Raw genomic sequence first — 53,567 nt, 5'->3', positions numbered from 1 at the left:
TACACACTTTCTTTAGCAATGAACATGTATTCAACTAAGACAATCCCTTATTTTGGCTAAGTTACAGCTCAGTCTGTGGCTGTGACAGTCAAGTATTATATTATACAGGTGCCCACTATAAGAGATGAGACATATAAAGTACTAAAATATTTAAAAACATTATTTCCCATAAATCATTTGATGTGATGTAAGTAACCTCTCAACTTTGTTCAGCTTGAATTTCCTGGACAATGTGAGCTGTTTGTTTATTGTGCAGCCTTAGTTTGTATGTTTTACCAATATGTATGTTGAGAAATGACAGATGTTTTTGATAACTGCTATTATATATATATATAATAAATTCTTGGAAAGGCAAGTTCTTGTTGGAATCTTTTCAACTTTTAATACAGTGGCTCTTGAGGTTTATCTAGCTTTGCATTTTTAATTTTAAGTGCTTAATCTGTGTACCCTGGATTACATTCTTCACATTTCTGGTAATAGTCAAACATATATATATACGAAGGCAGTGTAGTTTAAATGAAATCTTTCAATCTGACTAATGTATAGGAAAAACATTTTTTTTCCACTGAGCAATAATCCTTACAAGCGGTTTTATACTATATATTTGAGATTGATATTCATAGAACAGTTTTTTCTGCATTTTAATTGTAAAAAATACATTTTACAGAAAATTTAAATTGCAGTATTTAGATGTTGCTTTCACCGTAAAACTCGTCATTACTACGGCAAAATACACTAAATTATACACAACTTTTGATTACAATTTGCGGGAACATTCAGTTAAATTACAGCATTACACTGATGCTTTTACAGTTAAACAGTGTTATTTGTTTGGTATTTTTCTGTAAAATTGAATGGGATTCAATGTACAATAGACAACAACTGCATGTAAATCTTACTGAAATAATCAGTTTAATAGCAATGTGATCATGCTAATTCAGCAGAAAAGGGCTGTTGGAATTACAGATTTAAAATGTAAATTACAACAGTTTTAAACTGTAAAATATACACGTTGTTCTGTAAAGTTGTTTACAGTTTACCGTATTTTTTACATCATTATTCTGGCAACAAAGCTGCCAGGTCTTTACCGTAAAAACAACGTTTTTTTTTTTTTTACAGTGTAGGCTTCATTGAGGTCACCTTTTCTATAGTTCCTAGTTTAAAAAAAGTTGCATTCAAATAATTTTAGTATACAATTTGAGTGCATAAAGTAGATCATTTTCATCAGGAATATAGTGGTTTGCGTAAGAGAAGCCTAGCTTTGCATCATCTTGTTCCAAAGCCTGTTTTGGCTTTGGTTAATACCTGGCAGAATGCAAACTTCACCGTTGTCATCCACCTGTCTTACTCTCCCTTCCAATCTTTACTGGATTGGATCCAATGGCATTTGGTGAGCTGACCTGAAGATCAAAAGGTACAACTGATGAAACCATGAACAATTATTCTACCTCAAACGACATTTACATAATAACACACCGTGATATTACATTTTCGAAGAGGGGATTTATTTTGGACACTGCATTCCACAGTATACCGTCTGGACAGAGGTCACCTATGATCAAACATTCATAAATCAACAGGAACATAGGATTTGAATGCACGTTATGGAAATGTTAATCACACAAGGGCAGTAAACTCAACCGTTACGTCATCATGAAACTGTTGAACATTTAATTGGAACATAATAACTTGTTACACTTAGTGTACAACATTGACACACTGATAAAACCTCTACAACAGATGTGCTATTTAAACCTGCGCATGAAGCCTTTTGGGTTTAAGACAAAGTAACCATGACTTTCCTTCATTTACGAAAAAAAAATTAATGCACTAAGGCATTAATAATGGTGATAAGGCAGGTAAGCATTTATATATATATTCTTTTTTTTAATAGCATATATTTTCATTGTGCCTGGCAGCTGGATTAGAATTAGGACTTGCATCTTAATTTGAATAGCTTCATGCTTTTGAGATATTAAAAGAATTATCCAAATAAATTCAAAGCAGATAGACAACAACAATGTAGAGACGAAGACAGACACACATGTAAACACAGACACATACTGTTCATGCAGTCTCTGATTAAATGGGTTTTCATTTAGGATAATCTGTATCACAAATCCACTAACCTGTTTCCTCTATTGACTGAAAGTGTATTAGGTCTATTGTGGGTTAACAAATATTTTAACAGTGACTTGGAGGAGGGTTATATTCACAGACAAATAAATATAAGTTGAACACCAACTAGAAACAACCTGGATATTTTCTGAGATCTATGTTTTACATTTGAGTAAAACCCGAAAATGTAGGAGAACATGTTTTCTCTAACATTAATAAATGATACTTTTGCGAGAAAACATTTAAAATGTATTCCCGTAAATTTGTGAAATAAATTCTCATATTGCTTATAAATGTATTATGTTTTTGAGATATGAGAGAAATACAATTGAATAATTCTCTGAGATAATAAGGTTATAACAAGAATATAATCAGATAAAAGTAACTTTATGATCTCATATCCACGTTGCTCGCAGCCAATTTAAATTATAAAATTCTGATTTTCTTTCTCTGAAAATACCCTCCATCCAAGCTGCAAAATAATAATATTTTTTGTTTACCTACAAGGGCCTTAACACACTGAGGGGTTATTTAATTGATCTTTGCTATTTGTCATCAACCACCATCGTATAGATAATCTCTGTACATTTACCAAAAAATAAAACAAACAACATTGTACAGTACAAACACCTCACTGGCCTCAAAGCTAATTTGGGCCTGTTAAACATCTGACAGCAAAATACATCTAACCTTTATGTACAAATGTACACTGATGCAGTAGAATATGTCAAGGACATTCCAGGTATATAACCGTTAGGCACTAAAAGGTGTTTCAGTGTAACTTGGACCACCTTTTTCCTCCGGACTGATCCATAATAGACCCTGGCCTAAATCTGTGTTTTAAAATTAAAGCATAATCAAAACCACATTCCTAAATACTGTATGTGTGTGGAGTTTTATTCTTTAAACAGTTGAGGTTAATGGATATTAACGCTGTACACGTAAAAGTCTTGTTTTTTTGTGTGGGAGAAAGCTCCTAAATCTACAAGATGCAGAATACCTTGCGTTAATTCAATGAACTATACCAAAACATTACCATCATGGTTCAACAAATTGTGCAGCTCTCCATATACAGAAAAAGCAAGATATTCAAAACATGCATTTCCACCAAAATGAACCAGCAAAATATGAAAATATTTCATATTCAGTCCAAGATCTTAATGTGCTTCAAAATCCGTATCTAAAATAAAGTTAATATCGATAATCAGAATTTTTTTTTTTTAAAGTTTGGTTTACTCGAACTGTGAAAAATATAGATTGAAGCTAAACTAAACGATTTAAAATACATATAATTTTTTTAAAGTATCCACTTAACAACAGGTAAACAGCAGAATATGTTAAATGGCATTCAATAAGCTAATGTTGATTATGAGAGGGTTACAATTTAGAAGGAACATGCCGGTACTTTGACCCAGTGGCGTTACCTGCCTGCGATAAACCTTCCTCCTGTTATTCTCGTCACAGAGAGGATGAGCAGACCTCAGTAGTCTGCACATGCACTGTCCCTGGATCAGTGTTATCAGAAGTGTTAAAATACTGAAGCTCAGGATGGTTTATATGTCCATATCCACGGGTCGGACATCTCCGGTGTTGTTCTCCTTCACCCACAGCTCTCTGTCTCTGCCGGGGTCCACGTTCTGCAGCAGCTTGTCCACCGGCTCCACCGTCTGCAGAGACATGAGCCCATAAAACAGCAGCATTTAGTGTCATCACCTCATGTAAATACTTGAGTTTGTTCATCCAACACTTTGGATCAAAGCCAGAGCTTTCAACAACTACTTGGAATAAAATCAGGTATGTTTTTAAAGGAATATTTTAATTTCGGAAATACCGGTACACATAGCAAGTTAGATGAGAAAAACAATCATTTGATCTCATCAGACAGCTCTTTATCTAGACAATATATGTATAGAAACTTCATCAGGATAAACTCTTTTAATGTCATGTGGGGAAAAGCTTTGAGAGGTTTAAGGAAAAAAGCATTTTGATGCGATAACATTCTTCATCTTTTTGTAGCTTCCCATTAGTATTTATTGTGGGTAAAAATGTGAACCTTTAATGTGTTACAGTAATCACGTTTTAGCCTCAACATATACAAAGGGTCTCTGTGATGAGGTTAAATCACTGTTTTTGTTAATGGAGTCTGGTGGCTTTGAAGAGAGCATAGATAGCGGTTTCCTGTTAGGAAGGGCTGTCTGACAGCAAGGTAAGCATTTTGTTTAGGTGTCAAAAAATTATTTTGTGGATGCCTAAGGTCCACATCATTACATGTCTTGTGACATTCATTATTTGATCATTTGTTATTTTCCACCACTGGATACAATTCTGATATCTGCACATTAAATATAAGGCTAATGCAGCAGCGAGCTTAGCATAGCAAACGAAAGAAGAAAAGGTGGAAAGAAGAAGAAGAAGTAGACATACTTATTCATCTCTCCAGGGGGAATTCACAGAACAGTAGTAATGGAGGATGGGGACTTCGGTGACTGATATACTATATATATGATAATTCTGTATTCCTTTTCATTTTTTGCTGGGCAAATATTAGCTCACAGCCTCTCTGTGGCCATCAATGGTTGCATTCACCAGTGTACTATTTTATATTTCGAATATGTTTTGTCTTAATTATAGTTTGCCAGTCAAATTATTTTCTGTATTTGAGGATTTTTGCAGTTTTCTAGTACTCAATTGGACATCAAAGTTTACAGTCATTTTTTTCATCCATAATTGATCAAATTATCAGCTGAGAAAAATGATGAGCTGCACCAGTGATGTCAACTGGCTTTGACATGATTTCACGTGCCACTTGGTGTGAGAGTGGATGTTTGACAGAAGGCGCCCTGCAGCCAATGTCTCCCCTGTCAGCCTTTCATCCAACACTCTGAGCCTCAGAGAAACCCACAGAGACGCTGTGCTTATCTATTCAGGAGGTGAAGAGTAAACCCTGTAAATCTGGCGTGACGTATTCTGTCAGCACTGTGGGAATAGCACGGGTGATTCTCAGTGTGAAGCGGAAGAGACAAAACCCTCAGAGGTGATACAAACACTAGAGATAAACCTGAATGAACATTTCTTTCCATAAAACTCAATAAAACATACACCCTGATTTTTGTGCTAGTCAGGATGGAAAACAATCTCATATTATGCAAAGAGACTCACACTCTGGTTGAACATGTCCGTCTCGTGCCTCAGAGTGGTGTACTGGCGTAAATGCTGCTGGATCCACTCGATCCGCTCCACCTCCAGCTTCTCCAGCTCCTGAAGAGGAACAACGTTCACATTTAGTAACAGAGGACAACTGATTACCCTGGTGTTTATTTTAGATTGGATTTACTTCCTTATTGTTTGACCCAGCTGCTGTTAGTGTACAAATAATAATTACAAAAGCAAAAAATGTTCCCCCTTCAAATATTCCTTCTTAACGAAAAACCTTAATGCTATGCAATATAACGTCCATTGTAGATTAAAAACAACAATTAAAAGTATATTGGGGTCAAAATTACCAGGATTTTTTCTGTGTTATATGAAAAACAGGAGGTGTTCATATCATACAGTAGTTTTGCACTCATATCTATACTTTTTATTACAATTTTAACATTTACATTTTGGTTTTTTTATTTTTCAAAAAGTAATTCCTAAACGTTTGCCATGTTACCACATTACTGTAAATACAAAGAGCTGAGCAGGTAAACTAACTGTTTGTTTGAATGGAGTCTGGTGGCTTTGAAGAGAGCCACTTGATTTGTATAAAGGCATAAAAAGCATTGTTTTAAACCTCCATTGTAGGTTAAAAACAACAACAGAAAAGTTGATTAAAGTTTCAAATGAGCAGGATTAAGGTGGTTCATTAAGGGGACAAATATCTCTCATTCTAGGTTTTTAAGTGATTCTCGTAAAGGTACATTTTTTAAGATGCAGATTTCTATTCTCTCCAAGGGAAGATCTTACCATGCTGGTGGTGACCATTTCCTCAAACCACTTGCACTGGGTTTGGTTGTAGAGATCCACGCAGCGCATCAGGTCGTCTCCTGGAGAACACACACAGAGGTCAGAGGTCAACAGAGAGCTGAGAGTCCACAGATATACAACGATCCACATATCATGTTCAACATTTGTATTGTTTTAATTATAAGTGTTTTACATACATATGATGTTTCTGGATAAATATTACTGTTGCATTAATGTTAATGTTGCATTTTTCTGCTGTAGATCACAAACACATAACATGGAAATACAGAAGTTCAGTACAGGTACTCCAAATGTGTACTTATGTAAAGTATCTACTGTACATTTCAACAAACATTTTATCATCTTCTTTTTTGCTTTCATGTATGTTGTTGTTTTTATGCGTGTGATTATTATTTTAATAAATAGTAGTAGCATTAATAATCAGTGTTACAAATGCAAAACCTTTAAGGACCAGCAGAGGGCACTCAGATTTCACGCTTCATTGATTCAAAGATGAATCATTTTATGTGAACTGTTATCATGGCTGTCCTTAAACCAAGCTATAAAGACTAGTGGATTGCTTTTTTACATATCATGTCTCTTAGTTCTTAAAAAAAGGAAACGACATTCCATAACATTTAAGCTCTGTATATCCTGAAAGCTGAAGAAGAGATATAAGAACAGGAGCATGCCTGAGGCGTATTAGTATTCTCTCAGTGAAGGTAAACACATCCCTGTGTGGGTGCAGTGATCCGTGATGACATTTGTTACAACCTTGAGGCAGCGGCACTGATCACCAACACAGAGCCGATATGATTTAACTGTAACTGTGGACGCTATTGATTACTGCTGTGGTCTGTCACTAACCTACTGAGATGAGGAGAGAAGGAGGAAATTATACATTCTGATGAAGCCTGAGTAGAACAATTACAAAATGGACTTTTCTTATTAAAATGTCAAAGAGTATCTCTGGTAGGACGTGTCTTTGGATGTGCTTGTTGAATTTAAACCAGTAAAATTATACAAAACAAAATTGCCTTCACATATTGAAATCCATCACATGCAAAGAATGATTAGAGAAGCATCACATCTATTCTGTAAATCGCCAGACTTTTTTGTTGTTGAATATATAAATATTATCATGAATGTGGATAAATACTGTATTTCAACAATACGGTATTTTGTTTTTCACATTTGTTATTTTTTATTTGTTATTTTTTTAATCTGTTCGAAATAAAGATTGAAATGAAATGAAATGAATGAGTAATAAAAACATCAGTTGTAAGGGATAATTTGTGAGTGCACCACTTGTGATTTTGTTCATAAATGTCGCCACATCCAGTCCCGCCCCTTAGCCTCACGTACAGTACAATGTGTTGGAGCGCTAGCCAATAGAAATGCGAGTGTTACAGAGTGATATCACTGTGTTTCGGAAGTAAATAAAGGAGTCCAATGGAGGCATTTCAGGCAGGGGGGAAATACACAGTGATTTGCAGACCATGTACATGCATAACAACCTATATAACACACTACAGGAAAGGGAAAAGCATAATAAGGCCCCTTTAAAGACTTGTAAGGTCTGTAGGATCCCTAGACTAACCAGACACTTTACTAAACAATAATGCTTCAAGATCATTTCTTTGACTTCACTCTTAAAATCACAAAGAAACAGATGTTTCAGAGTGTTTGCCTTGTGCCTCAGTGCAGTTATTTGGTGTAAGTTTAAATCTCTAGTCATGGCTTCTGGGACTGGCTCTTATTCAAAGTTTGGACTGTGACTTCTGACCTGCTTGTGTAGATTTCCGCCGAGCCTTCTTGATGTCCTCCTCCCGTCTTGTTGCTGATTTTAATCTCCAACTGCTGGGTCTTCACCTCCAGATCTTTCCTGCCGGTCTGCCAGAGCTCTACGGGACTACACACACACCACACACACACACACACACACACACACACACACACACACCACACACACACCACACACACAACACACACACACACACACACACACACACACACACACACACACACACACACACACACACACACACACACACACACACAACACACACACACACACACACACACACACACCACACACACACACACACCACACACACACACACACACACACACCACACACACACACACACACACACACACACACACACACACACAAACACAAACACACATTTAGTGGGATGTGCGAACATACGGTAGAAACAATGAGTCATTCAGCATAATCCTCAGATGGACTGTACCTACATGTGCAGGAGTCATTAAGGCCTTTTCATGTTTGTCATCCCATCCTTTAATCTTCCCTTAATCCGTACCAATGAGCCTTTCCTCCTATTCATTCCTGAGGCGCCCACTGGTGTAACAGTGTTTGAAAAGTAAACATACAGTAACAGTGATGCCAAGAAAATCTGCGGCCGAGCTTCAACCCACTGATGCAGTGAAGCACAGAGTGAGCCAAACGTTTGTTTATGGCTGGACATGATTTGTAGAGCTGGAATAAAGTCCAGTGATAAACTGTAAACACTGAATGGAAATGTCCTGCTTCATGTTTGTGCAAATGAAGCTTTGCTTATTCTAATATATTGTTTTGTGGCGTTTTATTGGATTACAAATCTAAAGATTGTTGTAACGCTGCAGCACTTAATATTGATTTGCAATACCGAAAAACGAATAATTAAGTAGATTTAATCAAAACCATTATGCAAATACTCAAACAATAAACATATTATTAAAGTAAAGTGGCTGTTACATATTGAGCTTTCATTTCTATCATGTCTCTTTCCCAAATCCAAATGAAATGTGAAAAAGGGAGATTGCTGAATTGAGAAGCCTTGAGTAGTTTTGGGCTATACCCATGTCTAAAAAAATATAACTTAAATAAGTAAATGTGCCAGCAGTAGACTAACTGCATATACTGTATGTGAAGCTCAAATACAGAGTGACCTTGCTCCACAGTGTTCTGATCTATTATTTATACATATTTTAAATATCTGCATAAGAAACCATACTAAAAAGTGCTGCACATTTGTCAATATACATGATTCAAATCTTGGAGACGGAAAAGTGCGCGTTAGCACACACCATCCACATAATGACAATACATCACAACACTTATTTCAATGATTGTAGTTGTGGGAGGCAGCATGAAAACGCCATTATGTTCCAGGTGTAGGCGGTACTGAAGCTCTTTTATTATGTAAGCTTCTGATGTAGAAATCACTGATGTGCATGTTCTTGTGCAACTAAACATTCAATATTTGGAGATTCACTTTTGTAATGAATGCACCATTTGGACCAAAGAGGGCAAACAGTTTGTGCAAATACTATCATTTCCATCTGAAAAGCACAGTGCACTGTGTCATATATGTATTTAATAATATGTGATCACGTGAGACTCCATACCTTCTCCACACTTGCATAGCGACTCGCCAGCTGCTTCCGGAGGTCGGCGATGTGATGGTCGTACTTTTTCAGGTCCTTCTTGAAGTTGTCGCATCTGAACGTCAGCAAGGGCTTTTCTACCTCAGAGTGGAGCTGGGAAAAATAAAGAGTCTCTCAGCTGCTGGTTTAATCTTGTTGTGACATTCGAGGGAAGGCAAATAAATAAAAAAACATCCCTTTAATCACAGGAGGACATCGGGAAAAAAACTTTTTATAAAACTTGGTGAAAGAGTGTAATATTGGGCTGAGAAAGGACCCAATCGAATATATAGCGGATCCGAATATGGCAATATTTCACTAAAGGAAACAGCATGGGGGAGGTCTGCACTCTTAAAGTGCATTTATATTTTGGCCACAGTATATTATGACTGGCTTTGGCTCAGTCAGAGGGTCAGTGGTTCGATCCCCAGCACCTGCAGTCAATATTTCAAAGTCTCCTCTGGCAGGACACTTAACCAGACACGTGCACTTATAACAGCTTAACGACCATGTCATTAAATGCTGTGTTAAGCAAATGATGGTCTATGAGAACAAATACAACACACACCTGTTATTAAATAAAGTCACCTAAATATTATTATTGTTATTAGTTTGAAAACATAAATCCATATCCCAAGTACTATTCTAGATTAATTTACAGTAAGACCTGTTTTGCAGATACATCGCTTAGGTATAACTCAGCTCCTTGTCGGAACAATGATTTTCTTTTGATTGGTGACTACTATTTAAGTACTACTTTATTTTTACAACTAACTGAACCTTTGCATTGCTTTATTTTTTTCTGACAATGTACACATTTCTTGTTAATGCCTTTTAGTTAATAAAAACCTCTTTGAGACGTTGTCTTGTTCTATTTGCAGCACCTTTGCTGATCAGCAGGTGTTTGTTTCTGGATCTCATTTTCAAACAGTGACGCCTTTTCCTGGATTACCAAAAGAGACAGCCTATTTGTAACACTCTTGTGACTGAACAGACACTCATTAAAATGAATATCTACAACGTCATTACTCTAACAAAGCCTGTTCTACAAATGCACATCCATCACCATAAAGGATGTGATTACACGTTTCCATTTCTTCCACCAAGCCCTTATCTTAAAATATGAAAAAGCCAATTTTTGATGACACTTCAATAAACTACATATTGCTTGTCAGCAGTGTTGGCTCTCCTCACAGAATGCTAATCTGGTGTAAATGCCAGAGCTGGAAGATGAAAACGTAGCTTATTAGAGCGCGAGCTGGGGCCTCTGCAGGCTTGATAAGACTTCTCATTCCCTGCCTGACCACGCGTTACCTTCCCCTCACCCATCTCCTAATGAAGCAGTGTCAGAGCACTGGTGGAGCGTGGGGGGGGGGGCTTCACTGCCCTGGGTGGGGGCTCGTCACAACACGTAACTAATTAATCAGACAACAGAGGGCTACTGAAGAGCTGCGAGGCGGCCGCGGCGTTATTTAAGGCTCCATCTGATGCCACGGTGCGGTTTCTGCTTGGCTGCTAATCGGAGCGCTGACGAGGCAGAGGTAAATGAGCCCAGACACCTCGGGACATGGTCAGATCAAGTGTCCATTACTTCAGATGATTGAAAACATTTAACACCTGACCTGAAGGGGCAGAGAACTGCACACCAAGGGCATCCACACAGAGATGAAGGAGGACTAAATGTTTGTGATTTAGAGAGCTATCAAAGGTTCACTTAAATGTCTAATATGTAAGGTTTCTGCATTTAAATGCATTGTTGTGTATGTTAATGATTTGTGTACATCATCTCAAAACCCAAGTTATCTGAAACATTTCAACCTAGAGAAATCTGTAATTTGAATCAAGGTAAAGATGCGCTTCATCTCGTATAGAGTATGCATATTTCATAAGCTGTCATATTTCACATGTAATCATATTTTAAAGCCAAATTCTTATAATACATATTTCAGATCCTAGTCATTTTAAAATATATATTTTAACTAACAGTTATTTTTTATTAATTAATTCTAAAAACAATGATGAGTTTCAAAAAATAATGCAAATGTACACATAATATTATTTAATATTTAAAGTGGACCTATCATGCTATATTTAAATGATATATTGTAGGGCCATACCTATATAAGGTATATTTATACGTTTCTGTTTTCAAAATACCAAACAGATCATGCATTTTAGCCATGCCTCATTTCGCTCTATGTGCTGTTTGCTGTCTACGGGTCTGATTCTGCTGACCACGCCCCCCTGCAGGAAAGGGGAGACGTGCTCTGATCAGCTGCTGGGCTGTCAGAAGAGGGGGAGAAAAAGAGATCTCCGTCCTCCGTGTTTTATTATATAGAGTCGTTATTCATTTGTTTTAAAGCTCAATAAATAACAAAGAAGACCTTTGACCGGCACTTTTCTAATTTTGTCCGGAAGATTTAAACTTTAACGGACATCTTGACCGGCGAAAGAAACTGAAACTCTGCCGCACGGTCCCCCCGTTCCTTGGAAGAGACGGAGAGGTGGGTGTTTGTCATCTGCTGGTGGACTAACCGGAGAGAATTACAGTGCTTGCCTCGACGGGGAGGGATTGCATTGAATTAAAGCAGCAGGAGCAAACGCTTGCCTCGGGGAGGGAGAAAAAAAGCCACAGCGGAGAATAAACAGAAGGGTAACCATGGTAACTATGGGCGGGAAATCTTCTTCGCTGCTTTTGTGGCAGACTACAGCGCCACTTACAGGCCTGGCATATGTACTACAGCGTCTCCAGCGCTTTCGAGCGGCAATGGCCGGCCGTGGCCCAACCCCACATTCCCCTGATAGGTGAAGAGTTGGCCCAATAGCCGTAGCGCCACTTCTGTGACGACATAGAAGTGTTCAAATCTGGATCAGTCTGTATCAGATCCGTTGCAGCCCCTTTTTTAGAGATTTGGGTATGGAGAAAAATAGAGAGGGTTGTGTTTTCTGACACTTGGTGAGTTCCCTGGAACACCGGGGACACATATTCATGTATAAAAGACGTACAAAAGTGCATTTTGCATGATAGGTCCACTTTAAACTATTTGATGTACTCAGGTAACAGTTATTTATTGTGCGTTTAAGGTGTTATTTACTTACTATTTTTTAAACCTAAAATCGTTATAAACCGACATCTAGAAATGTCAAAAAGGATAAGTAGAAAAGACAATTATTATTTACCAGAGCTGAAGGTGTATTCTTCATATTTCTTGCTTTGTTTGACCATTAATCAGAAACCCCCAAAATTGCAGTCTACTTAAATATATGTCAGAGAAAATAAGCTCATAGGGTTTTTCATTTTCTTTTCATTGATACCAATTCTTTAAAGAATTGCTGCAGATTAGGAAAACTTTCAATCCATTGATGAATGGTTTTCACGTCTACATGAGATCGATATAAATGCATTGCCTCCTCCATTTTCCTGAGCAGATCTTACCTTGTTGGAGAACTTGAGGTGGACTTCAGCTTCATCATGAAGACTCTTCTTCAGCTGAGTCCACGCCTCTCCCAGAGTCCTGAGGAAACATCAAGTCAAATAAATCCAGTTTATCTACTGACTTTTGGAGTAAATGCTCGGTTTCAGTAAAGCAAATAAACACACAGTTTAGCTTTAAACAAAGAATATATTTAACTGTGTTTCCATCGTTTCTCAAGTACTGCACTTAAAGGTGGGGTAGGTAAGTTTGAGAAACCGGCTCGAGATACACTTTTTGTTATATTCCATGGAATGCTCTTAACATCCCGATAGCAATGAATATCTTAAGTGCTTTGACAAAAAATCCATAAAAAAATGTCATCTGTGGAAGCCGTAGTACTGTAAAAAGCACGACCAATCATTTTAGCCGGCCCGGCTAAAATAACTGGATGGCCTACCTGCCTGTCAGCCTTCCATCTGTGCACAAACTTATCTCATGCCCTCATTGGTCATGTGCGCGGTCGTGTGTGTTGGAGGAGGGGCTCTGTAAGGAAGTGGTAGATTTTTTCCGGTTGTGTGTTTTCAAATTCTAGCGCACTCGAGCTGGTTTCTCCAAAATTACCTACCCCACCTTTAAGTCAAATTGTAGATACTTATACTTCCATCAGTATTTTTATCATGACAGCTTTTACATTAACTACATTACATTTCATTAGGAAACATTGTAGTTTTATCAGTTACTTTTTAGTTTACATGTCCAAAAGTTTGTAGTTGGGCCGCCATCTCTAACTCATGAGCTATCCAGGTAACAAGGTTTTAACATTTCAGGCAATGTCATCCCTTCTATCATTTCACCACTGTTTCTTTAATAAAGGCACTTTCTGGGACAAAACAAAACAAAACTATGAAGTTTATGAAGCAAGATCCATTATTAAAGTATATGGACCATCCAACAAACTCAGAACCTTGACAGCATTACAATTATATTATAATATGTAAAAAAAAAGAAGGAATGAATCAGACTATTTTTGCTTATTGAGTAGCACAAAGGACATTTTAATTACATGTTGCTTCTACTAAGTAAAACAAAACGGACACCAATGATGTTGTATCCATTGTAAGCATATAGTAGTAGAAAATATCTGACACAATTTTAAAATCTGCCATCCAAAAATAAGTCTAAATTGTGATGAATGTTAAGAAATGCATCTTTTACAACCTCTCTGATTGTCTGACCGGAATACAATCGATATCTAACCTTGGATAAGTTCCTCCATTAGTTTCATTTTTGCGGCCAAAAGAAAACTGTTCTGTATTCGAGGAAACTCCAGAGCTGGAGAGCAACCAAATCACTGCTTCTCCAGCCAAGCCTCAGCTTTTTTGTCTATGAATTTTTAAAATCTGCTCAAAGATTTCAGTGTCGATTTGCTGACAGAAAAAAAAAGAAAAAACTTGACTCTTTGATAGCTGAATAAAAAAAGTAGTGTGTGACTAAGTCTATTTTAAAATCTCTATTTTTAGACACAGTTGTGTAATTGCTAAGCCTGCATGCTGCGTGCTGCGTGCTGCAGAGCGAGCGATGGAGAACACCCGGTGGTGTCACAGCTTCTGTTTACAGAACTCACCCTTCATCCTGCGCTGCCAGGGGGCTCAGAGACAGCTTGGAGAGATTCTTGGCGTACTCTTCTTCAATCTTTATCCTGAAACAGAAAGAGTGAGATGAGCTGTGTGGCTCAAGGGAGAACAGAAGCTGCTTCAGTGAGGTATAGTCAAATGCTTTTTACGCACTTCATTTCAAAGGTGCATTGCAGCAGAACAACAGAAATCAAGATATACTTTATTTTCTTTGTTTTGAACTCAAATACACATACTGTACACAAATAATTAAAGATAATAAGCAATTACTTTAAAAGTGATGAAAAAGGCGTAGGCTGATGCCAGAGCTACACGTACAGCTTTTACATTTATTAGCTTCTACAATTTATTTATATAATCCAATTTTTTTTTTTTTAATTAAACACAGTGTCACACATCAAAATACAAAACACAATAACATAGGGAAGTATTAAATGAATAAATACAAATAATAATAATAAATCTGGCTTTTCTCTTAGGTTACATCACATCACCGAAGTGTATACATATTTAGTTATTTATATTATAATTTCTTTGTAGAATCCTCATTACATGTATACAATCAAAAGGAATACAAACGTACTAAGAGTATTACATTTATTCCCAACAAGTCTCCAAGATAATCATATACACATGAATGGTCATAACAGTTTGGTATTTGTCAATGATCTTGTTTATTTATATTTGTTGGCTTATTAAGTGCATCACACATTTCACTAATAAATCCAATTTCCATGAATCTAATTACGTAACATTTGAGAGCCTACTTACTACGATTTGCTGCAAAGGCGGATATCTAGCCATGACCTGTGTTCATGTGAAAATCTGTAGTTTCAGAGATTGAAGTATGCTCATATCTTCCCTGAGGGACGTTCAACCAGAGAGTCCATGTTTTTACCCTTTGTGACATTCACTTCCTGCACGGATCTCACATTTACCGTCCACACCTAAAGAAGGTCACAAGGCCTTTCATTCTTTGACTCAATGTTCGGATACTGCGCAGCACCAAGAAACACAGCGAACCAACACAGAAAGGTCAGTGCCGGGCATACATCCTACTGAAGGATTTTGTTGGACTGCATAATCTTAGTGATCCTGCGACCTCATGCAGGGAAGAAGAACCCTCATTACCGTCCCACGACTCGGACTAGAGTGTGAATAGAGCTTTTCTACAAGTGGGTGGGGCTAATTATATAGATAGGCGTGAGATCGGATGTAAAAGTTTGAACTCCTAATTAGTCACGTTGTTTTTTTAACTGCTGTTTCAGATTCAGTGGCAGTTCAAGCATTTCATCTATTCATATTCTGCGTGCCCAGTTGAGTTCTATAGGCCCTTTAACAACAGGGTGCAAGCATTCATTGCTGCTGTAACAACAACGCTTGGATCCCTTTAAAATCCTTTATAAATTGATTATGTCCAGTGAGTAAAGCCACCTTTGAAAGGATGTCATACGCTCCATATACATCGTTTTGGTAAAGAAGCACCATTTGCAAATTTGGCCAACAACAATTGATATTCTTTTAAATTCCAGGTGATTTTTTATACAATGGTAACTCTCATACCATAGAAAATGTAAGTTCAATTGCAGTATGATAAAATTAAATAATGTATTCCTTCTGTATTCCCTTTTTATTTGATGAGTTATTGGATCATTCCTCACGATCAAACACATTTCAAAATAGAAGTGTTCCAGGTAAATGAACTAATAAAAACCAGCTGAATATAAATATTTTGATTCAGTGACTCATTCTGTAAATCTTAACTTTCAGTTTCCATAGTTTCACCTCAAGGACAAAAGCATGCAGAGTTACAAATACTGATGGTGATAACGCAGAGATACAATCCTGACAGCTCTATTGAACACCAAGAAGGTGCATTCATTGATTTTCTTTAACAAGAAGTACAGTGTGCAGGTTGAATATTTACAAGAATTAGACAAAAATAACTAAAATCCATTCAAATAAAGTCTAAGTTTTGACATTTTACATATTCTTTCTTAAGAAAAGCTCAGTATTTCCTAAAACAGCTGGTATGGTTAGTTTAGTTTTCAGCATAAGTGACACAATCTGAAGGGTATTGTATATTTCAATTCATCTTGTGTGTTGTCTTCCATTAAAAAAAACAGCATTTTGTCAACACATTTCCATTTAAAGAGTAAAAAATAGTCTCTAATTGTATACAAACTTGTTGTAAACTGACACGTTTTTTGATACTGTTCTTTGACTGTTTATAACAAGCACATTGAAATAATATTAAAGGGTGGTTTATAAATTGAATTCCTTATTAACATCACAATAATGTTAGTTTTAAGATATAACTGTCAGTTTTGTAGACATTTTTTGGAACATCCGAGCAGGTTTTCTTTTAAGTGAGGTACAAGAGTTGAGCCTCTCAGATGTGTGTGTGTAACAGTGTGAAATTGAGAATTGTTATTATTTATTTTTTGTATTACTATTTTTTTGTACTTTGTTATAATTATTATTATGAGTGAGAAAAAAAAAGAAAAAAAGTATATATTTATATTATTATTATTGTTGTATGTTTTGTTTCTGACATGTTCAATAAATTGACAAAAAAAAAAAAATGAAACGGTTACCTCTCGTGGATAAACTCGGACATCTCCTTCTGCATCTGTTTGCCCTTCAGCTGCTTCTGCAGAAGGACCTCGAAGCCCGCCACTGAGGTCGTGCCCTGTGGGTCTTTCTTGTCGGTCTGAGGATGAGGAGGAGGAGGAGAGCATCATTCAAAAGCATCAGCGCTACAGAATGACGCCTCTGTGTTGTTCACACTCGTGTATGTCAAGGAGGACATGCGTTGGTGTGTGTATGCGTCAACCCCCTGATGGATGGACGTGTATTATGTGTGTGTTTCTGAGGGGAGGTGCGGCACTGTGTCATGTCTGTCTGTGACAGGACTGATGAGGAACAGAGGAGCCAGATTTATTTCAAACAGCAAGTCTGAGCAGCAGGTCAGTGGACGCACAACACATGAGACGCAGCCATGACACAAACAGGGAGCCAAACAGCCATAAAGACGCAGGAAATAGGCATCGGATTTCACTCAATTCTGCACGCTGAAGGCTTTTTCGATATAAATCTAATTCAGGGTGGAGATGTATGGAAAGTGAAAATTACAGCCGCCACTAGGGAGACATTTAGAGCGCAATGATCACTGTGTTTGCAGAGAAGCAGGTCGATCCAACATGAAAGCCAATTGTATTTGTTTTCTATTCACATTGTTGTTTTTAGTCGCATCATTTAATGTACGCTTTTAGCAGCACTTTACATTTACCAGCAGAGATTTGTTGGAAAAGGTCAACATAATGTGTTGACAGGAGCCTTGTGGTGCTTTTCTGGTGGGCGGGCGGTATGGCTGCACAATATGAAGAAAATATGCAATAATGTTTTAGAAAGATAACACCTGCAATGAATAAACAGAAATTAGAGATGTCCCGATCCGATCACGTGATCGGGGATCGGAGCCGATCACGTGATTTTCAAAAGATCGGAATCGGGAGAAAAAAAATCGGGTTTTCATTTTTGTTTTTATAAAATATTTTTATTATTTTATTTAATGTTACAAAACAAAAATGACCATGTTCACGTCTTAAAGTCATCCTGAGGCCTTAGTTTTGGTTTAAAATTACACAACATCATGTATGTGTTGCTTCTTTTGGGCTTGTTTTCATAGACCTGGTTGCTTATTTCTCTCAAATCTGGCAACGGAGTGGGCGCAGTGTCTAATAGTAGCAGTAAGCTAACAAGAGGCTACGTTCAGCTGGTGCCTCGGGAGTCGGGACAGAGAAAATGTCAGGAGTTTGGAAGTATTATAAAATTGAAAGCGAAGGCAGTGTAACAGCCAGATGCAATGTTTGCAAGGCGGAGGTTCAGCGTGGTGGAAAGAACAGAGCTACATTCAACACGACCAATCTAATACGCCACCTGAGAAACAAACACCAACAACAACACGACGAGTACACAGCGGCCACTCAGGTAACGGCACTGAAACAACCAACACTTTCAGAGACTTTTAAAAGGAAAGAGAAACTACCCCAGAACAGTGAAAAGGCCAAACAAATAACAGCCAAGATAGCTGAATTCATCGCGTTGGATGACCAGCCGTTATCTGTGGTGGAGAACGTGGGGTTTAAGGGACAACTTGAATGCTTTTCTCCTTTTTTTTCTCTTAATGCATTGCATAAAGATCGGATCGGGAAAAATCGGTATCGGCAGATTGTCAAAATCAAATGATCGGAATCGGATCGGGAGCAAAAAAAGATGATCGGGACATCCCTAACAGAAATGATAGTGTACTAAGTTGCATTTCTGTAGCTTTCAGCGTTCTGTTAAAACACACATACTGCCTCTTAAATGTTTTCATTCATTCATTCTTTGGTTGAAGGAATTGAACAGAGCAGAGAAGGTAGCCAAGAAAGTGATGGTTATATTTTAAAGAGCAGTTTTAATCCACTTAAACAATCTCTGAGGTCCAATTTCATAGTTTTTTGACACTAAAACTATTTCATATTTAACTATATTCACTATAACTTGTTTACTATATTTTGTGCAGACGTTTTGGGAAGTTGGACCAAAGAGACACAAAGTGTTTGATAGTAGTGAACATGGGAACATCTGATCTGTTAGTTAGAATTGGTGCCTTGTGGTTTGGTAAATGGGCGGCGTCTACTTGACTTGGCTTGGGAACCAAGGGTTGCTGGTTCAAGTCTCAGTCGGTTGAAGTAGAGAGTGTTAGTAGCTGAAGGCAGTGTTCTATGTAACAGCACCCCTGTTCCTAAAGTACCTCCGACATATCTTCAGCTTTCTGTTGAGCTGCGTCTAGTTAATTATTGATTGCGTGCATGCGGATACTTGCAATAAGCTATATATATACTGTATATACTGACCCAGCCAATGTATCATTTAAGGTGTACTGTATGCACTGCATCTACTTCTTGCTTTTCATAGATTTCAGAAGACAGAGACTATATTTAGTTTTGCCTAACAGGTATACATAAAGTTGGCCCATATCTTCACCAAAGTCTCACAGTCCATCATGGTCATACGTTCAGCAGAACTCACCCAGAAGTAGTCGCAGTAGCTCCATTCGTTGGGCTTCAGGAGCTGCTGCTCCGGACTCCCTCCAGGCAGAGGGAACGTCACACAGTTGATCTGAAGCAAAGAGAGGAAATACAGAGATGACAGAGAGCAATGAGTGAGAAACGTACAGGAGATAAACAACAGATCTGTGAGGAGTCAGGAAAAGAAAGAAGGAAATGATGTTTCGAGGAGAGTAACATAACTGGGTTTCATTTAGACCAGGAGTGTCAAACTCAAGGCCCGGGGGCCAAATCCGGCCCGCGACTTCATTTGATGTGGCCCGCAAGAGCTTGCAAAGAATATAATACGTTTATTATACGGTTACATGCTACTTTACAGTATATCTATCTATGTTCATTTTAATTAATTTCTTATTTTATAGTTATTTATCTTTCTTTTTTTTTATCTTTGATTTATCCTTAATTGTATTTATCTGTGTGAATCTGTGCTGTCCTGTTTTTCAATCTCACCCTGTTGCTGTTAAACTACTGCATTTCCCCACGGGGATTAATAAAGGTCCATCTTATCTTATCTTATCTTACAGAAGCAGGTTGCCCATAAACTATATGTCCCACAATGCATCTCATTTTGTGACATGCGCACTGAAGAGACTTGCAATTATTTGCCCTAGACTTCTGCTTTCAGACGTAGTTAATTATGAAGTTATTACCCTATCTGATAATAATCCAATGCTTTAATTTAATATAATACATTATTTCATATATATTATATATTTATATATGTATTTTTATATAGTTACAACCAGCCCTTTGAGTGCAACCATAATGCTAATGTGGCCCACGATGAAATTGAGTTTGACACCCCTGATTTAGACAGTTACTGACTTTGGACAAATCACTTTTACTTAAATACAGTTATCAAAGGAACTTGAGTGTTTCCATTTTCTGCTACATCATAATTCTACTTCATTACACTTTGGGAATACGTTCTACTGCAGTACATTTATTTAGCAGACACAGTTACGCTGCTGTAATTTAAACTGATGTTTATGTGCATGCTGCAGTACGGGTAATGATTTAAATATGTTTTATTATTCAGTATGTTTTATGTTTTTATTGAATCATATTGTCCATTACTTTGACACTCTATCCCTGGATTTATGTCCATTGTTAAGCACCTTTTGAGGCATTTCTTCAATGAAAGGAACTGTTAAAATACAGCTTATTGTTATTTTAAGTAAATACAACTTAGTTTGGCTTCATTGCCATGGATCAGATGTTTATATGCTGTTTGAATCCTAAACGAATTAACTCTCAAATCTTTCAATAAAAACGATGGCGCGGGTATCGGTGCTGTTACTAGAATATGAGTACGGAGTCCACCAGTGCATTTGGATCATGCAGATGAGAGGAAAAAGGTCAGGCGTGGATGAACAAACATATGTTGGCCATCCAGAAGGTGAGTTTTACAGGCTTCAGGGAGAGAAACCTGTCATCTCCAAAGAACAAAATGTGTGGCGCTGCAGATAAACACTCACACTCAGCCTGAATACAGACTCCATGGGCCGCAGCGTCTTCAATTACTCCTGGGGCTGCAATTATGTAATGTTCACCATCTGTGAGCCCTCCCTCCTGGCACGGCAAGAAAACCCTCTGTGCCATGTGAGCTGCTGCAAACTACACGGGCATCCAGACAGGATGCTCCATCCGGCACAGAACAGAAACACACTGAGTCACAGTGCTCACCGCATGAGCTCACCGCTGTGCTTCTCACACACTGAAGAAAAACACTTGGCGTTCAGCAGCTGCCTCAAATGAACTGCTTCGTCCTGCTTCTCTTGCCAATGGAAAGGTGTGACAGAGATAGATTGAATTGTGGAAAACAACCCTGTCAGGAAGTTTAACAGATTATGCTTTGTGTGCTGCTTTACCAAAAATAATAAAGGGAAGCAGGAGACTGAAGAAGAGAGGCAGGTTTGTAGTAATGGTCATGTGACACGCTTTTGGCCCGGAGGAGCCCGGCACATAATAAGGCTTGGTGAGAAACCACGTTTTGAGACATACGATGTGGTTTTGTGGTGACATATTCAACTTATAAAGTTGAGATGTTGAACTTTTTAGCAAGTAGCTGCTGGTTTACACATCCAGCAGTGAAAGAGATTATGATAATTCTTTAGGAGTCATGTTTTCTATTCGCTGCTGAGCAAATAGTGTACAGTATGTTCTTAAGCTATTTGTTTCTACATTGCTATGAAAGCGCTTAGAGTGGGATACAAGACTAAAGTTGTGGCTCGGACAGATAATCAATGAACTGAAACCCACCATAAAGCTTTGTCACGACTAGGTGAGCTGCAGATTAAGCTAACAATTTTTGGTTCATGAATAACAACCTCTTTCACATTGTCATTTGACACATTTTTATAATAAACACAACAGTGACAAACTGACAGACTTTTATCACTTAATACAGCAAAGCAAACGGTTTGCCTATATCCAGCATACTGATTAACATAAGCATCTATTTTAAAGTAGGGAATGTAAATGTTTTTATTGTTAATGTAAACATATGGATTTGTGAAGAGAGAAACTAGAGTCAGTAACACACAGGCATGAACATATTGGCTTATTGAGCAGCATGTTACACACAGTGTAACATTATCTGGATTCCCGCTGTCATCCACACGTTTCTGACCTTATCTGAAAATCCAATATCTAACATTGACTCTCTTATAATAGTCACTCTTTTATCCTAGTGCTGCTTGTTGCTGGGCAGGTCACTGTACAAGCAAAGCTCTTTGGACTGGGATGTCTTCCTACAATGATACGTGTTTAAGTTGATAGAGAAAAAAACTCCTTACCCATTATTAAACTTAGCCAAGACCTAGCCCCCGTGCCTGAAACACCTCCATTGGACTATTTTGTTTACTTCTGTAACATAGTGACATCACTATGTAACACTCGTGCTTCTTTTGGCTAGCACTCCAACAGATTGTTCTTGATTTGCTAAGGGACGGGACATCTCTTAGCGGTTGTCCATTCACAACAGAGTCAGCGAGCTAACCAATCAGAGAAGACTGGGCTCTGGTTTCAGACAGAGGGTGAAAAGAGGTGCTGCAGCACAGGCAGTATGAGAAAAATAAAGAGCTTTTTGAACATTAAAAGCACGTAAACGTTTCACATTAGAGGCATACAATACAAATATGAAACTGATAATTAACAGAGTGTGTACTCTTTAGGCTCCGAGACTCCCTTTAGATTGCACAAACAGCATATTTATTGTTAAAACTGTAACTGTAATGTACACCATCTGTGTTAAGCTGGCTGTACTGAAGTTTTGCATAAAACTCACAAATATTGGGCTTAAAAACCTCCAATAAACACTCGACAGCGGCCTCTCCATTCTCTACCCTGCCACCGCAGCACTTCATCTGAACAACTTTCAATAAACAACTTCAAAAAGAGATGAGGAAAAGTCTTTCTTCGTTATATAATCACTGAATAAACCACAGGAAATACTGATATGGCTACTTGCCTAACAGGCACACTGATAAGCCTGTAAACAGCTAATAAACAAGAGACACATCAGGGCACAGTAACGGTACAATCTAAAGAAACAACAGGGAGATTTACTCCATGTGCCGAGCAGTCACTTTGTTCATTTTCTGCCTCAGAGATCATACTGATTGTCATGGACACCAGATTTTCCATTACACTGGCCGCACATCTATCATGACTGTTGTTTGTTTGCCTCTCACATCCAGCAGAAAATGAGACCATTTATCTAAAGGAACGCTGTGGGGCTAACTTACTGCTCCTTTATGGCTGCTTAGTGATGTGCTCCGGGGTCCGGGAATAAAATATTAATATAGATTACCTTCAGCATGTCATAAATCCTCCGGAGGGATCTGAGGTCAGGCTGTGGGACTTGGATGTTTAACTGCCATATTTCATCTTTGAATGTTACAGTTTAACATGAAACAGAGCTGGAAAACAAATATGAGTGGGCTTTGGAAGCTCATTTCCGCCATTGTAATGAAATAAAGATCTGCTGAGATATTATAATGAGAAACTTTCTTGACATAATGACTTAGTATCTGAAAATAATGACTTGGTATCTGAAAAAAATGACTTAGTATCACAAAACGATAGGTGAATAACTTAAAATAATGACTTTAAAGCTCAAGATAATAACAGTATATCAAAATAATGACATTTTATCTCATACAATGACTTAATGTTTCAATAAAATGACTTAATATCTCAAAATAATGAATAAACATCTCGAAATAATGACGTAGTATCTCAAATAATGACTTAATATCTCAATAAAATGACTAAATATCTCAAAAATAATGACAATATCTTGAAAAAGGACTTGTTATCTCTAAATAATGACAAACTCTTCTGGAAATAATGACTTGCTATTTCCAAATGATGATCTAATGTCTCAAATGTATGACTGAGTTAATTTAAAAAATGAGGAAGTGTTTGCAAAAGAATAAGAAACGTATTATAACTGACTAACAGGATGTTATTTTTGGACATGGGCTTCTACAGAGTGCAGTTCTGTCAGGTGAATTGGGACATTTTGTCCTAACAAAGCATTCATAAACATTCAAGTCTCATGAGGGTTTCGTATCCAGGCTACAGGCAATGGTTGTTTCATTACTCATCTTTATGTTTTTTTCCCTTATTTATTTATTTTTCCTTTGCTGAACACAGAAAAATAAATTCATGACACAGTTGAAAGACGAGGCCCACGAGACCCATGTGTTTGGCTGTCGAACAAACGGCAGAAACAAATCCATATCTGAGCCGAGCATTTCAGCAAATGTGACTGTAGGATGCTCTGCTGCTGTTGCTAAGAGACAAATGACTTTTGCTGTAAAAGACCACCCCCACCTACACACACACACACAAAGACACACACATGCACACACACACACACACAATAACAAGCCTCTATTCCCACTGCATTCCTCCCTTATCTTCTTCAATGACCAATCAAAAGGCCCGGTCCAAATCCCGCCAACGAGCCCAGATGACTGTCTTAACGAGCTGCTAATCCCCCCCCCCCCCCCCCCCACCCCCGAGTGCCGAAGCATACGCAACAAGTCAAACCGCACGTGAATAAATGTTTAATAGCTGAATACAAAAACTGCATTTGCTTTGATTGGTCACACCGTGTGAAGGTGACAACAAGGTTACAATGGATCCTATCTGAGGTGTGAAAAGCCTCGGCGTCCAGCGGGGGTCCATTTTGCCAACAACAGTCATGGACGTGAGCGTCTCCATGACAACTGTGGAGGGTTGTGTAATGCGAGGTGCACCGTGACGAACAAAAAGACACCTTTTGTGGACTGACGACATCCAAGCAGCTGGGTGTTTTGTTTATTTTACCTTCATTAACTGCAGCGGAAATATTAATATTCATGCCTCATCCCGGTTTAACCTGCTGCAATGTACACTCAATATTGGTATCCCATTTATTGGCTGCATTTTCCAAAAATCTAATTTCTCTGTAATTCAGTTTATAAGGAACCATTTAAAATATACAATTTTATTACAATATCCAAAAATTGCTTTAATGCCAAAGCTCTAACATTTATTTCTTTTTTATTTAAAAGCACTTGACTCCTGGAACAAAATACATACTTTAAAAATGTGTTCACTTGTATCTTTTAGATATTTTATAAATGTGTTCTTTTAATTGTAATTATTTTAAATGAAATGATCTATCCAACTCTGAGTGTTTGAACAAACTTTTACTGAATTCACTTGATCAAATGATCCACATTCAATGCAGATTTCTATGGTTTTTACTGAAACGGTACTTTCATTTTCACATCTTGTCCTTATTTATGAATCAAATGATTTGACCCAATTGGACATTTTCAATGGCTTTTAGTTTTTAATAATGGCCTCTCTATCTGTTACTATCCCTCTTTGTTGTTGTTTTCCTTTTCTTTAAAAAGCCCTACAAAGAGAAGAAGATACATTCTTCCAAACAGTATGTCTTCAGTTCACCCCCCCTCCAGTGTTTTCCATTTCAACACCCATTAATCAGTGCTATTGCTTTTGTCACCATGGAAACTGGACTTGCTGCATCTCACGCAGGTCTGCTGGGCTTTTCACAATAGGCAGACTGACGGCTCCCGTGGCTGCAGCAGGTCAGTGAGCCCAGCGAGCGCAGAATCAGACCCTGAGAGACACAAAACCACCTCTTGTCTGTCCCCCCCCCCCCCCACGCCACCACCAACACCAACACCACACGGCCCCCTTCCCACAGATTACATAACCACAGCTTCTATATGGGCACCGTAAGACACTGTGACATAAAGAGCCCATTCAATTCCTCCTCTATATTCTGTCATAAGCCTCAGGTACAGATGAGCCCAAATACTACTACAAGCTAAAGGGGGGGTTCCTCGTACTCTCGGGCACACAGTGCTCACTCCTCAAACGCTGCTGTGTGACCTGTGCTGCCCCGCACATTACATGCGGAGCCCTTTGAGGGGAGAACAAGGGGGGATATCACACGGAGAAACAGCTCGGTGACAAACAAGCTCAGAGACCGAGATCTTTATCTTATTCTAGATACCAACAGCTGTCTGCAGATCAGCTTCACTTAACATTTAGTGAAGATGGTAAACACATTACAGGGTCTTGAGAGCATTAATTAATCGCTGACAGGCAATAAATCAATATTATGGATCGAGGCCAGTCAGTCAGCGAGACAGACATGAGTACAAGACTCCTGGGCAGCTTCTTAATTCAGACTAATGTGGTAGCCAATATGCAGGGAGCCCCGTGTTACTCCACAAGAACCCACAATGCATTATGATGTGAGCATGAACAGGATGTCAACAGATGATAGTAAGAACTTATTTCTGAGAGATTGAGAGACAGCAGAGGAGGAAGAAGAAGAAGAAGAGTGAAGTTGGAGCTCCGGGGTACTCACCGTGATCTTGGTCTCCTTGACCTCCCTGATCTGCCTCCTGGCCGGTGAAACGGAGCCGGGGGGCTGCGGGGCGAGACAGGAGGGGTCGTCAAAACTCTCCTCAGTGTCAAAGCTGGCTTCCATCATCCTCCCTCTCACCTCCTGCTGCTTCTCTATGCTGGGAAAGCCTCACCGCTCTCTCCTCTCTCTTTCTCTTTCCCTCCACTCAGCGAGGCTGCCTTCAGTCTCACAAGCTATGGAGTGAGTGGAGAGGAGTCGTGTTGCAAGAGGTGGGGGGAGGGGAGAGGAGGTGTAGCGCTGGGAAGGTAGCGTAAGGGGGTGAGGAGGGGGATTCTGCGGCCGCTGTGGGAGCGTGACGAAGTCTAGCCACCGGATAAGCTGCTGTCACAAGAGTTCTAAGGGTCGAAGGCTGCAAAGGAGATAGATGCTGCCTGCGAGGGGGTCTCTGTGTACCCTCCACCCTGCTTCACCTACACCCCTCACCCAACCATGTCCATGCAGAGAAAGAGAGAAAAAAATCCAGCTCCTGGATGGAGATGCTGGAGCGTAAAAGGCGAGGATGTGGAAAAAAGAAGAAATAGTAAGAAGAGGAGGGGGTTTATTTACACAGTCACTGCTTCACCTCCGTCCCCCGGGAGGCGTGAGAGTGTGGGAGGAGGCAGCAGAAGTGGTGGAGGTGGAGGTGCGGTGGGGGTTGGTTTGATGGAAATGGTTGAATGATTATATTTAAATGACTAATTACGATTGGGAGGGAAACTGGTGGAGGAGGAGGAGAAAGAGAAAGAGAGCAGGAGGGGAACCAAGCAGCCAATCAGACGCAGCCTCTCTGATTGTGTGTTCATGTGTTGGGAGACATGTGTGTTTAGGATGGAAGGGGTTATGAAAGTGTGATGAGGAGGCACATTCAGGGACCGTAAGGCAACATAATGCACAACATTTGACATATTTGTGTATTGATGTATGTGTTCTGAATGCAGCACTCATGTTCACAGTATGTGTGTGTGTGTGCAAGGTGGCAGCATCTCTCTCACATGGCAGCGCTTCACCCGAGGCATCAAACACACGCAGCGTGCAGAGCGGAGCGGCTACGACCCGTGATCACTGCATCCCTCACACCTTCTCATCCACCTGCGCTGCTCTAACAACACCGTCACATGCACGAACGGGCACATGAACCACGTTCTCACCTTTGCTGAACAAAACATGGCGGCGGGCGTCAGCTCTGACAAAACACTATCCCAGTCCAGGTCTCCCCGATCCGCGGCCCAAGTGCTCCCAACCGTCTTGGCAAGCCTCCTTTCCAAAACTGACAAAGTCTTGACAAGTGGAGTCCAAATCTCAGCCGCCCATATGGCACCGACTGTCCGTCCATCTACACTCTCCTGTGTGAGCATGACACGGTATGCCCTCATATGACTCGTAATTAGTCACGTGTGTTGGCATGTAGTCGACGTTGGCCCAGGTCCACCGGAGCGGATCTGCTTTCAGAAGGCAGGGTGCGGCAGCAAGTGCTGATAACAGATTGTGAACTGAAAATGTTCTCACATGGGAGAGAGCAAGTGTGGGTTTTAGGTTTTTGCACTCAAGCCGCTCCAAAAGAGGACAATAGAGAAAAGCAGCAAGTCTTCAAATTTAAGGAGCTGGGATTTAGGGATTGGCAATTAGATGGATATATTGGCTATAGATGAATGGAATCCATTGCCGGTTGTGTTCTTTGAGCACTAAGGATTTTGGGCTGGTTTTTCCAGTGGCAGCGGCTGTTAGCGTAGCATTCTCAGCAAGATTCGCAAATACTTGTGCAAATTGCCAGTTTAAGAATATTTGACCTGCACTACATGTGTGCAACAACCACACATTGGTCTGTTCAGGTCCTTCAGCTTGAAACCTGAATTGAATGACTACTAGATTATCAAATTATAGCTAATTCACTTTCTTGTAATATCCAATGATATGCACCTAACATAACGGATGAGTTTGACAACACAATAACAAGACTGTCTTCTCGAGAGGAACAACACTATCAGTCAATTCAGCAAATCCAGATGAAGAGGAGGAGGTTGAGGAGGATGGATGGATAGATCAATGAAACAAAGATATTGTTTTTTTTTTCAGCTTGACCACATTTGCATTTGCAAACAAAGCAGATCATTCTTACTGCCTACCTGTTTGCTCATGGTGGGTCTCCTCAAAGCAACATCAGCGGCCTCTGTGAGACTGGTCCTCGAACTGCTGTGGCATCCGTTGGCTGAGGACAAAAACAATTACAATCACATATTATTGATTAAAGTGAGGGCTGGAGTCTTGCTTTTGTGAAATATCTTCTCATAACTGAGCAGATGGGAAGAGCTGGATCAACAGATTCAGAGCAGTGTTGTAGTCAAGTCACCAATTCACAAGTCCAAGTCACTCTCGAGTCACCACTCTTCGAGTCCGAGTCCAAGTCCGAGTCACCAAGGGAGAGTCGTAGTCGAGTCCGAGTCCAAGTCCGAGTCACCCAAGGAATGTCCGAGTCGAGTCCGAGTCCGAGTCATCATTACCTGTGTTCGAGTCCGAGTCCAAGTCCGAGTCACCTAAGAAGAGTCCAAGTCAAGTCCGAGTCACAAGTCTTCATGTATTAATCTTCGTGGATATATGTGTTGAAATGTAGCTGCTCCTCTACATTGCTTTCATCCTGTCATGTTATACTAATCTGTCTATTGAACTGCTGTGAAGCCAGTTTGGCAACAATTCTTGTAATAGGTGCTCTACAAATATTAAGCTTATTACTAATATTAATATTATTATTATTAAATATAAATAAACTATGTTTAAAATGAGTTACCTTTTAGAGAAGTGATTATATTTGTATGCCAATATTTTCCTATGGTAAAGTTTTCGTTTTGCACTTTTATTTTGATGGTAATAAGATCGGGACTCTTATTTTGAAGGAACTTTTACCGGTTAAATCGGTTTACTGATAAAGATTTAGCCCCAGAAAGCACATGGCTACTTAGCATGCAAAATGACGTCATTCTGCATGTTAAGTAGCCATATGCTTTCGTGTTATCGGCTGCATCTTTATGTATTGATTAGATCACGTTACTCTGATGATAGTGTTCAAGACAGCATATGTCTGAACTCGATGTTTAGAGTAATGTGTTACGGAGCCTTCTCTTCAATATTGTTTCCACATAGAGCATTTTGCGCTGCTCTTTTCCAATGTGGAAGCAGAATGTGTGAAAGCATACAGCACGATGCGGGGTGTGTCTCTAGACATCTTTAGACTGGAATAGCGGGGCCCAGTACGTGAACTCGCCTCGCAGGTGCACACGCCAGGATAGAGGACATCAGACTCCATAGAAAACTTGCTCGAGTCCGAGTCCGAGTCCAAGTCGGAGCGTCAATGTACAAGTCGAGTCCGAGTCATCATGGGGGGAAAAATTCACGAGTCCGAGTCCGAGTCGCGATAATTCACGAGTCCGAGTCCGAGTCCAAGTCATCGTGCGCGAGAATTCACGAGTCCAAGTCCGAGTCGCGTCAATCAGTGCGCGAGTCCGAGTCGAGTCACGAGTCCCGAAAATCGGCACTCGAGTCCGACTCGAGTCCGAGTCCAGGACTCGAGTACTCCATCTCTGATTCAGAGGCAAATAAATTGCAAAGGTCAGATCTTGAAATGTGACATCCTAATGCTGGTTTGTCCAAGGACAGATTTGTTTTTCCTCAAACCAAAATATTGACTTTTCAATGCAGTTTAGGTTATCTTTGTGGCAATTTAATGGTAAGATTTGTTGAATCTTCTTGTCACTACATTTGTCTTAATTCAGGTTTCCATTCCCTACAGTACATCCATTTATCCACATATTGAAGGCATGTCATTAAGGAACTACGCTCTGGGGTTTAACGTCTCTGTAGCAACATCCCTGGTTTCATGCTTTAGGCCCTTAATGGTTCTTCATCATCTGTGATTCATGAGCTGTCTGTTCGCTGCATATCAACTCGTCCCATCTCCAGCTGAAGGTAAACACGTGAGCCCAGCAGAGTGTGACCCCCTAGGCCACATATTAAAGCCGCGGACGCTGGTCGAAGTAGGAAAACCAGGCCAACTTAAAGTAACAATCACGAGCATCAAGACATGTACCACCTTTGTTGACCTCTGTTAATGACCAGCAAAAATCAATAGGTCCCTGGCATATGTAATTGCCAAGAACAACAGTAAGTCAAATTCACACCAAAGCGAGGAGAAACAGACATTATATTACCCCGCGAGGGCTCAATAAGGCTAGATGATGAAAATGGAGCAAACAGTCAGCCCTTTCAGACTTGCTTTTAGCCTAATCATAAAGAAAACAGATAATTCAACATCTGTGTAAATATGCAAATTCAGTTTTCCCCCCAGAGACATAGATGAGAAGATTGATGTTTCTCTCGTGCATCTTTTAAAGGGGCCCTATTATGCTAATGTTCTGGTTCATATTTGTATTTTGTCTACAAGCTTTAATGTTCAGGAAGCTCTTTATTTTTTATTTGGCCGGCTCTGTTGTGATTGGTCAACTGCTTAGTGTTGTCCGGCCCCTTAGCCTATCTCGTACAATGTGCTAGCCAATAGAGTGTTATATAGTAGTAGTGTCACTATTTTCATAAATTCATGGAATTCTTCCATTGGATTTTGGTATATGGCAGAAAATAGCCTTTGTGGCAAACACATACACCTACTTTGTTTGTTCAGCAGGATAGTCTCCACACATTAACGCCACTTTATGACTTTGGAAGATTAATTGCAATCTCCAAATGTAGAAAGCTCATGTTAAGGCTATAAACAAACTACATCACTGTCGCATGGCTGCACATCAACAGCGCTAAGCTAAAGGCAGACTTGTGTCGGTGTGATGACGTTTTGTACTTTATTCAGTGACTTGTTAGCAAACGCCATTTTTATGACACATATAAGCTTTGGAAATGTGTTGGTACGTATTTTAAGAACAAAAGGTGAACATCTCTTAAGCTTCTGAAAATCTCTTAAGCTTTTGTTAACCAAATGCATCTCAGTGTTAAAATGCTAACTCATTTCCAGGGTTTAAGGACTCATTACTGCACCACTTTATTCCACAATCCCTTTTTTTTTAAAGGCGATCACTTCTTAAAATGTAAAGACAGATATTTGAGTCTTAATCATTAAAGTGGACCTATTATGCTATATTGATTAAACCACATCAAAGATTATTTCTGAAACAGTATGGAGCTCAAATGCTTTTTCTCTTGCAGGTTTATCACAAGGTGAGTTCCTTTTTTTATTTCCTGCTTTTTAAACACATGTGCTCTTCAATACAGGTTAGCTCTGAGTGTTAGCGAGGCTTGCTAATGTGAACAAAGACGAGATTACGTCCAAAACACGTCAGGCATTGTTTCTGATAGCAATTTTCTGTGGGTCCGCTGCCGATTTGACGTCAGATCGGCAGCAAATCTGTATCCGCTCGTTGTACCCCCGTTTTTAAAAGATTTGGGTATGGAGGAAAAGAGAGAGAGTTTTATTTTCTGACGCTGCGTGAGTTCCCCTACGCACCGGGGACACATATTTATGTATAAAAGACATCACAAAGTGCATTTTACATGATAGGTCCCCTTTAAGCTTCAAATGTTAAATAAAAGAATCAAAAAGACTCTTTTGGATTTATGCATTATTGTACATATGTTGCTGCACGCAAATATACCTGTGATGCCTTGGCTAGTGTTCAGAGATTCAGACGCTGCCAGACTATTTTGCTCTTTCCAACAGTTTCCTTCTCCAGAGGTGAGAGGAGACGTCCAGGCGGATCAAATATTAACCTGGCCTTAATTAGATGTCTCTCCCTCTCTTAGGAGGGTCACACTTGTCTGGTTGAATGCTGACAACCTCCCCTGCAGCACACTTGCTTTCCTTCTAAGTGTGTTTGGGCCACATGCCAGCAGAAAGAAGAAAACCATCTGCTATCTGCTAAGATGTTGTTAGTGAGGATGCTGGCAGCGCTGAAACATAATAAGCCAGTCATTAGGAACATTTCCTCCAGTGAGGTTCTTGATCATGTGGGACGCAGCAGAGAAATGTATTACAAGGGATTTGTAAAAAAGCTTTTGGGAAAATGTGTCTTAGTCTCTTGGAAAAAGAGTGATTAATTATAATGTGTCAGTTTTAACTGCTCAGCTGAAGGAATCTGGTTTTAAGGATAATACGCAGATTACTACTGCTGATGACTGGATGCCAAGGGCTTAATGTGTCTAAGGAGATGTGTTGAAAAATGATAACCTGTGGCAAACATCTTAATGAAAAGAGCAATTTGGCAATGAATACAGATATCACTAGCTCTTTATATTTGTCATTCCTTACCTCCTAAACCTTTAATTTTCTAAAGTAAACTTCAACTTCGCTGCTTCTTGTGCTCATGTGTTGTATCATGTGTTAGTTCCCTTTAGAAACTGTGTTGAAAAGAGGCTGGCTGAGGGAATGAAGGCCCAGATTTACCATATGGTGAGGAGCTCTGTCGTGCCAGCGGTCTCTGTGGGACCTCAGCTGACAGGGAGGGACGTCGCCATGTTGTTTCTGGAACGATAAAAACAACAGGGAGATGACAGCTGAAAGAAAAAAGGTAGCACAGAACATCAGCCCCTTCACAGCGAAATCTGCACATTAATATTGCTCTCCAGATGGCGGCAATTATGCCATCAGCTTTCATTGCAAAAGGCTTTTGGGCGTGCATCGTGGTTTTGCCACACTTGGAGCACTTTGGTGAGATGAGGTTGATCCAAGTATGCAAAGTGAAGGGATGTGGGTCCTTCCAATTTATTTTGCTTTAATCTCAGAGATTTTCAGTTTTTTTATTCTTGCAAATGTACAACTTTAAAGTCTCAGAAATGTTTTGTTTTTTTGCTTGAATACTTGTGGGTTTTTTTTTTTTTTTTTTTCGTGAATTTACGATTTTATCTGTGACTTTGTTCTCAGAATTGCCCCCTCCTCCTGCAGCTGTGTATTTATTATTTTACTTACAATGGCTCTTATAGACCATCATCAAATTGACACTTAATTAAAATGTATATATGCGATAATTTGGGGAAAGATGCTGATTTTGGACTTTTCTCTCTCACACTGATGTGAGTGTATTCTTTGCAATACTTTTTAAAAATCTAACTGGCAGTTCATAATGAAATGTTCTGCTGTTCATGCTCCACAAGGAATACAATGTTCTGATTTCAATGACAGTTCCAAACAAACCTTCTATTTTGTGCATGTACTGTAGGTGTAACACCCACAAACCACTTCTGTGAGGAACAGGCTTTTTAAATATCATTCAGTAAAAGCGAGCAACAACAAGTGTTTACCTGTTAAAGGTTCAAATCAAAATACACTTTATTTCCTAGAAAACTATAACAGATTCATGTATAACCTCCTGGATGATTTCCTGATTTATTTCTGAATCTCAGCCCTCTACCACACAGAGTAATCAGGAATCATTCCACTTAGTGGTGCGTGAAGTCCTTTACGCTGCAACAGCTGTGGCTGAATCGCTGTTACTCTGTGGTCCTTAAGTGCAATCAAGTAAACTCACCAAATGTCCAAATACAGTTTGTGTGCGTATGCGTGTGTGTGTGTGTGTGTGTGTGTGTGTGGTGTGTGTGTGTGTGTGTGTGTGTGTGTGTGTGTGTGTGTGTGTGTGTGTGTGTGTGTGTGTGTGTGTGTGTGTATGTATGTGTGTGTGCGTGTGTGTGTGTATGTGTGTGTGAGAGCTTTTACTATAATGTTGCTTTTAAATACAGCTTTGAGGAGAAATACACTCTGAAAAACGGATTTAAATATCACATTCTCTTCATTTAAACAAGCTTATTTCTTCAATTATACCAATTTATTATACTTGATATTACATGTTATACTGCTGTTTTATACTATAAATTGTTATATTAAAGTATAAGCTTCCACCTTGTATAAATCCTATACCCTATATTATCTTATGTTAATGTCAAAATGTTGTTTTGCTCTAAATATAAGAAAACAGACAAACACTAAGGATGGTTACATAATCATATATTATTTATAAAATTGTGTATATAGAGATACTAGTGCTATCAATTAATTAAAAAATTGAACCGTGTTCATCACTATAATAATGTTTAAAAGTAGTTTAAAATACTGGGAATTACCTTTATTTTGAGGTGAGATAAAAACAAATACACATGTTTTTGTTTTTTAAGGATACTCTTTACTTTATCATAAGATGATTTCTAAATCCAACAATTTTCCGAACCTACAGTAGGAACCCTGTCCTATTATCTTCCACTCCTGTGCAAAAATATAAGAAACTGGCGCATTGTTCAGCAAAATGCTTTTCCTCTGTTTACACCTCACTAAAGCAAACGAGTGCAGTTACCATTTGTCATGGATCAGGTGAGCCGTTGCCTTACTTCTTCAGCCAGTGCGATACACGTAGTGTGTGCCGCTTCCTTTGCCTTTTCACTGCAATGCAATTTGTGATAAACATCTGTGCTGTAATTACAAGAGGAAGTTTGAATCAAACTTAAGAATGTGATTCATTTGAGTTTCTTTTTTTTAAAGTTAAAGTGAAAGTTTCTAGATTAATTGCGAGCCTTCAAGCATTTACGTTGACAACATAAATTAGTTTCAATTCAAGTGCTTACTCTTCTGCAATTAATCAAATCTCCACAATGTCACTTTTGCATTGTCATTTTGATTTGAATTGCTCTTGTATATTTTGTATCTTTAGTTGCATTGTGATTTTTTTGTCTTATTATAATTTTTCACTTTCCCTATTTATCTGATTCTAATCTGCGGTTCAGGCTCATCTTATCTTGTGGCTAATTGTAAATAGTTTCTATCAAATGAAATGCTACAAAATGAAAGCAAATGTCCTCATACACAATCAAATGTTTTGGCCTCAGTTCCTCCTTTGCAATTTCCTCTCTAAATCCCACTCTCATGTTTACAACACCAAAGGGATTACATGTAAGATTTCCACTGATCCTCATTTGTACACCCACTCCAATAAAAGACTAAAACACAACAAGCAGCTTTCTAATACACACTGTTGGCATCTCTTTGACACACACAGTCTCAGCGGTAGCTTTGTGAAGCTCCGCCTTTACATCAAACAACAAACTGTAACAAAATAGTAGCTCCTGCAGCATATGGCTGCTGAATGTAAAAATAGCTTTAGTTTTTCCCTGCTGCTCAGTGTGTGTGTAATGTGATCCAAAGTGCATCACTGCCAGAGTTGTTGTTGATGCAGCCTTTCGTCAGTCCTGTGGGAGTCTGCCCTATCCCCCTGGTGTTATTCCCAAATGAGGTGTAAAACACACACACTCCAGAGCAGATGTTTGTGAAAGGTCGCCGGCCTCCCAGCCTCTGTACTGTATTAATATAACTCTGTACTCTCTTGTTAGGTAGCAGCGGGTTAGAGCAGAAGACAACCTTCCCTCTAAACCCTCAGATCTGAGATTCTGGCTGTGCAACACGTTCAAGATAATCACATTAAAGCGGAGCGAATCTGCAGGTCCACATCAATGGACTGCTGAGACTCGATAATGGGGGGGAATGATAATGAGTCTTCTTAGATTGCAGTGCGAACAGCTAAATAACAAGATAAGCAAATCACATTTAAAAAAAGGAATTGTGACTTTCCATTTCCTTCGTTTTGCTTTGCAGGGAAAACCTTCTTTGCAATATCTTATTATGCGATAGCCAACATTATCTTAATGTAACTGTTTAATTTGATGATGATGGCATAAGTTGAGTGCTATTGGTTGCAACTCCTGTATCTCATCTGCATTTTTCATGCAAACATTTCAAAATATGCAGATTTTAAGCCATTCAGATATGGAGATTTCCTGCTTTTAATGATTAATGATTTATATATGTAAATAAATCAACTTGGAATTTGAAGACCTGGAATAGACTGTTTTCACTATTTTCTTTGTTCGATCATTTTAATGGTTGAGATCTGTCCGGACTAAAGTGGTTTACCAAAATTAAGAAAAAACCTGATTATAAAACTTCTTTTCTCATATTTTTCTTTTCACTTGAATTCAGTCTGCAATAGAAAAAACTATGTATTTTGTACAGTTGTATACATTAAATTCTGATTGAAAATCTATTTACATCAAACATTTTTTAAATGTATTTGCCAAAAAGAAAGCACATGTCCTAAGTCTAGCTTATTAGAGAGCTCAACCAATGATAACATCTGTTTTATGATGATTATGGAGTCAGAAGATTACTGTAGTTTGACTGGATAACACTAACCATTATTACATCATCATCCCCATGCTTCAAAACAAACCTTCCTCACAACAATCCCGGCAGAGGTTGCTTCATGTTTTGCGGCCGGTCTCTCACCTTTACTGTAGCTGTTGACGTAGTAGCGGAGTCCCTCTGGTGACGTGTAGCTCCTCCACCCGGGGGGCAGAGGTCTGAGGTCAGTCTCCTCTCTTGGTGCAGCCAAGCTCACAACCGCTGGCTTCTGTTGAAAGCAAACACTCATTTCAACCACTTTAGATTCTATGACTTCAACGTTTATAATATACTAATGGGAGCTTTATTTAGATATTCTCCTGCACTGGGTCCTCATACTGTTTACAACATACTGTATAGCCATCACAGTATATTCTGTTATTTCAGTCAGACAACTCACGTGTTTCTTAATATGTTTATTATAAGCAGTGTTGGGCAAGTTACTTTTAAAAAGTAACTAGTAATAGTTATAGTTACTGCTCTCAAAAAAGTAACTAGTTACTTTATTAGTTACTAAATTATAAAAGTAACTAGTAACAAGTTACTTTACTTTAAAAATAATAACAATAAAAATACAAGTTTTTGTGTTGTTCTGTGGCACAGTAAGAGAAAAGACAACTCCCCATCATTGTAGCAATTATCATTATGTTTTATAGCCCCATGTACATTAGTTAGGTGCTTCAGGAGATTGGCATTGCTGTTATTCGATGTGGACAATGCTTTCTGTCCTGCACACAGTTTACATTTGACCGTAATATTTTTTGCGTCCTTTATCCCCACAAATTGAAAATAGTGGTTATATCTCCAAGTTGTAAATGCGCTGCTGCTCTCGCTGATACTTGCATCTGCCATTGTGTGTGTGTGTGCTGGTGGTGGGCGTTGCCGTGTATGTGTGTGTGTTAGCAAGTGTTTGTGTGTCTGTGTATTTTCCCCGTAAAGCAAGACCCGCCCAACTCTGTCTCTGATTGGCTTACCCTGAAATGTTACCCGCGTTAACCAATCATCACTCCTCTCTGGTCACTTTCACTTTTCCATGGTACTGTGAGAGGACATCACTGTATTTGCCTGTATGCGGCTTTCACACCAGCGCTTTTCCCTTTCTAGCGAGAGCTTTTCTGGTTCAGCTCCGGTTTCCCTTTTCAGCTCCCGCTCTGTTCACACTGCCCAGAGCTGCCGCTGCTGCGTCATGACGTCACAGTTTACGTCGCTGATTTTCTCCCACAACAACAACGGGCCGGGGACTGCGTCGGGTCGATGATCGTGTTGCTTTTAATCATACGAAGCCAGATTAAATTAAATAACGACTTCTCCAACCTTATACTTTTCTCCAGAGTGCCGTGGTTCATTGTTTATTAATGTGTTTCAGCAGGGTTGCCAACTTTGGGTACCTGGCTGGAGTGAGATTTTGATATCATGGGTTTAATTCGGTTTAATTACACATATGCGCACGAAATGACTGCTATCGTGTCAGCAGCAGGACCTTGGCATATAGGATATATATACAATATATACAAATACACAATATTGGACACAGACTATAAAGGGCACACAGTTTCATTCACTAATGAAAGTCAAACATGTTTGTTTCCACTGTTTTATTGTGTGCCTGTCGCGATAAGCAATTAATTGACTTATCGTACGATAAATAAAAATGAACTCGATAACTTTTCTGACCTCGATAAATTGCCATTTACATGAGGATGTGACTAGCAGTTTGAAAGGATGTACTTGAATTATTATTATATATTATCATTATGTCAGTGGTCTAAAATGGTCATACAACGGTGCCGACAATATTATCGTTTATCGCAATAATTTCCGGGAAAATGTATCTAACAAAATGAATTATCGTGAGAGGCCTATACATGAAACACACACACACAAACAAATCTATAGACTTACTCCAAACTGCCAAATATATTAATTAACACACTCACTCCCATATACTCTTTGACTCTATTTTGGCCTAGTAGAACAATAAGCAGCAGACTTTTACTTTTTTATCATTTCTACTGGATCTTAGATCTGCGCATGCGCAATACGGGTCGGCAGTTGCGGCTCCAGAGTATTTTTGTTGGGTAATCTATGGTAGAGCTAACCCATACAGTGGTGGGGCTCAAGTCAGTATTTGCAATGTAATTACATACACGCTCCCCCCCGACAGTGAAACGCCACGCGTGAGGTTTAGATGATTTCCCTGTCTCAATCCAAATTGAACTGTATGAAATAAAAAGGCACATTTGTCTTGTAGTAAATAAAAAGGGCGACCTGGAGCCAATCCTGCAATTTCCCCACAGGTGAAAGAGTTGAGATGCTGAAGACCCAACCCCTGCAGGGGGATCTGGGGGGATTCTCCCCCAGGAGATTTTTTGAAATACTAACATAAAATACACATTCTGGTACTCTCTTGAGAAGAAAAATAAATACATCTATTACTACACGACATATTTAAAAAAAAATGAATGCCATTTTAGTTTTTTGTTACTTTGTTCTGAAAGCTGAACCTGCTGCTCCTCAGAGAAGAGGGAAGAGGCTGTGTGAATTACTTTACATTGTGGATAAGGGTGGATAGCCCCCATTGTTCTGTGTGTCAAAATGAAAGACAGCCCACACACCTATCAATCATCAAACCGTGGGGTCTTATTTCATTACGCGTTGATTTCTATCAACACGTAATGTTGTATCGATGTATAGAGATGTAGGCCCAATCCCAAACCACGCCCTACACCCTACCCCTACACACTACCCCTCGGTTTGCGCGTTCGCGCGGAGGGTCCGCCACATTAGTGCTGTTCCAAACCAACGAGTGTGGAGAGGTGTGGAGAGGGAGTGGGCTATCAAGCCCTCAAACAGCGAGTCTGCATCATGGATGTATAATAAGAACTGGATACAGCGTGGGAGGCGGGGCCTCATTCATTCCTATGAGAGTTGCTCATTCGCGCATGATGATAAAATGGCCCAACTTTTGAGAGAGCGAAACGTCACAGATTACCCGGCATGCCTGAGAAGTACCCGTATGTGCGCTCATAGCGCATGCGCAACTTTAACCATGCCCCCCAAAATGCTCGTTCACATCAAGCATGTCAATTTGCGTACACGTAACAGCACCGCACGTTCATGACAGCATGGTAATGTTTGTTATGATAGATTTGATATTAACGAGGCGGCAGTTAGCAGCTAGCGGTTAGCTAGTAATTATGCTAATTTACACATCAATCGTTATGTACTTTTATATTACGCTGTAACAGGATCTAGTGATATCCAAGCAACAGAGCTTCATTTAGCATGAAAGAATTATTGCACTGTATATATATATATATATATATATATATATATATATATACAGTGCAATAAGATTCTTAGTGCAATAAGAAGCTACAGGGACGTTAATCTACGTCGGTAATATTAACTTTATTTAATACAACATTTACGGTAATTAATCATACAGCCCATGTAGTATAATATTTTAGAAATGATGAATTACAGCAAACATGTGCAATATATCCATTATTACAGCTCCGTGGGCTGGCAGTAAGGCGATATGGGTCCGTTCTTATTGTGCATCCATGGGTAAAGATAAACGCATGTAGTGCTGAACACGTAACATGAACGTGCCGGGCGGCGCGGTCCCGTGGGTTAGATGCGCGTTCATAATGCAGAGGGAAATAACTCTCAGAATAACGTTATTAGCACATTTTACAACTTGAGGAACGAATGTTTTTAATAAGGGCTATACAAGTGTTCATACTGGGTAGTTTATTTAGTTTAAAAAAAATTATCCAACGATTTACAGACCACTCTTTCCCCATGTAAGTCAATGGGAAAAAGTGTTTCCGGGCCTGGCAACCAAAAGGAAGTGTAGTACCGCCGTTTGGCCAGCACGAATATTTTCATCAGAGTCCGGCGCACTTCCTGGGGGCTTGGTCTGCATCGGTGCTGACTTGAGACTGGTCTCTACCTGACCGGAGTCACGCTGTGTGTGTCCGTCAGGAAACACGCTGTTTACAAGTAGTTCCAGCAAACATCCACTGATAAATTGCCATGTTAACAACCTCATGATAACCTCATATTTTTTTAACTTAGGATCGTACCTGTGTTTAGTCTAGAAAAAGGTAAATGTGTGCATTTTATTATAAAGTTGTGTATATTTACAGACTGTTGCAAAAACTAAGAAGCTTATAAACATCAGGTTTAAAACTAAAAGAGCTTTACAAATAAGTAACACAATGAAAGATGTTTGGAGTTTTATTTGAGTTCTTAATTTACATTTTTTGTCTAAGAGATGCTGATTTGAAACCGTTGTTACATAGGCCTACAGTTACGGCATTTCCTGTTTCTGCCGGAGAGAGGGGAGTTTGTCCCAAAGCTTGCCGCTGTATTTACTCCCTCCATCTGACAGGAGGGAGCCTCATTCAGCTGCGAGTGTGGCTACAGACGGAGTTCACTCCGTCACGGAGGGGTAGGGTCGAGGGAGTGGTTTGGGATTGGGCCGTACTACCGCAAAAGTATTCTCCGTCGGGACTTCCTGCAACAACATCACGCCGTTATCGTGATTCTGATTGGCCAGAAGACATTATCAAAGATGTTCTATTGAGAAGACGATCACTACGTGACAAAAGTTTTCAAAACCGTTTCTAGTCTTCGGTATTCTTATTTTTGGCGTGAGAATAGTTTGGGCAGGGTGAGAGCGTGAGATTGAGAGTGAAAGCGTGTGTCACACGCCAGATGCGTGAGAGTTGGCAACCCTGGTTTCAGCGGCATTTACCGACCGCTGCAGTGCTGCCTGCACATCCACGGGAGTTTATTCTCCCGTTAGCTCCGGGTTAGCTCACACGGCTCTAAAGTATTCACTGTCTGACTGTCACACAAGCAGCTGATACATATCCCCAGTTCCCCTTAAGTGAATGTGTGTCAGTCTGAATTGACGCTGTTTGGCATCACAACGCTGTTATGAAAGTTTCTCTGGTATAACATGGGTGATGTTAGCATAGCAACCGAAGCTAAACTGACTACTTGCTAAGCCGTTTTCTACAGGCACATTTTACCGGCGTATTTTTCATTATGATTCTACTTGTGATAGTCGGACATGACAACCTGTACAGCCCATGTATCTCCACAATGATCAATAACAGCGAACGGATGGTCAAAGTAAGGTTTCCTGCACGCCTCGACGTAAGAGACGTAAGCGACGCCGCGTCATAGCTCCGAAGCTCTTGCCTCTGGACCGACAATTTTTTGGAGCTGGAAGTGAACCGCATTCCGGAGCTATGACGCGCCGCCGCTGCGGTGTGAACAGGAAAAACCGGCGCTTTTCCAGCTCCAGCTCCGAGCAGGAGCTGGAAAAGCGCCGGTGTGAAAGGGGCATCAGTTACATCCGCAGGGAGATTCGGTTCAGTTGGACCACATAATGTAACGCACCCATTTAAATCACAGTAACTATAACGGCGTTACTGAATGGGAATAGGTAACTAGTAACGTTATTAGTTGCCGCAAGAGGTAGTTGCGTTACAGTAACGCGTTGGTCCCAACACTGATTATAAGCAGCATATAGTTTGAGTTTGGCGTCTAGGCTCGGGCCTCATCAATCTACAGATGTACATAAAACATTGAGTGATGATTAGATAACTATCCCCCGAGCCTACAGGTGGAAGCCGAGGTGGAAGCTGGGGTGGTGGTGGGGCAGGCAAGTAGCAGCAACATGAAACACAGCAGCAGGAACATGAACGCAGCAATAGCAAGTGAACACAGCAGTGGCAGCAGCAGCATGAGCGAGGCAGAGGCAGGAAGACCTGGCAGCTTAAATAAAGCGGCATGTTTAGGAGGATGTGTTTGGTTGGTTGTAAGAGGGACGAGGTGCGTCACGTGTTAATGTATCAATAGGCGCGTTCACACCGGAGTACTTTTCACTGTACTTTTCGCGTTTAGTTCCGTTAGTACCCCTTATGTTGCGTTCACACCAAAAAGAGCACTTCATCTCGGGAACTTTTTACCCCCAGAAACTCCCTTCCCTTTGGGAATTTAGCCTTTGCAGACCATTTACATGCAATAAAACCTATAGAAAACACTACAGGAAAGGGAAACCCCAGAAAGCATAATGGGGCCTCTTTGAGACTATAGGCTACATGAACATCTCACAATTTAATGCAATTCAACAAAGTGGCCCTGGCATATATGCTGTTGTTGTGTGTTTGGGGTTCTGGTTGAATTTTATTGTAAACCCTTTTAAAATGAGGAGAATGTGTCCTACATTTCCAGTAAGTGCTACTGATTTGCTTGAGGCTAAAGGAAGAACAATCTCTCCTAATCGAGTTGATAAATCTTGGGACAAAAATGAAGCAGAGCGTTTGCTGAATAATGTGGACATAACTATTGAGGACCCTAATGGCTATGAAAATGGATAGCTCGATTAATCCTGAGTAAGGGAACATTGAGTAGAAAAGTCCATAATGTGATGCTGCTGCTTCATTACATTTTATGCATTTCCACAAGCTTGCATATACAGTAAATGTAAATCTCATGGCAGCCTCTGCATTATGTAATGTTATTATCATCAAATCCCCATTTTGCTTTTCAGCATTACTCTGAATAATGGTGTTTTTCATATGGTGAAATACGAGCCACTAAATGGATAAATAATGATAAATGCTGCATCTTATCAGCAGTCCCCAGGAGCCGCCACCACTGAGGCTGCACACACACACTGTATACTGGGCCAGAGATGACTGCAGTGTGCTTTACAATGAGAAAGCTGCTTTTAATCTGCACCCATCGCTGGCTGGCTTGTTCATTTTCAGATGCAGTGGTGCGTAGCTCAGATCTGTCTGCTGAAGTTCAGCAAGCAGCACTCCAATCAGACTTCTGAGGGAAGGTGGGCGGATGGGTTTGGACAGATATATAAATGGGGAGATTATTAGCTGAATGATAAAGGAGTCATATCATGTTCTATTGCTCGCATCGGCAACAGGGCAGAGTGGGAGGATAAAGCCGATTGATGTGAAACATTAAAGGACTTTCAATCTCTGCTCCTGATTTGAGTTTGCAGGGTGAGCTGCAGACAGCATCTGCTGCAGTATTTTAGTTACACAGGGGAAGTTTGCTACACAGAAATGAAAGGAGACGTCCTGTCCTGACAGTAACAGTGGCCCCATGCACACAGGTAGCTGATCCACACATAGTGTAACAAATTAAACCAATGTACAGCTTGTGTTGCATTACATTGTTTCTAGCAGGACTTTTTCTTGTCAGAAAGAACATTTATGTTGACAATTGACAAGTTCTCATCAAGCTAAATGGGGTGGGGGCATATCTGCACCCTTCAAATTTCTCTTTAAATTATTTATGGCAGACAAAGCGCTACATTTGCCAAATCAAGTAAGACATTAGGGTCAAATCATCAGGGCTGATCTAGTGATGATGATGATGTGCAGTGCCAGTTATGCAAACTGTAAGCACAAGCCAAAATGATGTCATGTCACTTTTACATCTGACCAGATGATGTTAAAACAGTGTTTTTACTGGACTCTACTTTACTGTATCCAGCCCACTTCTAGTGCAATTATAGTAAATCAAAAATGAAAAGCTTCAGGGGGCATATAATGATGCGCTTAGAATTCGGCCCACGCTCCCAAGATGGACAATACATTATCAATATACAATATAAATATATTATCATCATAATAACTTAATAACTTAGTGTAATCAACGACTTGAATTAATGATTTATTTCCATGTGTCTTATCAATATATTAATTTGTCAAATTTGCTATTATCTAGTTATTTTGTCATAATTTTTGTTTGTGTTCAATGCTCTTTTATAAATAATATCCAAAACTGTCATCTATCCGACATTATAACTGAACGATCGAATGGCTTAAGGACAAACTCTTATCATGAGATTTCACACGTCCTCTGGCTTGGAGTGCAGCCACATGCCATCTGAGCTTTAATAGAGGCAAAAAAAGAAACACAAATCCGAAGATATCACTGCCAAATCCCACAATCCTCTGGGGTTCTGCTCTCAATGCAACCCTGAAACCAGGATCTTCCCTCCACTCGTGTTAGCTCACTTCTCCCTGAATACGGGAAACTAAGAAGACAGGTTGTGTCAGGAAGGACGCCTCACGCTGCTTTACTGAGCTTATTCACAGGACTGACAGGCGAACAAAGGAGGCATTGAGCTCATTTCCTACCAGGAAAATTAGATTAATGAACCTCAGCCCTCTTATAATGGAGTTTACATTCATACTCCTTATTCACAGGGTTTTATAAACTCTAACAGTTCACAGAGGTCCAATTTACTTTAAAAGAAGAAATGTTGTATAAATGGCTACTGTAGAAAAGCAATCAAAGGAAGCAATATATGGTGGAGCCAGAAAAACATAAGGAAATGTGTTTAAAATAGTACATGGGAGTATTTCATTATCATAAACCTTCTCTTGAATTTGTATACGCTATCTTAAATGATCTTCTGCGTGTATTTTTAGATACAACGAAAGCACCATTTTCCACATGGTTTGTTTCTGTGTCCTGGGGCAGCTGCTGAGAGTCTCAAACAGAAGCAATTATAAGAAAACAAGAGGCAAGGCTTGGAGAGAAATGTACAGTCACTCCAAACAGGATGCTGTGAAATAAAGCAGAGGGCATGGAAACAGCAATGGGGCCTTTATTCTCTCGGAGGCTGAAAGAGAATATAGCAGCTTATTACTCAGCCTGCTGGCAGATTGCCTTTTGTTCCTCGTAGGGACAGACAGCTTTGATAAGGATGTAAATGGAGAGAGACTGCACTGAATTACGAAATCTTAGTTCAGCAAGACCACAATAACTAATAAGTTGACTAGTCGACTGAGAGGGAGCAGCCTTAATCTCCAGATGTGTTGATTTTGAATGTTTGTGATGAATTGAAGATGAGGTTGCCCTAAAAATATTCTCCTAAATCCAAGAATATTGGATGAAAAGTTGACTTGTTACAGATATGTGCTACTCAAAGGATAGAGAGAAAGCTACAAACATATACTGATCTTACAGAATATGATGCATTGCTGCAGATTAAACCTGCCAACAGTACATAAAGGACTAACAACACTGGCAGGGGACATATTTCCAGCAGAATCAATACTTTTACCTATTAGTACTTTAACAACATTTTATTTTTAATTATTTTCCTTAGGTAAGGTTTTGAATGCAGGACTTTACTAGTATGAAGCATTTTCACTGTATGGTATAAGTGATTTTACTGGAGTAGAGTTGGAAAAGTGCCCACGATAATTGTTTTAGATTCATATCTCATCGCAAACCAGATCTCTGACAGTTATTCTTTTTTTCTGCATCAGATAACAGTTTTTTCTCGCAACCAGGGTTCTTTACTGTAAAGAAATTATTCTATGAAGTGGACAATACAACGTTTTACATTTAAAATAGAACTTATTTTGGAGTTTTGGCAATAATTGTTCTGCTTGATACAGATACAAGCTCCTTGTTGCTTTAAATAGGAATTAAGGCAATTCAAATACGTTCTTACCATGCTTCTATGCTGTCGTGCTGCACAACTGAATGAGTCGACCCTCCACTGGAAACATGAATGAAAAGACAGAAAGGATTATTAGATGTCATTACTGTCCAATATGATCCAAAGCTTGCAGTGCTGTGGCAGCTCAGAGGGAATGGAGACACACTGAATATCTTTCAAGCTCTTTTTTTCCACTTGTTAAAAAATAAAAAGGCCTGGCAGAGAGAGACGTGCTTTGGTTTGGATCATGACATTTTCTATGAGTCTTTGTTGGGCAGAAATGTCCAGCGCCTTTTCCTCTGTGTGAGAAACACAAAAGAGGACACTGTCAGACAGAGTCGTGGTGTACTGCGACACAACAAGGTCTTTTCTGTCTTCACGACTTCTTCTCTTCTGCTAAATCTCATCGACTCTGTATGCAGTGAGTGGCAGTCTGGTAATATTCAGCTAAACAGATGAGGTCTGTCTCTCAGGAGAATGAAACCATTTGTGATTGCACTGCCCGCCCTTTTTGGACCATAAGCTAGATTTTAGCAACAGGTTTACATTCTATTGTGCAGATGTGCACAACAACTGTTATCTAGAATCTATGGCAATTTAAGTCAGATTTAAAAACAAAAGGATGCAAAGGTACAAAAATAAGACTTTAAAAAAAGACATGTCATTCAAGCTTTGGGATGAACACATTTTTGTTATTGTGCCCGTAAAAGCGCCACATTTAGGATAACATTAACAATCTAAATGACAATTTTCCAAATGTGCTTAAAATATGTATTTGTTACAATAACAAAGTACAAAGTAGAGAATAACAAAAATATATTTTGTAGTAGTTGTTACATTTACTTTTATTAGATTATTATGTATGACACCTCTATTAGGTTTTACTTTAAATTGTCCAAGGCAGACACACACACTGTTAATATTGGGTATTTTATGGGTGAGTCCTGATTCATCCGGATCATTAACCCGGATCCTAGTAATGAGCTGGTCGTGACGAGTCTCCCCTCTCGATTAACCCGAGTCCTTTGAGTCCTACACCTGGTGACGTACAAATTAAAACTATAAATTGCGTCACTCGCCACTCTCCTTATAACATGTAAAATCACATTACAACGTACCCCAGTCCATCTGCCTAGCCTTTAGCAAGTAGGATAGCTGCCAGAAGTGATCGTTTGGCTCAGGGGACGTGGATCAGTGAAACTTCCTGCAGACTCGTGCGGACTCAGAGCCGTAACCGTAGCAGATCCAGAGATCCAGAGATCCAGAGATCCAGGCAGACTCATCATGCACGAGTCAACAGCAGACTCAGATTCGCAAATCCTGACTCACTGAATCAAGGGAACTTCCTTCACTTCCTGCAGACTCGTGGGGACTCAGAGCCGTAACCGCATAGCAGATCCAGAGATCCAGACTCGTCATGCACGAGCATAGCCGCGGGAACTGGGAAGTCATTTTACAAAAGTGGGGAGAGATTTCAACAACAGTAACATGAAGTTTTGGGACTCCCAGCAGCTTCTACTGAAGCCTTCCGAGTAAATCGCCAGAAACGCTGACACCTCCTCATCACTCCACCGCTCCCATGTTTTCTTTTGTGTTGCCATAAGTTAGTCTCTCTCCGTTGGTGCGCTGAGCTAATGCTAATAATGCTAATGCGAGCAAATAAAATGGCTGCTTCACAAAAACTTTTCAGAGTTTTACGGGGCGTGGTTTGCAATTTGCCCAGCCAATCAGAAATTGGAAAAATGTTCTCCCCAGGAAAGTCCCTGCTCTGCTCTCTAGCAGGGACTAAAAAGGGGTGAAAAGGTTCGCAAAAAAAAGTTCTAGTTCCAGATATTTTTGGTGTGAACGCAAAATCCCAGGAACTATCGGAACTATTCCTGGGAAAAGTACAAATGCCTAATGTGTGTGGCAAAAAAATAATCACCATGGGGCACTGTGCTGACATACCCACCAAACGTCATCTCACATAATTCAGAGCTGATTGGCTGTAAGTACGTGTGCCATGAAAAGTGTGGTGTGTGAAGAGGAGACGAGAGAGCTGCAGTGACGCGTCCTAAAACCTGGAAGTAAGCTGCGCATGGCTTCCCTCGACAAAAAAGCAATGAAATTTCTCCATAGGATTTTAGAAAATAGCTCGAAATAAGATCTGTGGGAAACTTACCTGTTAGATAAATGCACGTTTTGTTCAGCCGGATAACATCCACATGTCTACCCTACTTTTATAGATAGATAGATAGATAGATAGATAGATCGTACTTTATTGATCCCAAATTGGGAAATTGTTTTTGTTACAGCAGCATAAAAGGCATTTTATCATTTTCTAATCATAAATCTATCGATCATAAATCTATCGATTAGATTTATGATTCGACTTTTGAAACTACAAGAAGATAAGGAGGACTTTTACAAAAAAGTAATAGAGATTTTTGTCCAGAAGGATAGGCAAATTGACTTCATCTTCAAGTCAAGGTAAGACCACAATTTTATTGAAATGGGATCTTACTAAGAGAGAACAATCCAATATTTAAATGATAAAATTACATTTTGTGGGTATCCTTTTGTTGAACTGTCTGTTTAAAATGAATCGAAGCATCAGACTAAAAAAGCTTTTGAAAATAATATTATATTTTGATTTAGGTCAAAATATAATATTTGTAAACCTGAAGAGTCAGTGCCAGTGCCTCACCAGCCATGAACCTCACTGCATGTCACTGCAGAAGCGTATATATTTGTTGTGCCCCACCACTTTTGTACATATAAAAACGCCACTGCTAAAATCAGACTTTTTTGTCAGCATGTGGAGCTTCTGACCTATGTGATTCCAAAGTGCCCCATTTTAACATATCATTTCTGCATGTATTTTGTTATTTAAAAGTGTTGGTATAACACTGCCTGGTCCAAGATGCTGGTATAGCCACATGCAACATTTCAATACGTATTTCACCTTTCCAACATTTACTTATATATAAAAATACGAGTCCCAAATGTTGTACTGCTGCCAAATGTTGTACTGCTGTCAAAGCCCACTTTTTACTAGTAAACCATTTAGTTATCATATAATGTTTACTGTTTTTCCTCAACCAACCTTGTTATAGACAAAATACACTTTTCGCAAATCCTATCAAAAAAGTAAGTATATTATGATTATGTACAGGGAGATGATCATTACTGCTGTGGCCGACAGTAAAAAAGAAATAAGTCAGTATTAAAATAAATCTTTACAATTACTTTAACAGGCTTCATCCTTGGGCCTCTTCAGTAGACTCGACTACTGTAATGGTGTCTGTACAGGTCTCACAAAAATATCTATAAGAGTTTTACAATTTTGTAAAGCACTTTGAAATCCCTTGTGCTGAAAGGTGCTATATAAATAAACTTACTTTGCCTTGCCTTGCCTAACATATGAGGGATTGTGTAATGTAGGTAACAACATCTAAAGATTACATGTTTATACATGTTTATTTGCCTGGTTGTCTCCGTTTTATTTGACCCAGAAAGAAAGGGGTTTGATAAATGAATTATCTTTCTCCTCCTCATTCTGTCACCGCTGCACAAAGCAGCTTTGTTCCAAATAAGAGAGGAACACAAAAAACTAGGTTATTTTTGTCACAGTCTTTTTTTCCTACATTTTGGATCAAAAGCAGTTGGATGTCTCACTTGAAAGCAAAGAAAACTCAGAGACGAGATCTGAAATGAATGAATTTAGCAATTTCAAACGACTGAAAGGAGACAAGGGAAACAACCACATCAAATATTTTAGTTTCTCATTCTCATACTACGTGTATCACTCCATTTGAACTGCTCTATTTTCCTACAAAAGCCCCTGGGAGTGTCAAAATACAACAGGAGTATAATATTATTTGTATTTTACCCTCCAGCTTCTAATAGACTTTCTGCTTTAATACACTGTCAATAGAAGGATTTTCAGCATTTATGGTGATCGATGAGGGTCAAAGGTCATTCTTCCCTTGAACATCAGGAAAACAGAATGCATAAAAAAAACAATCTGGTGAGTTTGAGTCTTTGTGCTGCAGTAATCAATAACTTTGCTGTATTGTTCTGTCAGATTTAACCACATTTGCAATGTTTTGCTTTGCAGTTTTTAGCCATCACTAGCATTACAATGGCTTTAAGGATGCCAATGTTGTCAGTCCAACACTTAAGCTGCATTCACATGAAAAGCAATTGCTCTTTTCTCAGCACAACATTGAATGCAGTGAAAACCTGGGCTGTATGGGTGAAAACAGCTGGTTAAGTTGAATGTATAATGTTACAACCCCTGCTAGCTTGTGGGGCTGTATACAGCTGTCATGTGATCGGTTGCACGTGGAAAGGTCAGGTAAAAGAGGTCAAGGTTAAAATAATTACGGCAAAAAATTCAAGCGATATGCAATGCAGAGGGTAGCGTCTAAGCTTGTTGTGCGGCAGCACTCTCTCAATAGAAACACAACAGCAACGTCAGCACAGAGGCGTTTTACCCCTTGTCGTGTGAATGCAGCATCAGTTTCAGACTGAATTATCTTAACAACTTTAAGAAGGATTCTCGTAAAATGTAGCAGACTTTAGTGTTGTCCAGAGAATTCCTCCTACTGACCTGGTCCTCTGTTCTTTCCTTTAGCTCCATGATGAGGTTGACATTTGTGGTTTTGAGCAAAATATCTCAACAAATGTCCACTGGATTGCCGTGGAATATCGTTCCCACATTCATGTTGCTTTTATATTTAGCACTTTCATTGTTCTGAAGAGCGGCCGTAAAGAGAACTAAATAAAATAGAGTGTGACTTTTCTGTTGCCTTTAAGGTCATTTTTGTAATGTCCACACATGATTAAGTTTAATGTGCTTTAAAAAGTTCCTTGGCGTTTCAGACTTTCTATAAGCATTTTTGAGGGGAAGGTAAAACGAGGTGATGCCTGACTTCAAAGAGACTCACTGATGGAAAGAAATATTTGCAGATATCAAAGTGAAACTTAAAACCTGCTGACAGACGCCATGTTAAATTCCTGTCCCCAGCTCACCTTGCTGTGACATTACTTCTATATAACCTAGGACAAAAGCTTCACTTCAAACGTTATCTGTGATTGGTTAACTCTGAAGATCACGGACAACCTCGGACATGAATAACAATGCACTTCTGTTTATTTTGGAGCGCCTCTTTGTTAAAACAACTGTTTCCCACTCAGGCTTTCACGGGTTTTATTTCCACATCAGCTGCTTGCAATAATCCTCTAAAAGGAATATAATCAATCCCCTTCAAATCCACGTTTAAAGGTTGTCTGCCCGTTGGTGTCCGGACACTAATCACCTCAGGCTGCTTTATCCACCAAAATAGCCTTCGTAAGACCCTGAAAACATGTTGGGGGAATCAAAGGGAATATTCAGCTTTGGTTCCGCATGAATGTGGATGAGATCCTAGAGATAGTATATAGGCATGTTGATCTTTTTCAATTTGTAGGATTTCTAACTAGAGAGATACAAGGAAGTGTGATGTGGAAAGTATGCAGATAAATGTTGATAAATCGGTCATATACATATATATTATTTTAATATGTAAATCCATAATTTTTCCATTTAAAAATATTTTCTGTTGTAATAAAAATAACATTGTAGTGAGGAATTTCTTAAAACACAAAAAATATTGGTATTGGGTTATTTCACGTAATTACATATAAGGTTATTTCAAGATTTTCTTTGTGTGTATTACTTGAAAATCCAACAGTTTGTCCTGTATTCAAAATGTCTATAAAGAAGTAAGTCATATGACATAGTACAGTGTGATTTACGAGAAAATATGTAAAATGTCCCGGGGAAAAAGGGAAGGACTTCACTGGAAAGGCCAAGTAGTTAATAACTCTGTCTCAAAACACATTTTATTTTTTCTCAAGCAGCCATCTCCCTTACTGACATTTCCTCTAAAATGTAATCTAATTTAATAGAAAAAGTTCTGAAACGAAGAAATGTGTAAAGGAAAACACAGCAGGATTTATTACTATTACAATGTGAAAAACACTTTGGTCAAATGGGTGAGATTATTTCACCTATTTACATATGAGCTTGTTTCAATATTATTTATATATTAGGTATCATTTTCTTATTTAGTGCAATTATCTGCATTGTTGGACTTCCATATTTGCATCCCTTTTTAAAAATGTATTCTTGCTTTATATCAAGACCAATGTATGTTTTCCTTTTCTTCGTATAACCTATATACTATTCTGTTTTCTCTTTTAAGATAAGATAAGATAAGAAAATTCGGGTGTTTAAGCAGCAACACGAGTAAAAGGATGAAACACATGATAGCACTGGTAAGAGTTCACACAAGGATGAGTAAATAATACGAAATAAAGAGTGTAAATAAACAGTATGGTATAATAAAATATAAATTATCTAAAGCTGTTTACATGTATATAAATCTGAATTCCAAAGTAGGCACATAGGGTGGAAATCATATATATGGTGTTACTTTAAAGGGGACCTATCATGCAAAATGCACTTCTGTACGTCTTTTATACATGAATATGTGTCCCCGGTGTTCCAGGGAACTCACCAAGTGTCAGAAAACACAACCCTCTCTATTTTCCTCCATACCCAAATCTCTAAAAAAGGGGCTGCAACGGATCTGATCAAAACTGATCCAGATTTGAACACTGTCCTGACGTCAGGACGGTGGCGCTACGGCTATTGGGCCAACTCCACCAATCAGGAGGAGACAGCCACGGCCATTGCCGTTCGAAAGCGCTGGAGACGCTGTAGTACATATGCCAGGCCAGTAGATGGTGCTGTTCTCACTGAATCTGCCCTTGCTAAAACAGAGTTAGAAATGGTCAAATTGAGCAAAATGAGGCATGGCTAAAATGCATGATCTGTTTGGTATTTTGAAGAAAAAAAAAGTATAAATATGCCTTATATAGGTATGGTCCTACACTATATTATTCAAATATAGCATGATAGGTCCACTTTAAGTTATTTTGTTCTTAATTGAACTCTTTCTAATCTCAGGTTTTGATAATATACCAAATGTTTATCATTATTGGTTGTTTGACATTTTGACTCATAAACTTTTACAAAGCAATCTAAAAATGGTGTTGGCATGCATTTAGTGTTCCTCAAATGTGACATTCTGTTGTTATGTACTCTATATATAACCTCCCTGCATCTTGTTATTATCTATGGCCCATCTTCATCTATGAAGAGCAACAGGTTCATGTACCGCTGCATGCCCATGTAAAGCAAGGAGGCTTCACAC

The 53,567-nt window shown here is 39.2% G+C and overlaps 1 protein-coding gene across 1 annotated transcript; it reads right to left on the bottom strand.

Moving 5' to 3' along the window:
* Positions 1-1,486: 1,486 nt before the first annotated feature.
* LOC117492200 (growth arrest-specific protein 7-like) lies at positions 1,487-27,724 on the bottom strand. The gene is given in 12 exon segments (XM_034142317.1): positions 1,487-3,785; positions 5,278-5,376; positions 6,067-6,146; positions 7,853-7,895; positions 7,897-7,950; positions 7,952-7,978; positions 9,484-9,615; positions 12,938-13,016; positions 14,542-14,616; positions 17,149-17,264; positions 19,631-19,720; positions 26,570-27,724. Coding segments are annotated over 12 exon segments (1,035 nt in total). The 5' UTR covers positions 26,696-27,724; the 3' UTR covers positions 1,487-3,671.
* Between the last annotated feature and the right edge of the window lie 25,843 nt (positions 27,725-53,567).

The sequence above is a fragment of the Trematomus bernacchii genome, unplaced genomic scaffold (assembly GCF_902827165.1).
Source record: "Trematomus bernacchii unplaced genomic scaffold, fTreBer1.1, whole genome shotgun sequence".
NCBI lineage: Eukaryota > Metazoa > Chordata > Actinopteri > Perciformes > Nototheniidae > Trematomus > Trematomus bernacchii.
The sequence above is the reverse complement of the archived record's forward strand: the minus strand, read 5'-3'. Positions and strand labels throughout refer to the sequence as shown.